The sequence below is a fragment of the Maylandia zebra genome, linkage group LG10, assembly GCF_041146795.1.
Source record: "Maylandia zebra isolate NMK-2024a linkage group LG10, Mzebra_GT3a, whole genome shotgun sequence".
Classification (NCBI taxonomy): Eukaryota; Metazoa; Chordata; class Actinopteri; order Cichliformes; family Cichlidae; genus Maylandia; species Maylandia zebra.
This window is the reverse complement of record NC_135176.1, coordinates 11,495,000-11,567,088: the sequence shown is the minus strand read 5'-3', so window position 1 is coordinate 11,567,088 and position 72,089 is coordinate 11,495,000. Positions and strand designations below refer to the sequence as shown.

At 43.1% G+C, this 72,089-nt stretch overlaps 2 protein-coding genes and 2 long non-coding RNA genes across 8 annotated transcripts in view; 2 read left to right on the top strand and 2 right to left on the bottom strand.

The window, feature by feature from the left end:
* Positions 1–8,915, top strand: part of LOC112434612 (uncharacterized) — an 11,659-nt gene extending 2,744 nt beyond the window's left edge. The window contains exons 3-6 of one of the 3 annotated variants that reach the window (XM_076889032.1): positions 56–372; positions 617–766; positions 4,382–4,442; positions 4,512–5,334. In XM_076889032.1, the coding sequence (XP_076745147.1) occupies positions 56–372; positions 617–766; positions 4,382–4,442; positions 4,512–4,704 (721 nt within the window). In that variant the 3' untranslated portion in view covers positions 4,705–5,334. Of the gene's footprint in view, positions 1–55; positions 373–580; positions 767–4,381; positions 4,443–4,511; positions 5,335–8,280 lie in introns of those variants that run through there. The other 2 variants (XM_076889031.1, XM_076889033.1) reach the window with 2 other exon arrangements.
* Positions 8,916–15,988: 7,073 nt separating this feature from the next.
* LOC143420781 (uncharacterized) lies at positions 15,989–29,555 on the bottom strand. Its single transcript, XR_013100520.1, has 3 exons — positions 29,111–29,555; positions 28,127–28,161; positions 15,989–28,005 (listed from the first exon to the last, which is right to left on the bottom strand). It is a non-coding gene; the product is annotated as an uncharacterized LOC143420781 (long non-coding RNA).
* A 3,927-nt stretch (positions 29,556–33,482) lies between these two features.
* Positions 33,483–35,826, bottom strand: LOC143420780 (uncharacterized). Its single transcript, XR_013100519.1, has 3 exons — positions 35,736–35,826; positions 35,361–35,467; positions 33,483–33,947 (listed from the first exon to the last, which is right to left on the bottom strand). It is a non-coding gene; the product is annotated as an uncharacterized LOC143420780 (long non-coding RNA).
* Positions 34,833–46,520, top strand: LOC106676243 (uncharacterized). Of its 3 annotated transcripts, none has more exons than XM_076889028.1 (6): positions 34,833–35,491; positions 36,438–37,485; positions 37,631–37,947; positions 38,192–38,341; positions 41,982–42,042; positions 42,117–42,942. In XM_076889028.1, the coding sequence occupies exons 2-6, from the start codon at positions 36,857–36,859 to the stop codon at positions 42,307–42,309; spliced, it is 1,350 nt and encodes a 449-aa protein (XP_076745143.1). In that variant the 5' UTR covers positions 34,833–35,491; positions 36,438–36,856; the 3' UTR covers positions 42,310–42,942. The 3 variants fall into 3 exon arrangements, with proteins under 3 accessions (XP_076745143.1, XP_076745142.1, XP_076745144.1); XM_076889027.1 differs by having other exon boundaries at positions 38,156–38,341; XM_076889029.1 differs by lacking the exons at positions 41,982–42,042; positions 42,117–42,942 and adding an exon at positions 45,886–46,520 and having other exon boundaries at positions 38,156–38,341.
* Positions 46,521–72,089: the final 25,569 nt, after the last annotated feature.

Below are 72,089 nucleotides of genomic sequence, written 5' to 3'. Positions count from 1 at the left end.
TAAATCAGAAGATCCCTGTTATAGTCATGGTGGGTTTTGTTGTTGTGTCTTACAGGTTGAGTCCTGCAGAAGTTGCATTCCTTAGGGAGTACTGTACCACCATGAAGCCACTGGTGAAAGCTTCAAACATTCTTCAGTCTGAGTCCACTTCCTTTATGGGATGGCTCCTGCCAGTAATCCAACAACTACTGTTCAAACTTAGCAGGCTGGAGACATCAAGCAAGACATGCGTGCCACTCATCAGAGTCCTGCAAAATGGCCTTCAAAAGCGTTTTGGAGCGATGATGGAGGATCCAGAGTTGGCTGCAGCTGCAGTCCTCTTACCCAAGTTCAAGACTTCCTGGACTGACAGAGCAGATGTAACAGAGGCTGGTAAGGATTCATGTGATCCCATTTTTGTGTATTTTTACATTTGAACACATGCTTAAGTGAGTATTTCACCTAATACATTGTAAGTTATTGATGGTCTGTCCCGAATACTAAACAATCCTTTTTGAGAATTTGCCGTTTTTAAATTTGTGTTCAGGAATAATCACTGAAATGTAAATAACAAAATTGTGTTATCTACTTGCAATTACAGCCTTGACATACATCAAACAACATCTTGAAACGACAGAGCATGAGAGTGAGGATCAGCAAAGAGAGTCATCTGATGAAGATGAATTCTTCTCCAGACCAATCTCCAGAAGGCTGCAAAGTGCAGTTGAGCTTGATGGTTACCTTGCTTGTGCCACAGACACCATGGAGCTGCTGCACTCCTTCTCAGGTATCAAAAACCTCTCTCTTAAACTGAACACAGCTCTGCCTGCTTCTGCTGCGTGTGAACGACTTTTTAGCTGTGCTGGTCTACTCTTCACAGCCAAATGAAGTCGGATTGCCTCTGTTAATTTAGAAAACCAGCTCTTGCTGAAACTGAACAAAAGGTTCAGAAAGTAAAGTGTGCTTGAATGTCCAGCTTGAATGAAAAAAAAATACACAAAGCTGGAGTTCTTCTGTGTCTTTACGTGGCCAGCTGCCTCTTCTTCTCCCATTCTCTCTCCCTCTCTCTCCTGTTGCTACTTAAATGATGAAACTGATCAATGATCAGCTGATCGCTTTTCTCTCTTGTTTGTTTATCGTGCATTTCGAGCCAGAAAGAGGAAACCAGCGGTGGTCGCTCTAAACAACAGCAGCAGGTTAAAACTTGATCAGCTGCTATTAGAATTTATTTAATATTACTTTCTAGTATCAGCTGATGTTGGCTGGAGCCACAGCTGTAACAGCTGCTGGTCATGATATCGGTTTGGATATATGGTGAGAGGGAAACGTGAAGATGAAACCAGGAGATGTCCTTACTGAATCATCAGAGCTGAACAGGTGATGGAGAAACAGGTTTACCTTTTAGGTGACATGAATAAGTTGAAGGGAAGTTATGAACTGTTTCTAAGAGACAAATAACATCAGGATCCTTTTTTACTGACAGCTGGTAACTGTGCAGGGACGGGTCTAGCAAAGTTTTGCAAGGGGGCAGGTAACCATATACATGCACTGTTTATAAGATTGGGGAAACCTGCAGTCAGCTGAGACTGAAGAAGTCAATTGGATGAGTGACGAAACGTTTTTCCCACAAAACGTAAAGTCCAGATGAACAGAATCAACTTTTGGAGATACTATATAGCTCATGCTAATATCACATCTTCACATTTTTCTTTTTAGAGGTAACAATAACTTTGCATTCTCGCTACTCACCATGCTCTAAAACAGGTATATGTTAGCAATGACATCATTTAACAAATGTTTTTAAAATTCTAGCCGTGCTAATTAGCCTTAGGATTGGTTGAGGTCTGTGCAAGCCTTTGGAACAAAATCAGTCTTTTAAAGCTCACTATTTTCCAGGTGAGCCTATAGCACATTTGTTAAAGTCAGTCCGGATTGTACAGCTTCTAATCAGAAACAATTAAAGTTTGTTTCTTTTTTTTGTGGTTTTTTTTTTTGTGCTCATCAATCTTTTTCTGTAAGTAGTTACCGAAATACAGTCAACCTTTCTTCATTTTCCTAAGTGTGTGTGTGTGTGTGTGTGTGTGTGTGTGTGTGTGTGTATATATATATATATATATATATATATATATATATATATATATATATATATATATATATATATATATATATATATATATATATATATATAACAAAAAAAAAACAAACCACAACGCCCCCCAGTCCCACACAGATCAACACAACCATCAAACATATTAGAGGAATATAACAGTAACAAAAGTAGATTTAAACAGGCAAAATAAGAGATAAAGGGTTGCCACTTGTGAAAAAATTTGGCTGTGCAACCTCTCAACGTATATTTAATTTTTTCAAGTTTTAAAAAAAACATGACATCTTCAAGCCACCGGGAAACAGTAGGATACTTAACAGACTTCCAATGCAACAATATTAGACGTCTCGCTAATAGGGATGTGAAGGCTATAATATCCTTTTGTGTGGAATCAAGTGTAAGTGAGCGAACAGGAATCCCAAATACAGCAATCAGAGGACAAGGATGAAGAGTTACCCCAAGAACAGTTGACATAATAGCAAAATACCCTGTCCAGAAACCTTGTAGCTCAGGACACAGAAAAAACATGTGGCTAAGGTACGACCAGTACTTTTAACATTTTATCAATTATTTACCAAATTAAAAAACAACATGTGGTAACTTATTTTTAATTTTGCTGCATACAAGTTGAATGAATGCTTACTGGATCTAGAACACCATTTAGATCATAACAGCTCCTGATCAGGATGAATTTCATTTTCAAATCAAATTTCATGTCGCAGTTTCACACTTTTGTAACATATTATTTCAAAGCTTGCTTATGGGCTTGTTTTGGAGCAGACCAACAGTCAGGCTCGTCTTCACCCTTACTGTCAGACTCTGAATTGATGGTTCTGCTATATCTCACCTGGCTGAGTGGGGACACATGTACTAAACGTTAGAGTTCCCACTGCAGGAGCTTGGGTTTGAGTCTGCCCTCGACCGTGTCCTGTGTGCCATACCGCCTCACTCTCTCCCCACCTTCCTGCCTCATGTTCTGAAATCTCTTCCTCTCCATCAACTTTGAGTTTCTTTGAGTGGAGCTTCTTTTGCAGCTGTGACAAAATATAGAATGGTTTCTGCAACCAGGGGAGTAAAATGTGCTGCAGTGTGAGGGCGCACAGGTGTAGGTGTGGAATTTTACATATAAATATTATAGTTTACTTCATGCACAAGAAATGTAAACATTTAATCTAACCCACTTTTCATCAACTACATAACCTTTATTGGAGAGTACATTCATAAATTGTGTGTATCACACACACAAACACACATCCACTAAACTCTCTCATTTTATATCTCTCCCTCTCTCTTGTGAATGATGGAAGTTTGGTGGACTGTGTGGTTTGTCTGGCTGAAAGTTGTTTTTTTTTTATGTGTGGTGTGTTGTGAGGCTGATTATGAGTTAGTGTAATTGTGTATGGTGTTGTTAGTGTAGTTTATGTGGCGTTAGTGGTTTTTCCTGGATGCAGAGCAGGTCAGTATGCCGTGGACTTTTACACCACCATGTTAGGGATGGAGTAAAGTAATAAAGCTTGAGTGGAGAAGCTGCTGCAGGGGCTTCCTCAGCTGAGCTCTGAGGACAGAGCTGTCCTGGATGCTAACTTTTCTTTGGAGGAGATTAGTGCTGCTGCTGGTCAGCTGGCTCCTGCACAGGGTGGGCTGCCTGCAGACTTCTGTAAAAGACTGTTACTGGCATCGAGCCATCATGTGGGGCTCTCTCTTCTCCCTAAAAAACAGAGATTTGTCTCTGCTTAGAAATGGAGACGTGGCTCTGTTATGCACAGATTACTAACTTCCTTCAAAAGTACTGGCCACCAGGCCGAAACACTTTGTGAAATGAATCACTCACAGGGATCAGTCGTACTGTGTACCACACAGCTCTAATGTGAACAAGAGTTTTCTCATGAGAGACTTGGTAGTTATTTGTAAATTGTACAGTTTGATGTTGGAATAATTTCTTTAGATTAAGAGAAAGTGTTTGATAGGATTGACAATCTTTTTTGTTTTTCCATTATGAGAAGTTTTGCTTTTTGGAGGTGGATTTTTGTCACTTTTGGGGCTGTTGTATCAGGCGGCTTTCTGTTTTGTAAAAGTGGATGATGGGCTGAGCTGCCCAGTATAAGTTTGGAGAGGATCTAACTGGAATGTCCTGTTTCTGGAATATATATATTTATATTGGTATATTTGTTAGAATTTTTAATCTTTGTTGAATGTTTTAAGAGATAAATAAGCAAAGTTATCTAGATTTATGTTGCCAGGTTTATGTCGGAGGCCTCTGCTGGTGTTGTCATTGTTTTTATGTTTTCATTACAGATCAGAGTGATGTGGACTTTCTCAAAAGATGTTTAGATTTGTATGAGAACCTTCAGCAAAGGTGAGCTGGTGAAAAAATATGGTGTAACAGGTTTGTTGGTGGTCATATAGAGACTTTTTTTTTTTTTAGGAAAAGAAGAGTCTCGGAGGTTGCCATGGAGACGGTCTGTGTCAGACTGTCTAAACCAAAAATGGATGCTGTACATACACTGATAAATGTCATTTCAGGAGTGGCCAGATTGAAATCCAGAGAAAACTATGCTAGAGGTGAAAGGTCAAACATTGGTCATCATGTTGAGATTTTTTTTAATACCACAGACTGACAAAGAAAACTGAAATTTGTGAATTTTAAAGGTGTGCAAGATGTGCTGTGTTCAGTCGCAGGGCCTTGCCCTTTTATTTCATTTGTCTTTGGTTTCGAGTTTTTATTTGTGCTCTTGTAATTATTTTGTGATAAAACTTTTTCTATTTTGAGATCAAGATTCAAGTGGAAATCTTTGTGTGTCTGTCTCTCCCTTGGTTTCTGTAGAGGTGCAGTGTGGGGGCGCCTGGATAAATGTTAAACAGAAGCTAGATGTAGTGTTCCTCCACTGTCCGTTAAGGATATGAGGAAAAGAAATGGTCAAGAACAAAGTGTATGGTGTATTTATAAAAGAAAATGGCTTTTAAATTGTATACCAAAACGACCACCAGAAAGTCAACTACAACTTGTTACATAATCATCATGATTGTTGTATCAGTTTAACAATTTATGGGTTGACTTCTTTCGGTTCATTCACTGTTTACATCATGAAGGAAAAAGAAGGCAACAGGCTGAGAAATGAAGCTGTTGTGTGTCTTTGTGGCCACACGGGGGCAGTGCTGCATAAATAGTAGAATCTCTTCCTGGACACTTTTTCTGGACCTCTTTTTAAATGACTAATAAAGACAACAACAACATGAATTACATCAGGATCTGATATGGTTGTCTTTTTTTGTTGAGCTTTATATATTTCAGAATGCCTAGAGTTTGTTTGTTTCCCATGTTTTGTGATACAGAACATCTCCTCTCAGACGGCTGTTGTCTCATAATGGGTCGTTACCTGGTCTGATGGGGTGTTTGTTCCATTTATAAATCAAGTGATTGATTTGTGAAATGAGAGATGGCCTCTGACCTGCTGACTGGTGTCTGATCTTCTCTGCTCCCCTCAAATTTGACAACTACTCGGCTAATGTGATGGTGGACAGGAAGTCACTAAACCTGGGACTCTGGAAACACATTTCTAGGGATAAAAAGTTAATGTAGATCGTTTCAGGAGATAAATATTAAATGATCAATTTGGCGATTATACTAATATAGTAAGAAAAGAATGTATGAAGAAAAGATTTTTTTATCTATACACTTAAGCAACGACCAGAGTCTTAGAATTGCGCTTTCACCAGGTTTTACTTGACTGAACAACAGAACTTCTCTGTCTCCTTTATAAGGGGTCACATCCTGAGTTACACAATGAGTCTTTCAAATGTGTGCGATAACCCACTGCATGTGTAGTCGTGCTGAGACCGCGTGGTCTTATTTTTATTACCCCTTGATTCAGCTGTGACCTGCTTATCAAGTCTTTTTACAAGTACATCATAATTATCTGCTCTCATGCAGACATAAGTTGAGCAATGGTTTAACAAACTTTCCCATCAAAAACATGAAGGTTTAGCTTTAAGCTTATTTGTCCAAACAACAAAGGATAAACTGCCAGCACCTGGACTGAAACAGAACATAGTAGTGTTGGATGTAAGTAAAGGAAATACAAGTATAACTGTGACTATGGAACAAATCTCCTTCAATGTTAAACCTTAATGTTAACCTGATTGTGTTTATTAGAAAAATCAGCCATTACAGTGTCTGTGATTGCTTCACATAGTTAACTCTAGTTGTCTGTGGGTTTGTGTCAAACTTGGAGTGGAAAAAAAGCATAAAAACTGTGGAAGATGCAGACTGTGAAAGTCTAGTTTATTTCATGAATACAATTATTTTTTTTACAGTCGCTAGAACAAAGTAGTGTACATTCATGATAAAGTAAATACCACAACACAACATGGACAGTAAGAAGTAAACTGAATTGTCTTAGAACTTATTATATTCTTTAAGCTTAAAAGCAACACCTAGGATTCGACTGTTTGTGTTTTAAACCTTTTATTCAAAACTAGTATGTGTCAACACTTCTTTCTCCCAGCAGCATTATTGAAGTGACACTTTAACGACACTTTACCTGCTGATGCTTCACATCACAATCTTTATGACGAAAAAGCTCAGATGTCTGTGCTGTCACTTGTTATGAAAATGGACAGAACCTGGGCTCAGGCTTCCTCTTCTTCTTTCCTTCCTCTTTAATAATAACCATAGATCAGTAAAATAGCCATATTTTTAAACAAATGATTGTGATGAAGAGAATTTTTTTTTCTAGTGTGCATGAACTCAAAATCTTTTAAGTTTAAATCTTTTTTGTTTACCAATAACTGGGGAAATCCAAACTTGATGTACCAGGTCAACTCAGCGAGCTCCTGTCTTGACCTCCCCTCTGCGCGCACGCACGCACGCACGCACGCACACACACAGTATCATCATAAATGCCATGATATCTTTCTTGTTCAAATAGTTTATTCACTTAACAAAGAGGTAGCTTGGAAACTCAGTAAGAAGGAGGAAAAATAGTTTAAGGACATTTTCTCAAATAAAGAGGATTTCATCATCTTTCTGTTCATAATGGGGCGATTGTGGCTCAAGAGTTGGGAGTTCGCCTTGTAACCGGAAGGTTGCCGGTTCGAGCCCCGGCTTGTACGGCCGCGGTCGTTGTGTCCTTGGGCAAGATACTTCCCCCGTTGCCTACTGGTGGCGCCAGTGTCCGGCAGCCTCGCCTCTGTCAGTGCGCCCCAGGGTGGCTGTGGCTACAATGTAGCTTGCCATCACCAGTGTGTGAATGGGTGGATGACTGGTTGTGTAAAGCGCTTTGGGGACCTTAGGGACTAGTAAAGCGCTATACAAATACAGGCTAAATAAAAGAAGAGATACATCAGAAACAAATCAGTAGATCCAGAAATTATAGAGTCAAACTCTTTTCAGCTGTAGAGGTACACTTCATGCACTCCTTAGCGTACAGTTCAAATGCCTGTGTTAGGGTGCATTGTTTCAGTTTCATTAAGTCTTCTTGCAGTTACATGATAATTATTATGCTGGAGTGATCAAAGCTCATAAACATCTGAGTTACACAATGAGTCTTTCAAATGTGTGGAATATCCCAGCTGTAACCTTTGCTTTCAATTTGGTTAAATTTGGCATTCAGATCACAGACTAAACAACAAGTACAGTAGGTCTTCCACTCCACAATTAAAAATAGCAACACTCATGCAAGGCTTTATTCTCCATAGAGTCAACATAAAGCAACATTAAATAATGGATCTTTCATCTGAAAAAATTACAGTTTGTATAAATTTACACTGAAGACCAAAATACACACACATACATAAAACCCATAAATCACTAAAACCTATTAAAACACATGGAAAATTACCTCATTTGTTGTGCTATTCAAAGATGTGTATGTGTGTGTATTCAGGCCAAGTCATAAAGAAAGCAATAGAGGTCAATATACTTTATGTTCTACAGTCGCTGCAGATTAATGAATTATAGTGGAAACTTGAAGATCCTAGGTATAGTAGTTTGTGGGAAATAAATACAGTGAAGTGACCATTTAGCTCTTGTGGCATGAAACTGCTTAGTGCATTATTATTTGCTTTTCTACAATATGATATTTGTTTAATAATTGATTGATTTAGTGCATAAAATAGTTGATAAATAAAATGTTAAATATCTAATCTAAGGGAGTGTCTTTGACACATGCTGACTGCATTCTTCTTATAACCAGAACAGGAAGTGAGATCAGAGGAGAACAAGAGTGAGCAGTTTGGTGAAAGGAACAGGAAGGATGAAGAAGAGGTGAATATCCACACAGTTTAAAAGGAGACATCATGGCACAATAAGAGCACAAGCTCTAAGATGAAGACTGGTAATGATTAAAAACTGCACTAAATAGTATCATTCTGTGACTTCACACTTTAGGTAGTGCATAACATGTACCACTTTATATTAATTTTACTATATGTTTAAATAAATAAAAACAAATAACTTTAAAAGGTGCTGTTATTGAGTGAAAATTCAAAAGACTTCATGGCTGGGGAGAAAAAGGGAGAAAGATGGAGGAACACAGCACACATAAGAAACAGGTAAGAGTGGACATGAAGTCAAAGTCAGGGACATGTCCGATAATAAAGACCTTCCACCTGGCTACATATATGTCACTTCTGCTTTGCCCACATTCATCTATGGTGATCGCTCATAACTAAGCAGGGTGCTATGCTCTTATCAAACGATGATCCGAAACTGCTCTTAAAATAATTATTACAAGAATATATACATATTTTTTTTGTTATTTTTTTTAGTTGAATATAAAATGTTTGTGTGTGATTGTCAGTACAAAGAGGAAGCGCGGACAGAGAGACTGGAACTAACAGAGATCAGGTGGATTTTTCACAACATCTACATGCATTAAATGGATGCGTTGTGTGCTTTTCAGTAGCACTCTGCTATTAATGTGAATAATAGCATTTAGCAACATTCACATCACTGTAAACTTGAACAGGATGAATGCCACTATACTGATGTGACAGACTACAAATCTGTTCTCCACTCTCTGAATTGGTGTACACGAGTCTCTGTGCTGAGTCTGCACAACAAAGTGTTTGGGTTTGCATGAATTCAAAAGCTGTCATTTAAAATCAGCTCTATTACCAGTTTGCTTCTTGTGCAGGTACGTGGAGTCGCAGGGGGATTTTGAACTGTCTGTATTGTATAATGGTACTTTAAATACTTGATGATTTGGTGGACCTGCCTCTATGTGGTTAAGAGACTGAAACAATGCCGTGCAGGTTTCTCCTCTGATCTGCTTTTTCTTAAACTGTTTTTGAAATTTACTGTCAACATGACTGTGCCATTGCATCGGGTTTTAAAGTAAAGTGACCACCGTAAAGCTGATGTATTATATTAAAATCTGTTATTCTTAGACACTGCTGTAGGTCATCCAAAAATTACATTTCTTTTGAAGGCAACACTAAAAGCATGACATTAAGACTGAGCTGAGCCCTCCTAAAGGTTTGATGCTGGAGTCGCCCCTGATTGAGTGCTTCTCACACATTTATGATTTTGAACAATTTACAGAAAATAATATCAACAGTAAGTACTTTTAAAGACTTAACATATAATAATAGTTGCTGAATTCATGCAAGTCAAATAACTGATTGATCAACTACAGAAACAAAATTGTACTTCATGCGTTTCATGAGCACAAATCTTCATCTGTAAAATAACAACTAAAGATGTCAGATAATTGTAGTGAAGTCAAATGTACCAATTTCCACTTAGAAGCAGCGGAGAAGAAGCCACAAATGTGATGGAAAGAGTAATAGAATAAACAGCATCACAATGATATATGGGAATATGACAGTAAATACTAAATATTAAACATTATTGTGCAGCACATAAGATCAACAGAACACAGTGTGCTTTGAGGTAGGAGCCAAAAAGGGTGTAGTTTGTGGGTGTGATCACCCATGTGTACACCTGTGAGCATGGATGCGCTTGTTTTTTTTAAAAAGGTTCCTTCATGTAATGATCTGCTAGAGGGTGTGGGGGTGGGGGTGGGGGGGGTGGGGGGGGCCACAGCCCCGTCCTCCAGGGCATGAAGCAGGTATGGAGGAGATCAAAACTCCAGACATCCAGAGGCCCCCAGAACACAAGAGACCAAGGAAGACCAACAGAGGGGCAGCCGCGCCACTGTCCCAGAAAGAGCTGAGGAGAGTCCCAGATGAGGGCTCACTCAGCAGCCGCGGAGCAGAAGCCAGGGGGAGTTGCAGTGACGCGCCCGTGAGCTCCGCCGGCAGCCAGCCGTGCCTGAGTGACCGAGCCCCAGGCCGAGAGGCCGGGGGCACCCCACCTCCGAAGTGGCCCGAGCGAGCCCCAGGCTCCAGGCCCCGATAAGCGGCCGCCAAGGAGTGAGCCGGTGTGTACCTGGACGCCCATCCCCGGACACAAAGAACCACCAACGCACCGATGTCTGAGGGAGTCCGCCACTGGCAGGGGAAGTGGTGGTAGGGGGAGATAGGCCTCCAAACCTTGGAGGGCCTGAGATGTCCCCAGAGAGGTGGCGCCTGACACCCAACCTGACATATAGACACAGAAATACAGGCACACACATATACAAACATCCATTCCCACCCTCATGCTCTCATATGCACTTACTCCACACTCAACCAACGTGGAGACAGACATAAAGAGACGCTGTACACACGATCACACTCCCCAAGCGTACCCTACAAACCGGGTCTAGGTACCCTTGCCCCTGGAGGGGGAACTGCACCCAGACCCAGGTGGTATTACCCTTTTCCCTGCGGTGGGGGGAGGCAGACCGCCCCGACTCCGCAGCAGCAGGGAGGCCCCACACCCCAGACCGCAGTCGGACGGCCAACTCCTCCTCCTAGCCCCCCCCGCTCCAGCAGGTCGCAGAGAATGGGGGTGAGAGAAGACTCCAAACCTCCCTCCACCCGCTCATTGTAGTGTTGATGCATGTGTGTTCTAAGGTGCATTTAAAACCCAGGAGGGCATGGAGCTACCTGCCAGAGAGCAGCAGGTAAGCGCATGGTCCCTCCTGCTAGCCCTCAATGTCTACCGGTATGTGTATTTAACCTTGAGAGCACTTTGTTACTAGCGGCCTGTCACAAAAACACATTTTGTATAGTGTTTTTTTTATTATCTTGTTAATAAAATGTATACAAATGTGTGTGATTAATCACAATGTGTTAGTGTGTAATCACCCTGAGACATGCATGCCTGTCTGTAAGAGTCAGATCTAAAGCCACTTGTGATTTGGAGATGCAGCCTGCAGATTCTGTCCAGATTATCCCAGCTCTCTTCACTATATATCCAGGCTTCACTTATCAAATCTGTAAAATTCAAGGCTGGTCCTTAAAAGTTGCCAACAATGCAAAAACTGCATAGCCACACAAGTCCCAGCGTTTCCCACCGCAGCAGCTGTGAAACGAAAGAGGAGAAAGGATGAATGAGTGTTTGCTTATCGGCTCTCCGCTCTCCCCCAAGCTGGCGTTGTTCTTGGTAGCCATGACAACGGAGATAGTCCCAGCTTTGTAAATACAGGCCCCAACAGCCCAAAAAAGAAAAGAAAAAAAAAAGGATTGGGATTCCCTGCGCAGACCAGGAATCCCCCTAGCAGACTGAAGACACAGAGAGGATTTGAAGTCAGTGAGTGTGTGAGTGAGTGTGTAAGTGTTCGAGCCTCGACTCGAACCAGCGCCTGTCTGTGCTTCAAGTTGCCAGGGGCCGGCAAGTGTTCTGCGCCACCTGGCGGCCGTGTAAGCCGTACAAATTTGCTATATTTGACTTCTCTGAATATAAATTATTTTTGAAAAGGAAAAATAATAATTTTAATGTGAGGCAAAACATGTATGGTGCTCGATAAAGATGACACGCCGACTCACTTCTTCTTCTTTCTTTTTTTTGCAAAGTTTGTTTTCATATTAAACCAGTGTCAGTGACGTCATTCTATGCGACTACCACAGTAAAGGAAAAGCCTGGATCTGTACATCTTTTTCTTTTATTTTTGTTGTCTAAAACACAAAAATCGCGAAACAGTCAGCTCACAAAGTTGCAGGTTGGTGGCAATTTGGCAGAACAGCCAATGACTTAAAACATTTAAGTGCATATATCTTGCCACAAGACATGTGCGCTAAGCTAGCCAAATTAGTTTCTGTTAGCGAATTATGTTGAAGCTCCTCACATATCATCATCCAGGGTACAGTCATATGCTCATGAGGAGATCCCACGCAGGTAACACTACGGCAGTGCAACAAGTTAAATATGCACACATTTTAAGCTATTTCCTAATATCTAACCATTATGATAAATGTTTGCCTGCAACCGACACAACCAACACAAATGTCATTGAAAAAAACAAAACCCTGTGATCACATGTTTCTGTTTTTCTAGAACAGAAGAAGCACAATTTAAAAAGCCAGTAGTAATAAATCTTTGTTGTTACTGCATGATTCGAATGAAGTACCTGAAGTCTGGCTGGAATAAGAAGTGGTAATCTGTGTACTGTGCTAGTGATCTGCATAATTCACCTCATCTGTTTGGATGGCAGAAGTCGGCTAACTACACAGCTAATTTCATCAGGCTGCTAATGAAACATCTAAAATGATAGATGGTTAACTACACAACGGAAGTAACAGCATTACAATCACTTGATTTAATTACATTTTCCCCCCAAACATTTGATCCAAATTAGCAAAGTACTGCAGCCATCTGAACCTTCTAGGTGTTACATGTTACAGTGTTCCACTCTGGCCAGCTTTGAAAATGGAAAACTGTTTGCGTGGTTTACTCGGTTCTGTAAATAAGGCTCCTTTCATTTGTGAGACTGTATTCCACAGCCAGTTGTCTTCTCTCCCCTTTGGTCCGCCCTTACAAGGTGAAGGTGCTGCCCACCCATGATACCAGCAAGGTGCGTGCAAGTGGATCCGGCCTTAACACCACTGGAGCGCCCACCTCTCTGCCAGTGAAGGTCACCATTGATGCCAAAGATGCAGGTGAGGGACTGCTGGCAGTGCAGATCACTGTGAGTGCATGAACGTGGACCACACAATAATGTATTCAAAGCATTGATATTTAGGTAACAGTTTTTGTTTTCTCCTGAAGGACCCAGAGGGGAAGCCCAAGAAGCAGATATCTGTGACAGCCATGATGGGACCTACCTGGTGTTTTATGTGCCAGACATGACTGACAGATACACCACTCTCATTAAGTACGGAGGAGACAAGATCCCTTATTCACCCTACTGAATCAGGGCTCTGCCCACCGGAGATGCCAGCAAGTGCACTGTCACTGAATGTTGTCCAGTGGCCAGGTAGGACTCACTTCCTTGGTTGCTTATACACTTTTAGTTTTCTTTGAAAACGGCCCTTTAAGTCACTTGATCCATGACTTGAGCGAGCACTCTCCATTTGTTCATTTGATAGTTATTGTAGAAAAGATAAGAAATGATGCTTTAGTCTTTTTGTAAATTATAGTCAAACATACAATAAACTGAGGTATTCCCTTTGGTTAACAGAGCAATCCGATAATAAAAGTGGACAAAGCACATCGAGTTGCCACAAATATCTTTGTATATTACGCAGTGGGGCAAAAAATGAGGTGACCAAATACTTCTTTTCCACCATAATTTGCAAATCAGTTCTTTAAAACTCGGACAAGTTAGAGGTATACCTATGATGAAAATGACAGGCCTCTCTCATATTTTTAAGTGGGAGAACGTGCACAATTGGTGGCTGACTAAATACTTTTTTGCCCCACTGTATTTGATCCTGTCTCCCTCAATACTATTTAATATCTAAATGCTTGATTCATCATATTATAACAAATGTGCTGTTGTAGCTACTGACAGTGAGTTTGATTCCATTTTTTCCATCTACCAAAGAGAAATAATATCTCTTAGTGGCAGGTGGATCACACGTTGATTCTAACACTTTGCATATGACTGGGTAGGATGAGCATTTTATAAGCGCTTGTGTGGTTTTTGTTTATTTAAGGAAATACATCAGTTTCCCTTGTATTTTAAATTTGAGTGAAGATCCTAAATTGGCCCCCACTCTTCACTTTGAGAAAAGGCTAATCTGTCTTATCCCCACATGAGCACAGTCAGATATAATACAGGCTTTCACTCAGGAGCAGGAAGGCTAAAGGCTGTTTAATGTTTGATCTAACTGTGTCAGACATTTGCGTTCTCACGTGCATGGACAATATCTTGAAAACTTCAGAGCTGCAGTGCATGTGTAAAAGTGGTTAGAAAGCAGTGCTTTAACACAGGTTTTGTCTCTTTGCGTAGCTGCTCGGTCCATCCAGACTCCCCTCGATATACAACAGTGATGCCAGCAACTCAAATACAAGCTCTCTCCAAGTGATTCCTTCATCATCAACATCTGCATCCATGATCCATTAGCTCAACAGCAACATCTGTCAGCTGTGCATCCAACTCGGGGGAATCGCCTGCTGTGCTCAGCCAGTGGGCCGCAATTTCTGTGCCTTGTTGATGGCCTCGCTGTATCCTGTGCTGGAGAAAGCTGGTGAGGAGACACTGCTGGTGAGCCAGGCGGCGCTGAGCTCCATGTAGGACATCAGTAAGGCCTGTGGATACACTTCCCTCAAGGAACTGATCAATGAGAATTCTGACTACCTGCTTAATGACATATCACTCAACCTTCAGAGGCTCAGCCAGCATCCACAGGTAGTTATGAGGTGTTTTTGTTTTTAGCCCAAAATGGACACAGAAATGAGTGCTGGAGGGTTTACCCGATTTCCTTCTTTGTCTGCTTAAGCCTGTGCGTCCCTTTCAGTAAGTGATTTGAATCCACCTGACATTCAGAAGGTCGTGGTAGAGCATATCGTACGAAGGCAAGATGTCAAACACATCCAGTCCCAGGTTAGACTCCGTACCTTCTCCGGTAAGGTTCCCAGACCTAACAACAAAACTGATTATGACACGTGGCGCACACAAATTAACCTGCTCCAAAATGACCCCAGCATGTCCCCGCTGCAAATATCCAGAAAGATCCATGAGAGCCTGCTCCCACCAGCAGCTGATATAGTTAAAATGTGTGACTCACAGGTGCTATAGCGTACGGCCACAGCTTCACTCTGAGCTCCATCTCCATAGAGTGCAGACAGTGATATCTGATACTCCTTAAGACACAGGACAACAGTTTATTGAGATATTGTATTTTTTATTTCATAATATGTACTCCAACAACTCAATAGTTCTTCCCCACCTGCCTCAGGTCGCCTCCACTTAGGGAGATCCACTTAATGAGGTAAGAAACATCATCATCATCTGCAGCTTCCCAGCGCACCGTGATGTCACTGTCTGAGAAATTAGTTATCCTAAGGTCTGAAGGAGGAGGCACCTTCACTAGAAGAAAAGAATAATGTGTATGGGAATTTTTTAAAAATGGGAAAGCTACATCTTTATATCTTTCATTATTAATAACATTTACAGTACTGTGCAAAAGTCATGAGCCACACGCTAAAGTATTTCATTGGACATTATCTGTTTTTTCCAATCCTTTTTAATCCAGTTCTTGTACCTGACCATTTTCTCAGTAATGTTTTTTCTTTGTTTGTTTGTTTGTGTAAACACTTGTTTGTTTGTTTGTTTGTTTGTGTAAACACTTTGCACTGACCATTATTGGAGAATTAAAAAGCACCTAATTCAAGGAATATGTGTACACATAACAGAAAACTTGGGAAAGAACCAATTTGAAATCTTTAAGCACTTTGTTACTAGCGGCCTGTCACAAAAACACATTTTGTATAGTGTTTTTTTTTTTATCTTGTTAATAAAATGTATACAAATGTGTGTGATTAATCACAATGTGTTAGTGTGTAATCACCCTGAGACATGCATGCCTGTCTGTAAGAGTCAGATCTAAAGCCACTTCTTTTTTTTCTTTTTTTTTTTTGCCTGTCCCGTTTGGCTCTTTTGCCATCAGAATTGTTGTCTAAAGGCAAAGAAAGATGCCCAACGGATTTACTTTACCAAATTGACCATCCCAGCCTTGCCGTAATGGTCCATTTGATTCACCTTTTATTGTTTATTTTATTTTCACTTGCTGAATACGGGACAGACTTGACTGGGGGAAAGAAGGGGAGAAAGAAAGAGGGAAAGAGAAACAGCTGAGAAGAGGGACGGGGGAGAAGGGCAAAAAACAAAAACCAACAGAATGAGCAGAAAAAAAAAAAGAAATAAAAAATGCATATATCGATCACCTGGATCACCTGCTGAGAAAGAAAAAAAGAAAACAAGCAGAAGAGAACAAGAGTAATAGAATAAACAGCATCACAATGATATATGGGAATATGACAGTAAATACTAAATATTAAACATTATTGTGCAGCACATAAGATCAACAGAACACAGTGTGCTTTGAGGTAGGAGCCAAAAAGGGTGTAGTTTGTGGGTGTGATCACCCATGTGTACACCTGTGAGCATGGATGCGCTTGTTTTTTTTAAAAAGGTTCCTTCATGTAATGATCTGCTAGAGGGTGTGGGGGGGCCACAGCCCCGTCCTCCAGGGCATGAAGCAGGTATGGAGGAGATCAAAACTCCAGACATCCAGAGGCCCCCAGAACACAAGAGACCAAGGAAGACCAACAGAGGGGCAGCCGCGCCACTGTCCCAGAAAGAGCTGAGGAGAGTCCCAGATGAGGGCTCACTCAGCAGCCGCGGAGCAGAAGCCAGGGGGAGTTGCAGTGACGCGCCCGTGAGCTCCGCCGGCAGCCAGCCGTGCCTGAGTGACCGAGCCCCAGGCCGAGAGGCCGGGGGCACCCCACCTCCGAAGTGGCCCGAGCGAGCCCCAGGCTCCAGGCCCCGATAAGCGGCCGCCAAGGAGTGAGCCGGTGTGTACCTGGACGCCCATCCCCGGACACAAAGAACCACCAACGCACCGATGTCTGAGGGAGTCCGCCACTGGCAGGGGAAGTGGTGGTAGGGGGAGATAGGCCTCCAAACCTTGGAGGGCCTGAGATGTCCCCAGAGAGGTGGCGCCTGACACTCTGATAGTGCTGCACTGCATGTTTTTCCCTTGATGTCACTATTTTCAATGTGTTAAGGAGTGAATAGTGAACTTCTTTTAATGGTGTGTTTAATTAATTTGATTTAATAACTTGTGACCTTTGAGTCCCTTCCTTGCAAGAATTATGGCCAATGACGGAAATGTATGTATTACATTTAAGATTGGAAAACAATGTCAATGCCACAAACGTGAGTTGTCATATACATCTGTGAGTTAATCTGCACAACCGTGTGCACATGTGCTCTGTGCATGTACACACACAAAGAATTGACCTTCGTTCCTTAAATTTGTAGCATTGCCTCTGTGCTGCCTGATGGTGCTCAGTGGCTTTTGCTTCTTGCTTTTAAATCAGATGTCACTCTCAACATAAACACAAGCTACAGCAGCCAAGCAGTCTTAGCTGAGGAAACAAAGATACATTTCCTCATTTAATGTAAAATATTGTGGTGATGTTATGTTATATTAGGCAGGCAGCTGCCCAAATAACACTGTGACAATCAAAAGTACAGGGAGTGCAGAATTATTAGGCAAATGAGTATTTTGTCCACATCATCCTCTTCATGCATGTTGTCTTACTCCACGCTGTATAGGCTCGAAAGCCTACTACCAATTAAGCATATTAGGTGATGTGCATCTCTGTAATGAGAAGGGGTGTGGTCTAATGACATCAACACCCTATATCAGGTGTGCATAATTATTAGGCAACGTCCTTTCCTTTGGCAAAATGGGTCAAAAGAAGGACTTGACAGGCTGAAAGTGGCATTGGTTTTGGTGCCATAAATAGTCAAAAATAGTGAGATATCTTGCAGAGGGATGCAGCAGTCTCAAAATTGCAAAGCTTCTGAAGCGTGATCATCGAACAATCAAGCGTTTCATTCAAAATAGTCAACAGGGTCGCAAGAAGCGCGTGGAAAAACCAAGGCACAAAATAACTGCCCATGAACTGAGAAAAGTCAAGCGTGCAGCTGCCAAGATGCCACTTGCCACCAGTTTGGCCATATTTCAGAGCTGCAACATCACTGGAGTGATGTGAGATTTACAAGGAGGGAAAACAGTACACCTCTCTGAACAGTGTCTGGGAGGCTGTGGTTGCTGCTGCACGCAATGTTGATGGTGAACAGATCCAAACACTGACAGAATCCATGGATGGCAGGCTTTTGAGTGTCCTTGCAAAGAAAGGTGGCTATATTGGTCGCTGATTTGTTTTTGTTTTGTTTTTGAATGTCAGAAATGTATATTTGTGAATGTGGAGATGTTATATTGGTTTCACTGGTAAAAATAAATAATTGAAATGGGTATATATTTGTTTTTTGTTAAGTTGCCTAATAATTGTGCACAGTAATAGTCACCTGCACACACAGATATCCCCCTAAAATAGCTAAAAGTAAAAACAAACTAAAAACTACTTCCAAAAACATTCAGCTTTGATATTAATGAGTTTTTTGGGTTCATTGAAAACATGGTTGTTGTTCAATAATAACATTATTCCTCAAAAATACAACTTACCTAATAATTCTGCACTCCCTGTATATCTATTTTGAACGCCTCAGCTGGAAAAAATTCAAAATGGTTTATAAAGTTGGCCACAGGTCTGTATGTAAATGGCAGTTAAAACATTGCTTCATATTTGGATATGTATGATGTTAGTTTCTAAAATACTAAAAAATGTGTTTATTAACAAAGTAAACTAAAAATAGACATTATTAAATTTTATACTTTTAACTACTGAATTGAACATAATATGAAATAATGTGTTTCCACTGTGGGAATGATGGATCCAATGACAAATAACTTTCAGATTAGTAAAGCTATATTTTTAATTTTTCTAGTTTTCCATTTCTATTTAGATGATTTATATTTATATTTAAAATGAACAGGATCATAACAAAATAACACCACTGCAAGTGTAACAAAAATATGTTGAAATCAAATGGTATGTTATTTGAAATCAATATGAAACAATGACACATGCATTTTATCCAATTTTTTTATTTATTTCATTTTTCCCAATTGTCCAAATTAGTCTGTGATTTGTCTTATTGTCCAACAAATCATATTTATATACAAATATATGTGACTCTCAAATATGATTTAAATGGATCATTCCTCACTTGATGACGAATTATCCATTTAAATATTTGCAGAGTCCTAAACTTGATGCCAGTGAACTTATCAGCGGTTGGTTTTTAAAAAAAAAAAGCCCAAAAAATCCCCTATGAGCAAGCACTTGGCGACGGTGGGGAGGAAAAACTCCCTTTTAAAGGGGAGAAACCTCCGACAGAACCAGGCTCAGGAAGGGGTGGCCATCTGTCGCTGCCGAGTGGGCTTAAAATGTTCACTGTCCATCCTCCTTCTGACAGGAGCTTCCTACAGACCAGGTATGAAGGATGCCTGAGTGGACATACAAAACTCACAAGTTCCTGGCTCTCACGGCTCCTATGCAGAGGGTTAGTCGAAGACGGAGGAGCATCGCAAGGGGCGTCGGGGGACGGGGGACTGTGCCTCACTGCCCTCCCCTTCTCCAAGAAACCCGTCTTCAACAGAGTCGAGAGAGCCGGGAACTTGTGAGGTGTGCATGTCCTGGTGAGCCTCCACCTTTTATAGGTGGGTGCAGCCTCGACTGTACAGAGACAGACCAGACCAGCTGCACCACACAGACACTTCAAACCTAATCTGAGTACAAAAAACACTTACATACATACATACATACATATACACAGACACAGACACACACACACACACAGACACAAACATACATCTCACCATTAAAAAAAAATAGGGTTCCTTTACAATGTCAGAAGGAGGAAGGCACTAAGGCACCGCCTTCCGCCCCTCGACGCCCTCGCGGTGCCCCCTCCTTCTGACAGGAACTTCCTACAGACCAGGTATGAAGGATGCCTGAGTGGACATACAAAACTCACAAGTTCCTGGCTCTCACGGCTCCTATGCAGAGGGTTAGTCGAAGACGGAGGGGCATCGCGAGGGGCGTCGGGGGACGGGGGACTGTGCCTCACTGCCCTCCCCTTCTCCAAGAAACCCGTCTTCAACAGAGTCGAGAGAGCCGGGAACTTGTGAGGTGTGCATGTCCTGGTGAGCCTCCACCTTTTATAGGTGGGTGCAGCCTCGACTGTACAGAGACAGACCAGACCAGCTGCACCACACAGACACTTCAAACCTAATCTGAGTACAAAAAACACATACATACATACATATACACAGACACAGACACACACACACACACACACACACACACACAGACACAAACATACATCTCACCATTAAAAAAAAATATGGTTCCTTTACAATGTCAGAAGGAGGAAGGCACTAAGGCACCGCCTTCCGCCCCTCGACGCCCTCGCGGTGCCCCCTCCTTCTGACAGGAACTTCCTACAGACCAGGTATGAAGGATGCCTGAGTGGACATACAAAACTCACAAGTTCCTGGCTCTCACGGCTCCTATGCAGAGGGTTAGTCGAAGACGGAGGGGCATCGCGAGGGGCGTCGGGGGACGGGGGACTGTGCCTCACTGCCCTCCCCTTCTCCAAGAAACCCGTCTTCAACAGAGTCGAGAGAGCCGGGAACTTGTGAGGTGTGCATGTCCTGGTGAGCCTCCACCTTTTATAGGTGGGTGCAGCCTCGACTGTACAGAGACAGACCAGACCAGCTGCACCACACAGACACTTCAAACCTAATCTGAGGACAAAAAACACATACATACATACACACAGACACAGACACACACACACACAGACACAAACATCTTACCATTTAAAAAAATAGGGTTCCTTTACAATGTCAGAAGGAGGAAGGCACTAAGGCACCGCCTTCCGCCCCTCGACGCCCTCGCGGTGCCCCCTCCTTCTGACAGGAACTTCCTACAGACCAGGTATGAAGGATGCCTGAGTGGACATACAAACCTCACAAGTTCCTGGCTCTCACGGCTCCTATGCAGAGGGTTAGTCGAAGACGGAGGAGCATCGCGAGGGGCGTCGGGGGACGGGGGACTGTGCCTCACTGCCCTCCCCTTCTCCAAGAAACCCGTCTTCAACAGAGTCGAGAGAGCCGGGAACTTGTGAGGTGTGCATGTCCTGGTGAGCCTCCACCTTTTATAGGTGGGTGCAGCCTCGACTGTACAGAGACAGACCAGACCAGCTGCACCACACAGACACTTCAAACCTAATCTGAGGACAAAAAACACATACATACATACACACAGACACAGACACACACACACACAGACACAAACATCTTACCATTTAAAAAAATAGGGTTCCTTTACAATGTCAGAAGGAGGAAGGCACTAAGGCACCGCCTTCCGCCCCTCGACGCCCTCGCGGTGCCCCCTCCTTCTGACAGGAACTTCCTACAGACCAGGTATGAAGGATGCCTGAGTGGACATACAAAACTCACAAGTTCCTGGCTCTCACGGCTCCTATGCAGAGGGTTAGTCGAAGACGGAGGGGCATCGCGAGGGGCGTCGGGGGACGGGGGACTGTGCCTCACTGCCCTCCCCTTCTCCAAGAAACCCGTCTTCAACAGAGTCGAGAGAGCCGGGAACTTGTGAGGTGTGCATGTCCTGGTGAGCCTCCACCTTTTATAGGTGGGTGCAGCCTCGACTGTACAGAGACAGACCAGACCAGCTGCACCACACAGACACTTCAAACCTAATCTGAGTACAAAACACACACACACACACACACACACACACACACACACACACACACACAGACACAAACATACATCTCACCATTAAAAAAAAATAGGGTTCCTTTACAATGTCAGAAGGAGGAAGGCACTAAGGCACCGCCTTCCGCCCCTCGACGCCCTCGCGGTGCCCCCTCCTTCTGACAGGAACTTCCTACAGACCAGGTATGAAGGATGCCTGAGTGGACATACAAAACTCACAAGTTCCTGGCTCTCACGGCTCCTATGCAGAGGGTTAGTCGAAGACGGAGGAGCATCGCGAGGGGCGTCGGGGGACGGGGGACTGTGCCTCACTGCCCTCCCCTTCTCCAAGAAACCCGTCTTCAACAGAGTCGAGAGAGCCGGGAACTTGTGAGGTGTGCATGTCCTGGTGAGCCTCCACCTTTTATAGGTGGGTGCAGCCTCGACTGTACAGAGACAGACCAGACCAGCTGCACCACACAGACACTTCAAACCTAATCTGAGGACAAAAAACACATACATACATACATACACACAGACACAGACACACACACACACAGACACAAACATCTTACCATTTAAAAAAATAGGGTTCCTTTACAATGTCAGAAGGAGGAAGGCACTAAGGCACCGCCTTCCGCCCCTCGACGCCCTCGCGGTGCCCCCTCCTTCTGACAGGAACTTCCTACAGACCAGGTATGAAGGATGCCTGAGTGGACATACAAAACTCACAAGTTCCTGGCTCTCACGGCTCCTATGCAGAGGGTTAGTCGAAGACGGAGGGGCATCGCGAGGGGCGTCGGGGGACGGGGGACTGTGCCTCACTGCCCTCCCCTTCTCCAAGAAACCCGTCTTCAACAGAGTCGAGAGAGCCGGGAACTTGTGAGGTGTGCATGTCCTGGTGAGCCTCCACCTTTTATAGGTGGGTGCAGCCTCGACTGTACAGAGACAGACCAGACCAGCTGCACCACACAGACACTTCAAACCTAATCTGAGTACAAAAAACACTTACATACATACATACATATACACAGACACAAACATACATCTCACCATTAAAAAAAAATATGGTTCCTTTACAATGTCAGAAGGAGGAAGGCACTAAGGCACCGCCTTCCGCCCCTCGACGCCCTCGCGGTGCCCCCTCCTTCTGACAGGAACTTCCTACAGACCAGGTATGAAGGATGCCTGAGTGGACATACAAAACTCACAAGTTCCTGGCTCTCACGGCTCCTATGCAGAGGGTTAGTCGAAGACGGAGGGGCATCGCGAGGGGCGTCGGGGGACGGGGGACTGTGCCTCACTGCCCTCCCCTTCTCCAAGAAACCCGTCTTCAACAGAGTCGAGAGAGCCGGGAACTTGTGAGGTGTGCATGTCCTGGTGAGCCTCCACCTTTTATAGGTGGGTGCAGCCTCGACTGTACAGAGACAGACCAGACCAGCTGCACCACACAGACACTTCAAACCTAATCTGAGGACAAAAAACACATACATACATACACACAGACACAGACACACACACACACACACACACACACACACACACACATCTTACCATTTAAAAAAATAGGGTTCCTTTACAATGTCAGAAGGAGGAAGGCACTAAGGCACCGCCTTCCGCCCCTCGACGCCCTCGCAGTGCCCCCTCCTTCTGACAGGAACTTCCTACAGACCAGGTATGAAGGATGCCTGAGTGGACATACAAAACTCACAAGTTCCTGGCTCTCACGGCTCCTATGCAGAGGGTTAGTCGAAGACGGAGGGGCATCACGAGGGGCGTCGGGGGACGGGGGACTGTACCTCACTGCCCTCCCCTTCTCCAAGAAACCCGTCTTCAACAGAGTCGAGAGAGCCGGGAACTTGTGAGGTGTGCATGTCCTGGTGAGCCTCCACCTTTTATAGGTGGGTGCAGCCTCGACTGTACAGAGACAGACCAGACCAGCTGCACCACACAGACACTTCAAACCTAATCTGAGTACAAAAAACACATACATACATACATATACACAGACACAGACACACACACACACACACACAGACACAAACATACATCTCACCATTAAAAAAAAAATATGGTTCCTTTACAATGTCAGAAGGAGGAAGGCACTAAGGCACCGCCTTCCGCCCCTCGACGCCCTCGCGGTGCCCCCTCCTTCTGACAGGAACTTCCTACAGACCAGGTATGAAGGATGCCTGAGTGGACATACAAAACTCACAAGTTCCTGGCTCTCACGGCTCCTATGCAGAGGGTTAGTCGAAGACGGAGGGGCATCGCGAGGGGCGTCGGGGGACGGGGGACTGTGCCTCACTGCCCTCCCCTTCTCCAAGAAACCCATCTTCAACAGAGTCGAGAGAGCCGGGAACTTGTGAGGTGTGCATGTCCTGGTGAGCCTCCACCTTTTATAGGTGGGTGCAGCCTCGACTGTACAGAGACAGACCAGACCAGCTGCACCACACAGACACTTCAAACCTAATCTGAGGACAAAAAACACATACATACATACACACAGACACAGACACACACACACACACACACACACACACACACACACACACACATCTTACCATTTAAAAAAATAGGGTTCCTTTACAATGTCAGAAGGAGGAAGGCACTAAGGCACCGCCTTCCGCCCCTCGACGCCCTCGCAGTGCCCCCTCCTTCTGACAGGAACTTCCTACAGACCAGGTATGAAGGATGCCTGAGTGGACATACAAAACTCACAAGTTCCTGGCTCTCACGGCTCCTATGCAGAGGGTTAGTCGAAGACGGAGGGGCATCACGAGGGGCGTCGGGGGACGGGGGACTGTACCTCACTGCCCTCCCCTTCTCCAAGAAACCCGTCTTCAACAGAGTCGAGAGAGCCGGGAACTTGTGAGGTGTGCATGTCCTGGTGAGCCTCCACCTTTTATAGGTGGGTGCAGCCTCGACTGTACAGAGACAGACCAGACCAGCTGCACCACACAGACACTTCAAACCTAATCTGAGTACAAAAAACACATACATACATACATATACACAGACACAGACACACACACACACAGACACAGACACAAACATACATCTCACCATTAAAAAAAAAATATGGTTCCTTTACAATGTCAGAAGGAGGAAGGCACTAAGGCACCGCCTTCCGCCCCTCGACGCCCTCGCGGTGCCCCCTCCTTCTGACAGGAACTTCCTACAGACCAGGTATGAAGGATGCCTGAGTGGACATACAAAACTCACAAGTTCCTGGCTCTCACGGCTCCTATGCAGAGGGTTAGTCGAAGACGGAGGGGCATCGCGAGGGGCGTCGGGGGACGGGGGACTGTGCCTCACTGCCCTCCCCTTCTCCAAGAAACCCGTCTTCAACAGAGTCGAGAGAGCCGGGAACTTGTGAGGTGTGCATGTCCTGGTGAGCCTCCACCTTTTATAGGTGGGTGCAGCCTCGACTGTACAGAGACAGACCAGACCAGCTGCACCACACAGACACTTCAAACCTAATCTGAGGACAAAAAACACATACATACATACACACAGACACAGACACACACACACACAGACACAAACATCTTACCATTTAAAAAAATAGGGTTCCTTTACAATGTCAGAAGGAGGAAGGCACTAAGGCACCGCCTTCCGCCCCTCGACGCCCTCGCGGTGCCCCCTCCTTCTGACAGGAACTTCCTACAGACCAGGTATGAAGGATGCCTGAGTGGACATACAAAACTCACAGGTTCCTGGCTCTCACGGCTCCTATGCAGAGGGTTAGTCGAAGACGGAGGGGCATCGCGAGGGGCGTCGGGGGACGGGGGACTGTGCCTCACTGCCCTCCCCTTCTCCAAGAAACCCGTCTTCAACAGAGTCGAGAGAGCCGGGAACTTGTGAGGTGTGCATGTCCTGGTGAGCCTCCACCTTTTATAGGTGGGTGCAGCCTCGACTGTACAGAGACAGACCAGACCAGCTGCACCACACAGACACTTCAAACCTAATCTGAGTACAAAAAACACTTACATACATACATACATATACACAGACACAAACATACATCTCACCATTAAAAAAAAATATGGTTCCTTTACAATGTCAGAAGGAGGAAGGCACTAAGGCACCGCCTTCCGCCCCTCGACGCCCTCGCGGTGCCCCCTCCTTCTGACAGGAACTTCCTACAGACCAGGTATGAAGGATGCCTGAGTGGACATACAAAACTCACAAGTTCCTGGCTCTCACGGCTCCTATGCAGAGGGTTAGTCGAAGACGGAGGAGCATCGCGAGGGGCGTCGGGGGACGGGGGACTGTGCCTCACTGCCCTCCCCTTCTCCAAGAAACCCGTCTTCAACAGAGTCGAGAGAGCCGGGAACTTGTGAGGTGTGCATGTCCTGGTGAGCCTCCACCTTTTATAGGTGGGTGCAGCCTCGACTGTACAGAGACAGACCAGACCAGCTGCACCACACAGACACTTCAAACCTAATCTGAGTACAAAAAACACTTACATACATACATATACACAGACACAGACACACACACAGACACAAACATACATCTCACCATTAAAAAAAAATATGGTTCCTTTACAATGTCAGAAGGAGGAAGGCACTAAGGCACCGCCTTCCGCCCCTCGACGCCCTCGCGGTGCCCCCTCCTTCTGACAGGAACTTCCTACAGACCAGGTATGAAGGATGCCTGAGTGGACATACAAAACTCACAAGTTCCTGGCTCTCACGGCTCCTATGCAGAGGGTTAGTCGAAGACGGAGGGGCATCGCGAGGGGCGTCGGGGGACGGGGGACTGTGCCTCACTGCCCTCCCCTTCTCCAAGAAACCCGTCTTCAACAGAGTCGAGAGAGCCGGGAACTTGTGAGGTGTGCATGTCCTGGTGAGCCTCCACCTTTTATAGGTGGGTGCAGCCTCGACTGTACAGAGACAGACCAGACCAGCTGCACCACACAGACACTTCAAACCTAATCTGAGGACAAAAAACACACACACACACACACACACACACACACACACACACACACACACACACACACACACACACACACACACAGAGACACAAACATCTTACCATTTAAAAAAATAGGGTTCCTTTACAATGTCAGAAGGAGGAAGGCACTAAGGCACCGCCTTCCGCCCCTCGACGCCCTCGCGGTGCCCCCTCCTTCTGACAGGAACTTCCTACAGACCAGGTATGAAGGATGCCTGAGTGGACATACAAAACTCACAAGTTCCTGGCTCTCACGGCTCCTATGCAGAGGGTTAGTCGAAGACGGAGGGGCATCGCGAGGGGCGTCGGGGGACGGGGGACTGTGCCTCACTGCCCTCCCCTTCTCCAAGAAACCCGTCTTCAACAGAGTCGAGAGAGCCGGGAACTTGTGAGGTGTGCATGTCCTGGTGAGCCTCCACCTTTTATAGGTGGGTGCAGCCTCGACTGTACAGAGACAGACCAGACCAGCTGCACCACACAGACACTTCAAACCTAATCTGAGTACAAAACACACACACACACACACACACACACACACACACACACACACACACACACACACACACACACATCTTACCATTAAAAAAATAGGGTTCCTTTACAATGTCAGAAGGAGGAAGGCACTAAGGCACCGCCTTCCGCCCCTCGACGCCCTCGCGGTGCCCCCTCCTTCTGACAGGAACTTCCTACAGACCAGGTATGAAGGATGCCTGAGTGGACATACAAAACTCACAGGTTCCTGGCTCTCACGGCTCCTATGCAGAGGGTTAGTCGAAGACGGAGGGGCATCGCGAGGGGCGTCGGGGGACGGGGGACTGTGCCTCACTGCCCTCCCCTTCTCCAAGAAACCCGTCTTCAACAGAGTCGAGAGAGCCGGGAACTTGTGAGGTGTGCATGTCCTGGTGAGCCTCCACCTTTTATAGGTGGGTGCAGCCTCGACTGTACAGAGACAGACCAGACCAGCTGCACCACACAGACACTTCAAACCTAATCTGAGGACAAAAAACACATACATACATACATACATACACACAGACACACAGACACAGACACACACACACACACACACACACACACACACACACACACACACACGAAGCGCTGCCTGAGGAAAGCGGGGAGGATCATCAAGGAATCCAGTCACCCCAGCCATAAACTGTTCCGACTACTTCCCACAGGAAGGAGGTTCTGCAGCATCCGGTCCCGTACCAGCAGACTGAGAGACAGATTCTTCCATCAGGCCATCAGACTGCTGAACACTGTACCTGCACATGTGATGTGACAATAAAAGTGATTTGATTTGATTTGACATGTATATTCAAACCTCAAGGACAAAAACCAGAGGACAAAAACTACAAGAACAATATAAATATGGAGAAAACTAACCTTAGAAACATGCAGGGTGACCGGAGACAGCAGCACTGCAGACATGAGGACAGGCAGACAGTTAAGGCTGTGTGAGAGTCAAGTTCACTCCTATATATGACCTCCTATCGCAGAATGCGTTACTGTGACAACGCAGGCTTTGTGCTTTGAAGTGTGGTGATTGGTGACGTCATTGGAACGGCCTGTGATCTTACGTCACACTAGCCCGGATCAATTTGAAAAAGGCGTTTTTGTCTGAAAATGCTCGTGTCCAAACTACCGTTTTCACAGAGTTGTGTGTCCACATTGAAACGGCCGAAAACGCTTACGTTCCAGTACTGCGCATGCGTGAAACGCAAGGTGACTGGACCTGCCTCATTTCTGTCTGCCGTTTATTTACTTTCCGGCTCTTTGAAACGTGCAGGAAAATGAAAAGGAAAAGCGACGAGTTTTTTAAATGGACTAACAATGAGGTGGAGTTGTTGCTGCAAGTAATACAAAAGTACAAAGTTGCAAAAGCGATTGAGAATTAAAGAATTTGAAGAAAAGCTATCTGCTATCTTTGTGTTTTGCAGCAGAGAAAAAATATAGTTTATGTCAATAAAGCCTTTGATCCGGAGAAGAAAAGGATGTCAGGAGGGGACCTGGATCTGTGTGTTTACGCCTGCGTGTTCTGACGCCATGACATCTTGAAGATGCCGTTACCACAGAAACTGATTTTTGGGCATTTTACAAATTTTAGTCCATTAAGCTATTTTTAACCATTTCATTTTAAAGAAAAGTGTCAAATTTGAAGCCTTCAAATCAAAGTAACACCTTTTTTTCATATTCATACACCAGTCGTTAATAATTTCTACACCTCTCCCGGAAAATTTAAAACATACAAACAATTTACGGGAAACAATCTTGGAATACACATATTTGATCACGTTAGAACTTGATATTCACACTGGAACTTGTTAAATTATTACAGTAATTTACATTTAAAGAAATTTTCAAATGTACCTGCAGCGAAGTCCAGGTGACAGTCGGGGAGTCCGGGTCCACGGCGAGCCATCTTCAAACTTGAAAAACAAAAACAAGTACAAACGATCCACAGATGAAGTACTTGTGCTCTCAAATTAAATCCGCTTTTAGTAAAATGTTTTGCAAAACTTAGCTTTCCACAGGCTGAGGTTGGAGCAGGTCGAAACAAGTCCACGAGCAAGTGTAAACGGACGTTTGGAACCTTGTGCAGCATTTATATACCCTCGGCGACCATGGTTACGGTTGTCAACGTGTACACGTGCACGTGATAGAACTATCCGATTGTTCAGCCGTGTCTGGGTCTAAACTCCGCTGCAGGTCCATATATCAAACGATCACTATGGCATTACTGAGAGTTGAAAAACTGTCTAAAGTCTTTCATCTTTAATAAAATGATCAGCGTTCTGCTCTACCAGGTGTAACAATTGAGTTTAACATCCAGGCATCCATGAAAACGGAATTTATGACATTTAACGGAGTTAGAAGTTAGCAGGGAGTTAGCTCGCTAGCTTCTATCTAAATACAATATAACATGTCCTGACTGCGGGGTTTTGGAAACAAGTTAAAACGTACAGCTCTGCTATCACTTCCAACATAAATGAAGACAGAAAACTAAACAGCAGTGACGTTTGTCGCGCGGGAGCCTGGGATTGTTTAGCTAAACGGCCTAAACCGTTTCCCATTCATTCTCTATGGTAGTGCTAAACCACTACGGATGTAATATATTTTTGGCCACTACGGTCTTCCGGCGCTGTAACGAGTTTGAGATGCGGCGGCACTTTTAAAAAATCTCCTCTTTTACGTTTCGGGAGAGAAAACAAGTAACTCAACGCTCGCAACACATCCCAACGCTCCTCATTCATTGATCAAAGGTAAGAAACGTCGTTTGAAATAACAGTAAACCAAACAGAATACATTTACAGGTGTATATTACAGGTAATAGGCGTGTTGCGATTGCATTTACGAAGCATCCATCGCTCAGTTAAAGACAGTGGGAGTTTATCTGCTGTTGTAAAGTGGCACGGTAAAAAATGAATGAACGTGATCCTTAAACAAAATTGATTCCAAACACAAACAAAGACATTTCAGGTTATAATCTTGCTGCTGGGTTTACACAGCAGGATGCAGGAGAACAATAACGAGACTCAATTTGAAAGAACATTGACAACATTTGGGATAAAAGTGTTTTTTCCTCCAGGTATAACAAACTGTTCTGTCTGTAAATAAAAACCTTTCATGGTTGAATGATTATTGGCATATCTGCAAAATTTGTGGTAACTGCTTAGTAGTCATGGCACATAAGAATTGCTGGTAGATTAACAACATATATGTATTTAAGCTATCGTGTTTATTCATACACGAGTGGGCATTGCTCATGTTAGAGATATCAAAACAGATTTTCGCATTGATAAGGTGACTGACCATTACAACATGAAAGCAATACATTTTCTTTTAAAGCAGGTTCAGTCATTTAGCATGTCATCTCATAACAAGACACTTATTGGTTATTTAATTGTACCACATTATAGTAATGTCAGTGTCACAGCAGTCGGAAACCTACAAAGTTTATTTAATGGCAAAACACGTCAATGAAACACGTAATTTATTTAATATAATTGTTTATTTTTTCACTGCTTGTCAAGATGCAGAAGAAAGTTGCGCCATATCCAGGGAAAATCTCTGTGGTTGTTCCGCAAGGGGCCACTTGGATACCTTCTCCAGGACCCGTCAAAAGAAGCTCGACGGATTAAAAATGACCCCAAACTGCAGGACAAGTCTGCACCTGTGAGGGATGATGTTGTACATCAGAATGCTCTGACTGTCATCTATCAGAGAGGAGGGGATGAGTCTGACATGAAGGAAGTGCAGGGAGAGTACATTCTGCAGTTTGGAAAGTATAAAGGGAAATCTTTCCGGTGGCTTCTGGGGAATGATGTCGGGTACACCATGTACCTGATCAAAGATCTCCAGAAGGAAGAGGCTGCAGGGACCTCTGTGGAAGAAGGGCATGGCAAGGAGAGCTTGCATTCATTTGTACAGTATGCCCTCAGCTTTACAGAGATAAAGACTCTTCTGAACTGCAAGACCAGCAGAGTGAGGGTTGCTGCAGAAGCCTCTGAGGATGATCAGCTGGTTGGCTTTGGCTCATGAGCCAAGAGCACCTGGAAGGAGATTCAGGAGTCTCCTTTCTACGAGGCAGAGAGACAAAGATGGGTGGAAGAAAAGAGGAAATAGGGGAGAAACTGTTGATATTGTACATAAGATAGTTTTGTTCTAGTTTTGTAATGTTTATTTTGTTTATATAAATAAAAACTGATTGTAAATATAAAAATGTGAATAAATTGTGTTCTGTAAGATAAGATAAGATAAGATAACCTTTATTAGTCCCACACGTGGGAAATTTGTTTTGTCACAGCAGGAAGTGGACAGTGCAAAAGTTATGAGGCAAAAATTAGGATACAATAAGAATAAATACAGTACACAACTGTACAGAATAGAATAAAATAAAATACTATATACAGTAGAATAAAATAAAATAAATATACAATAAGATAAAAATAGAATACAAATACAAATGCTATATACAACTGAGTAAAAATACAACGATGACAGAAAGGATTATTGCACTTAGTATTATTGCATATGTATGGATGTGTGTGTTTGATCAGTTAAAGTCTTTATTATGGAGTCTGACAGCAGTGGGGAGGAAAGACCTGCGAAATCTCTCCGTCCCACACCGTGGGTGCCGCAGTCTCCCACTGAAGGAGCTGCTTAGTGCTGTCACAGTCTGCTGCATGGGGTGGGAGATGTTGTCCAACAGTGATGACAGCTTAGCCACCATTCTCCTGTCACTCACCACCTCCACTGGGTCCAGAGGACATCCTAGAACAGAGCTGGCCCTTCGGATCACCCTGTTCAGTCTCTTCCTGTCCCCAGCAGAGATGCTGCCGCCCCAGCAGACCACACCATAAAAGATAGCAGAAGCCACGACAGAGTCATAGAAGGTCTTCAGGAGTGGGCCCTCCACTCCAAATGACCTGAGTCTCCGCAGCAGGTACAGCCTGCTCTGCCCTTTCCTGTAGAGGGCGTCTGAGTTATGAGTCCAGTCCAGTCTGTTGTTCAGATGAACACCAAGGTATCTGTAGCTGTCCACAGCCTCAATGTCCATACCTTGGATGTTCAGTGGTTGCAGTGGAGAATGCTTGTGCCTGCGGAAGTCTACCACCAGTTCCTTGGTTTTACTGGCGTTGATCTGGAGGTAGTTCAGCTGGCACCAGTCCACAAAGTCTTGGGTCAGACCTCTGTACTCCTTGTCGTCCCCATCAGTGATGAGGCCGACTATTGCAGAGTCATCAGAGAACTTCTGCAGGAAGCACTGGGTGGAATTGTGGGAGAAGTCTGCAGTGTAGATGGTGAAGAGGAACGGAGCCAGAACCGTTCCCTGTGGGGCCCCCGTACTGCAGACGACCCTGTCCGACACACAGCCCTGAGTCCTCACATACTGTGGTCGGTCGGTGAGGTAGTCCAAAATCCAGGTAGTGAGGTGATGGTCCACTCCAGAGTTCACCAGCTTGTCCTTTAGAACCGAGGGAAGAATGGTGTTGAAGGCACTGGAGAAATCAAAGAACATAATTCTCACAGTGCTTCCAGCGGTCTCCAGGTGAGCGAGGGAACGATGTAGGAGGTGAATGACGGCATCATCCGCTCCAATGCCAGGCTGGTAGGCAAACTGAAGTGGGTCCAGTGATGAGCTTATTAGGCGCCGAAGCTGAGCCAGGACCAACCGCTCCAGGGTCTTCATCAGGTGGGATGTCAGAGCCACCGGCCTGTAGCTGTTGAGGTCCTTGGGGCGTGAAGTCTTTGGCACTGGTACAACACAGGAGGTTTTCCAGAGCTGTGGGACTCTTCCCAACCTCAGGCTCAGGTTGAAGAGGTGCTCCATCACCCCACACAGTTGGTCCGCGCAGGACCTGACGACCCTCGAGCTGATGCCATCTGGACCCGCTGCCTTCTTGCCATTAATCCTCCTCAGTTCCCTCCTAACCTGGGTGGTTGAGAGAGACAGGCTGGAGCTTTGTGTTGAGTGTGTATTGGATGCTGTAGTTGGGGGTGGGGGGGAGTGAGCAGGGTGAATAGCTGCTAAAAATAGCAGCACAGCTCTCTTCTTTATAACCTCTTAGAGTTCACCTGTATGTTTATATACCTGTGTGTGCTCACCATCAGGTAATCAGTTTTAAAAAGCTATGAGTGCAGCCCTGAAAGCTTACATATTATTTCTAAATCACTTCATGTAATGATAACAAGCCATCCTTTCTCTAGTGGGGTCTCACAGCTTTTATCTTTATAATCTTTCTGGTTGATTTGTAATATTAGAAACATGACTGCTGTCTTTTATCTGTGTGACTATACAGCCTGTTTCAGACATGACAACCAGACAGTGTCTGAAGTTATCTTTAATACATGCAACACAGCTGGAGATAGTCCAGACACTTTCTCACTTCTGATGATAATATTTTTGGTTTAGGTATTGTTGCTTTCTGGCTTGAAGCTTATCTACAAAAGCAGTTCAATAAGGAGAGATCATGTGGAAAAACCGAACATGATTTATTGAGATACAGAAATAAATGTAACTGTTAGGCAGTTAGACTCCAATGACCCATCATAGCAGAAGAAATCTCAGCAGTGACAGGATTTTGCATAAGCCACACCCCAGAGTCAAAATGCTGGTAGTGATGAAGATGGAGGCTGGGACAGGGTTCTGAGTGACCACGGTGAGGAGGAGAAAGGAGAGGAGGCGGGCTGCATAGCTGAGGATCTGAAACACAGAATGGTAGAAGCAGAAGAGCAACAGATTTAAAGCATGCAGAGTGGAGGCTGGCAAGAGCATGACTGGAATAAAGTAATGATGTCAGAACTGAGTTTGTGCTGGAAAATGAATAGATATAAACTAACAGCCACCAGGAAGCAGACAGATGACTTATTACAGACATGCCTTGTTTAAATTATGTATAAGCATCATTTTCTATGTCATCAGAATGTATCTGTATTATAGTTTTAGCTTTAGTCTTTTTATTAAAAGTTGGATGTCTGCATAATTGTAGACTATATGTCTGGTATGTATCATCTCAAGACTGTCATGATACAGTCTGAGTTATGACAGTATAGGTACGTAATGCAGAAAAATTGCTCCACAGGCCATAACACTATATAATCTAAATAAAATGATAATGAAATAAAAATTAAAAGCAAAGTGAAAAATAAATGTTATCCACAATAAGTAAATTGAAAATGGTGTTTAACTTTTGATAATGTAACACAACCTTTGTCCCAACCAGGACTCGAACCCGCGCTCAGACAGTTCAGTGTAAAAAAAAACAACCCATTTTTTTCCAATGCCCGAAAAGCTGCGATTTGATTGGCTGTTTCTCCGTTACACCTATACGCGAGGAGAACAACTGAGATAATCCATCCAAAATACGAGGTTAGTCATTCATATACTGCTGCATGGGCTGGGCTGTAGTTACATCCTAAGGTTTTAAAAACTGAGCTTAAATAAATGATTAGCGGTAATAAAAGCCGAGGGAGGTCAACAGGGATCACTGACAGTCAGTGATCCCTGTTGACCTCCCTTTCTTTTGAGATCAAATAGAAGAAAATACATAACATTAAACATGTTAACAACACAAAAGCCATATTAAACGCAGACTACTTTAGACCCGGAAGTAGGATTCGTGGCGTCATCACTGAACAACCGGATATGAATGGAGCTCACCGCAGTGTAATTTACAGTTAATTTATGGTCATTTACTGTCAGGGGTGGAAGTAATGAATTACAAATACTCACGTTACTGTAATTAAGTAGATTTTTTGGGTACTTGTACTTTTATGAGTAATTTTTCAAGTGTGTAATTTTACTCATACTTGAGTACAACTTACACCATGTAATCTACTGAGTACGCCCACAATTTGAATTAATATTCAAACCTTTCGTCTGCATTTTTGCAGCCAATAAAGCCGTGCAATCCCGACCGGCCAATTTAAGACGTAAGCAAAGAATAAACTCTGATGCAGCAGCAGGCACAGGTGTCTGGAGGTGCTACATGGTGGAGTACAAACTACTTTATAGACGGAAGATGTGGAGACAAAGAAGCCAAAATGGAGACAGAGGACAACTGTCAACCATGAAAACGACGTAGAAAAGACGGAGGACGTGTGCCCGTGGCCATACCTGGAGGAATTTTTCATGTGCAGAGGGAGAAAAGGAGACAGCGTCCAGATGCAGTGCAAACTTTGACCTCTACAGTCATTTCAGCTTACAAGACTTCAGCGTCTAATCTAAAAAAAAAAAAACACATTGAGGTAAGAGGTTTTACAACTATACGTGTACAATATTGCCTTCTTATTTTTCATGTGTGTTAAGGTTATTAGTTTGGCTGAGATATTGTCACCGCCATTGGTTAGCCTGATATTAAAATAAGACGGAGCTAGCTAATGTGCGTGTGTGCATGCATAATTGAGCTAAATTCGTAGGAATGTTTTAGCTTATTATTTGGATAACCACCGTCATTACAATAAATTAAATTTGTAGTCATTTAAAACTCACAGGCCTACAATCAGCTGGCCTATATAAAAAACAAAAACAAAATTTGAACACAGTGCTGAGCTGCATCTCAAATTAATCTTCCAGCTCTCAGCTGACATGTACCAGAGCCCGCTTGATGGATCAGTTGATCAGGATCATTGGCCTGATATAGGTCTATCATAGTGACGTGGCTCTTAATCAGTAGGGTTATATGTTTCCCAATATGATATATTTTTTTAAAGAACATAATGTGGATTGTTTTTATTTGTTAGCTGTATGGGCAGCATTTTTGTGTATGTGATCCCTTTCCTTAAATTACATTTGCTATATACACATATTTTGCTCTCTTAGTATTTTTAGAACCTGACTAATACTGAAAACTTTAGGGTGATACTGATAAAAAGGACTTAAAAATTTAGATACTGATACATTGGTCGATACTCTTTTTACAGATAGTATACAGATTACAGAACTTGGAATGTATACAGAAATTCATGTTTTTCGCAATGATCGTTCAAAATTGGTTTACATTTGTAAATAAATACAGCAATATATCTGCAAGATTTGACCAAATTCACCACTCTTTTATACTATGCTAAACAATCAAAGATTAGCTCATGTCTAGTTGAATGATGTTTTAAAAATGTTTTCCTGTAGTGTTAATCACAGTGATGTTATGAAGTAATGTATGAACCTGACGTATGATAATATTTATCTCTACAGAGGAAACATCCATCGAAGATTGAGCAGTACAATATCACTGTGGCATCAACATCTCGTCAGCGAAAGGCCACAGCCACACCAAACAAGCTCTCAGCAAATACACAAGCCAAGTTACCAGACCTGATGTTGAGAGCTGCAAACAAACATGTTCCACAAGCAACTGTTGACATGCTTGTCATCAATTTCATATGTGAGGGTCTACAGCCATTTGCAGTGGTAGAACAGCCATCTTTCAAAGAATTGGTTACCACATTACAACCTCAAGCCAAAGTCCTCTCCAGACCCACTGTCCGTGCCAGAATCTGTGAAGCTGCTGATCACATGAAGATGACTTTGGTTGCAGCATTGGATAAAGTCAAATTTGTTGCTACCACTACTGATTGTTGGTCAGCTCATCAGAAAAGTTACCTTGGAGTCACATGCCATTGGAGGAAGAGTCCCTGGAAAGAAGATCTGCAGCACCAGCATGCAAAAGATTGAGAGGGTCTCACACATTTGACATGCTTGCTGGTGCGCTTGATGATATCCATTGCCAATACAAGATTAGAGGCAAAGTTGTAAGAACCACAACTGATATGTGGAAGGCCTTGACAAAGTTGGATCCACTGTTTGGGGCACAAAATGATGCAGATGAAGCTGAAGATGAAACAGACCCAGAAACTATTGACCTGACTGACCATATTGACTACCATGAGGCAAGTGCAATTCTTGATGAAGACTCTGGTTTGGAGTATCAACTCCCGTCTCATCAGCGATGTGCATGTCACCTGCTAAACCTTGTGGCAACATCTGATGCTGCCCTAGCAGAGAGCATGAAGGAAACCTACGAGAGGCTCTCCCGTGCATGCTTTGCAAAATGCCAGGCCATTTGGAACAAAACTCATTTGGCTAATGAAGTGGTAGAGGACAAGTGTGAACTACAGATCATTCGTCCCAATGCAACACAATGGAATTCAACCTACCTTGCCATTGAAAGGATAATACGCATCATTGATGAGAAGGGGGAAAATGCCATCAGGAGCATTTGTGAGGAGTTCAAGGTGAAAATGTGAGTAAAATTGGACACCTACCAATATGGTTGCAAATCTTGTGAATTTTCCTTAATGGATGGTTAAAAACGTGAGCAGACTCTTAATATTAAATCAGAAGATCCCTGTTATAGTCATGGTGGGTTTTGTTGTTGTGTCTTACAGGTTGAGTCCTGCAGAAGTTGCATTCCTTAGGGAGTACTGTACCACCATGAAGCCACTGGTGAAAGCTTCAAACATTCTTCAGTCTGAGTCCACTTCCTTTATGGGATGGCTCCTGCCAGTAATCCAACAACTACTGTTCAAACTTAGCAGGCTGGAGACATCAAGCAAGACATGCGTGCCACTCATCAGAGTCCTGCAAAATGGCCTTCAAAAGCGTTTTGGAGCGATGATGGAGGATCCAGAGTTGGCTGCAGCTGCAGTCCTCTTACCCAAGTTCAAGACTTCCTGGACTGACAGAGCAGATGTAACAGAGGCTGGTAAGGATTCATGTGATCCCATTTTTGTGTATTTTTACATTTGAACACATGCTTAAGTGAGTATTTCACCTAATACATTGTAAGTTATTGATGGTCTGTCCCGAATACTAAACAATCCTTTTTGAGAATTTGCCGTTTTTAAATTTGTGTTCAGGAATAATCACTGAAATTTAAATAACAAAATTGTGTTATCTACTTGCAATTACAGCCTTGACATACATCAAACAACATCTTGAAACGACAGAGCATGAGAGTGAGGATCAGCAAAGAGAGTCATCTGATGAAGATGAATTCTTCTCCAGACCAATCTCCAGAAGGCTGCAAAGTGCAGTTGAGCTTGATGGTTACCTTGCTTGTGCCACAGACACCATGGAGCTGCTGCACTCCTTCTCAGGTATCAAAAACCTCTCTCTTAAACTGAACACAGCTCTGCCTGCTTCTGCTGCGTGTGAACGACTTTTTAGCTGTGCTGGTCTACTCTTCACAGCCAAACGAAGTCGGATTGCCTCTGTTAATTTAGAAAACCAGCTCTTGCTGAAACTGAACAAAAGGTTCAGAAAGTAAAGTGTGCTTGAATGTCCAGCTTGAATGAAAAAAAAATACACAAAGCTGGAGTTCTTCTGTGTCTTTACGTGGCCAGCTGCCTCTTCTTCTCCCATTCTCTCTCCCTCTCCTGTTGCTACTTAAATGATGAAACTGATCAATGATCAGCTGATCGCTTTTCTCTCTTGTTTGTTTATCGTGCATTTCGAGCCAGAAAGAGGAAACCAGCGGTGGTCGCTCTAAACAACAGCAGCAGGTTAAAACTTGATCAGCTGCTATTAGAATTTATTTAATATTACTTTCTAGTATCAGCTGATGTTGGCTGGAGCCACAGCTGTAACAGCTGCTGGTCATGATATCGGTTTGGATATATGGTGAGAGGGAAACGTGAAGATGAAACCAGGAGATGTCCTTACTGAATCATCAGAGCTGAACAGGTGATGGAGAAACAGGTTTACCTTTTAGGTGACATGAATAAGTTGAAGGGAAGTTATGAACTGTTTCTAAGAGACAAATAACATCAGGATCCTTTTTTACTGACAGCTGGTAACTGTGCAGGGACGGGTCTAGCAAAGTTTTGCAAGGGGGCAGGTAACCATATACATGCACTGTTTATAAGATTGGGGAAACCTGCAGTCAGCTGAGACTGAAGAAGTCAATTGGATGAGTGACGAAACGTTTTTCCCACAAAACGTAAAGTCCAGATGAACAGAATCAACTTTTGGAGATACTATATAGCTCATGCTAATATCACATCTTCACATTTTTCTTTTTAGAGGTAACAATAACTTTGCATTCTCGCTACTCACCATGCTCTAAAACAGGTATATGTTAGCAATGACATCATTTAACAAATGTTTTTAAAATTCTAGCCGTGCTAATTAGCCTTAGGATTGGTTGAGGTCTGTGCAAGCCTTTGGAACAAAATCAGTCTTTTAAAGCTCACTATTTTCCAGCTGAGCCTATAGCACATTTGTTAAAGTCAGTCCGGATTGTACAGCTTCTAATCAGAAACAATTAAAGTTTGTTTCTTTTTTTTGTGCTCATCAATCTTTTTCTGTAAGTAGTTACCGAAATACAGTCAACCTTTCTTCATTTTCCTAAGTGTGTGTGTGTATATATATGTGTGTGTGTGTGTATGTATGTATATATATGTATGTATGTATATGTGTGTGTGTGTGTGTGTGTGTGTGTGTGTGTGTATATATATATATATATATATATATATATATATATATATATATATATATATAAAACAAAAAAAAAAAAAAAACCACAACGCCCCCCAGTCCCACACAGATCAACACAACCATCAAACATATTAGAGGAATATAACAGTAACAAAAGTAGATTTAAACAGGCAATACCTCTAGACTAGCAAAATAAGAGATAAAGGGTTGCCACTTGTGAAAAAATTTGGCTGTGCAACCTCTCAACGTATATTTAATTTTTTCAAGTTTTAAAAAAAACATGACATCTTCAAGCCACCGGGAAACAGTAGGATACTTAACAGACTTCCAATGCAACAATATTAGACGTCTCGCTAATAGGGATGTGAAGGCTATAATATCCTTTTGTGTGGAATCAAGTGTAAGTGAGCGAACAGGAATCCCAAATACAGCAATCAGAGGACAAGGATGAAGAGTTACCCCAAGAACAGTTGACATAATAGCAAAATACCCTGTCCAGAAACCTTGTAGCTCAGGACACAGAAAAAACATGTGGCTAAGGTACGACCAGTACTTTTAACATTTTATCAATTATTTACCAAATTAAAAAACAACATGTGGTAACTTATTTTTAATTTTGCTGCATACAAGTTGAATGAATGCTTACTGGATCTAGAACACCATTTAGATCATAACAGCTCCTGATCAGGATGAATTTCATTTTCAAATCAAATTTCATGTCGCAGTTTCACACTTTTGTAACATATTATTTCAAAGCTTGCTTATGGGCTTGTTTTGGAGCAGACCAACAGTCAGGCTCGTCTTCACCCTTACTGTCAGACTCTGAATTGATGGTTCTGCTATATCTCACCTGGCTGAGTGGGGACACATGTACTAAACGTTAGAGTTCCCACTGCAGGAGCTTGGGTTTGAGTCTGCCCTCGACCGTTTCCTGTGTGCCATACCGCCTCACTCTCTCCCCACCTTCCTGCCTCATGTTCTGAAATCTCTTCCTCTCCATCAACTTTGAGTTTCTTTGAGTGGAGCTTCTTTTGCAGCTGTGACAAAATATAGAATGGTTTCTGCAACCAGGGGAGTAAAATGTGCTGCAGTGTGAGGGCGCACAGGTGTAGGTGTGGAATTTTACATATAAATATTATAGTTTACTTCATGCACAAGAAATGTAAACATTTAATCTAACCCACTTTTCATCAACTACATAACCTTTATTGGAGAGTACATTCATAAATTGTGTGTATCACACACACAAACACACATCCACTAAACTCTCTCGTTTTATATCTCTCCCTCTCTCTTGTGAATGATGGAAGTTTGGTGGACTGTGTGGTTTGTCTGGCTGAAAGTTGTGGTTTTTTTTTTTTATGTGTGGTGTGTTGTGAGGCTGATTATGAGTTAGTGTAATTGTGTATGGTGTTGTTAGTGTAGTTTATGTGGCGTTAGTGGTTTTTCCTGGATGCAGAGCAGGTCAGTATGCCGTGGACTTTTACACCACCATGTTAGGGATGGAGTAAAGTAATAAAGCTTGAGTGGAGAAGCTGCTGCAGGGGCTTCCTCAGCTGAGCTCTGAGGACAGAGCTGTCCTGGATGCTAACTTTTCTTTGGAGGAGATTAGTGCTGCTGCTGGTCAGCTGGCTCCTGCACAGGGTGGGCTGCCTGCAGACTTCTGTAAAAGACTGTTACTGGCATCGAGCCATCATGTGGGGCTCTCTCTTCTCCCTAAAAAACAGAGATTTGTCTCTGCTTAGAAATGGAGACGTGGCTCTGTTATGCACAGATTACTAACTTCCTTCAAAAGTACTGGCCACCAGGCCGAAACACTTTGTGAAATGAATCACTCACAGGGATCAGTCGTACTGTGTACCACACAGCTCTAATGTGAACAAGAGTTTTCTCATGAGAGACTTGGTAGTTATTTGTAAATTGTACAGTTTGATGTTGGAATAATTTCTTTAGATTAAGAGAAAGTGTTTGATAGGATTGACAATCTTTTTTGTTTTTCCATTATGAGAAGTTTTGCTTTTTGGAGGTGGATTTTTGTCACTTTTGGGGCTGTTGTATCAGGCGGCTTTCTGTTTTGTAAAAGTGGATGATGGGCTGAGCTGCCCAGTATAAGTTTGGAGAGGATCTAACTGGAATGTCCTGTTTCTGGAATATATATTTATATTGGTATATTTGTTAGAATTTTTAATCTTTGTTGAATGTTTTAAGAGATAAATAAGCAAAGTTATCTAGATTTATGTTGCCAGGTTTATGTCGGAGGCCTCTGCTGGTGTTGTCATTGTTTTTCTGTTTTCATTACAGATCAGAGTGATGTGGACTTTCTCAAAAGATGTTTAGATTTGTATGAGAACCTTCAGCAAAGGTGAGCTGGTGAAAAAATATGGTGTAACAGGTTTGTTGGTGGTCATATAGAGACTTTTTTTTTTTTTTTTTTAGGAAAAGAAGAGTCTCGGAGGTTGCCATGGAGACGGTCTGTGTCAGACTGTCTAAACCAAAAATGGATGCTGTACATACACTGATAAATGTCATTTCAGGAGTGGCCAGATTGAAATCCAGAGAAAACTATGCTAGAGGTGAAAGGTCAAACATTGGTCATCATGTTGAGATTTTTTTTAATACCACAGACTGACAAAGAAAACTGAAATTTGTGAATTTTAAAGGTGTGCAAGATGTGCTGTGTTCAGTCGCAGGGCCTTGCCCTTTTATTTCATTTGTCTTTGGTTTCGAGTTTTTATTTGTGCTCTTGTAATTATTTTGTGATAAAACTTTTTCTATTTTGAGATCAAGATTCAAGTGGAAATCTTTGTGTGTCTGTCTCTCCCTTGGTTTCTGTAGAGGTACAGTGTGGGGGCGCCTGGATAAATGTTAAACAGAAGCTAGATGTAGTGTTCCTCCACTGTCCGTTAAGGATATGAGGAAAAGAAATGGTCAAGAACAAAGTGTATGGTGTATTTATAAAAGAAAATGGCTTTTAAATTGTATACCAAAACGACCACCAGAAAGTCAACTACAACTTGTTACATAATCATCATGATTGTTGTATCAGTTTAACAGTTTATGGGTTGACTTCTTTCGGTTCATTCACTGTTTACATCATGAAGGAAAAAGAAGGCAACAGGCTGAGAAATGAAGCTGTTGTGTGTCTTTGTGGCCACACGGGGGCAGTGCTGCATAAATAGTAGAATCTCTTCCTGGACACTTTTTCTGGACCTCTTTTTAAATGACTAATAAAGACAACAACAACATGAATTACATCAGGATCTGATATGGTTGTCTTTTTTTGTTGAGCTTTATATATTTCAGAATGCCTAGAGTTTGTTTGTTTCCCATGTTTTGTGATACAGAACATCTCCTCTCAGACGGCTGTTGTCTCATAATGGGTCGTTACCTGGTCTGATGGGGTGTTTGTTCCATTTATAAATCAAGTGATTGATTTGTGAAATGAGCGATGGCCTCTGACCTGCTGACTGGTGTCTGATCTTCTCTGCTCCCCTCAAATTTGACAACTACTCGGCTAATGTGATGGTGGACAGGAAGTCACTAAACCTGGGACTCTGGAAACACATTTCTAGGGATAAAAAGTTAATGTAGATCGTTTCAGGAGATAAATATTAAATGATCGATTTGGCGATTATACTAATATAGTAAGAAAAGAATGTATGAAGAAAAGATTTTTTTATCTATACACTTAAGCAACGACCAGAGTCTTAGAATTGCGCTTTCACCAGGTTTTACTTGACTGAACAACAGAACTTCTCTGTCTCCTTTATAAGGGGTCACATCCTGAGTTACACAATGAGTCTTTCAAATGTGTGCGCTAACCCACTGCATGTGTAGTCGTGCTGAGACCGCGTGGTCTTATTTTTATTACCCCTTGATTCAGCTGTGACCTGCTTATCAAGTCTTTTTACAAGTACATCATAATTATCTGCTCTCATGCAGACATAAGTTGAGCAATGGTTTAACAAACTTTCCCATCAAAAACATGAAGGTTTAGCTTTAAGCTTATTTGTCCAAACAACAAAGGATAAACTGCCAGCACCTGGACTGAAACAGAACATAGTAGTGTTGGATGTAAGTAAAGGAAATACAAGTATAACTGTGACTATGGAACAAATCTCCTTCAATGTTAAACCTTAATGTTAACCTGATTGTGTTTATTAGAAAAATCAGCCATTACAGTGTCTGTGATTGCTTCACATAGTTAACTCTGGTTGTCTGTGGGTTTGTGTCAAACTTGGAGTGGAAAAAAAGCATAAAAACTGTGGAAGATGCAGACTGTGAAAGTCTAGTTTATTTCATGAATACAATTATTTTTTTTACAGTCGCTAGAACAAAGTAGTGTACATTCATGATAAAGTAAATACCACAACACAACATGGACAGTAAGAAGTAAACTGAATTGTCTTAGAACTTATTATATTCTTTAAGCTTAAAAGCAACACCTAGGATTCGACTGTTTGTGTTTTAAGCCTTTTATTCAAAGCTAGTATGTGTCAACACTTCTTTCTCCCAGCAGCATTATTGAAGTGACACTTTAACGACACTTTACCTGCTGATGCTTCACATCACAATCTTTATGACGAAAAAGCTCAGATGTCTGTGCTGTCACTTGTTATGAAAATGGACAGAACCTGGGCTCAGGCTTCCTCTTCTTCTTTCCTTCCTCTTTAATAATAACCATAGATCAGTAAAATAGCCATATTTTTAAACAAATGATTGTGATGAAGAGAATTTTTTTTTCTAGTGTGCATGAACTCAAAATCTTTTAAGTTTAAATCTTTTTTGTTTACCAATAACTGGGGAAATCCAAACTTGATGTACCAGGTCAACTCAGCGAGCTCCTGTCTTGACCTCCCCTCTGCGCGCACGCACGCACGCACGCACGCACACACACAGTATCATCATAAATGCCATGATATCTTTCTTGTTCAAATAGTTTATTCACTTAACAAAGAGGTAGCTTGGAAACTCAGTAAGAAGGAGGAAAAATAGTTTAAGGACATTTTCTCAAATAAAGAGGATTTCATCATCTTTCTGTTCATAATGGGGCGATTGTGGCTCAAGAGTTGGGAGTTCGCCTTGTAACCGGAAGGTTGCCGGTTCGAGCCCCGGCTTGTACGGCCGCGGTCGTTGTGTCCTTGGGCAAGATACTTCCCCCGTTACCTACTGGTGGCGCCAGTGTCCGGCAGCCTCGCCTCTGTCAGTGCGCCCCAGGGTGGCTGTGGCTACAATGTAGCTTGCCATCACCAGTGTGTGAATGGGTGGATGACTGGTTGTGTAAAGCGCTTTGGGGACCTTAGGGACTAGTAAAGCACTATACAAATACAGGCTAAATAAAAGAAGAGATACATCAGAAACAAATCAGTAGATCCAGAAATTATAGAGTCAAACTCTTTTCAGCTGTAGAGGTACACTTCATGCACTCCTTAGCGTACAGTTCAAATGCCTGTGTTAGGGTGCATTGTTTCAGTTTCATTAAGTCTTCTTGCAGTTACATGATAATTATTATGCTGGAGTGATCAAAGCTCATAAACATCTGAGTTACACAATGAGTCTTTCAAATGTGTGGAATATCCCAGCTGTAACCTTTGCTTTCAATTTGGTTAAATTTGGCATTCAGATCACAGACTAAACAACAAGTACAGTAGGTCTTCCACTCCACAATTAAAAATAGCAACACTCATGCAAGGCTTTATTCTCCATAGAGTCAACATAAAGCAACATTAAATAATGGATCTTTCATCTGAAAAAATTACAGTTTGTATAAATTTACACTGAAGACCAAAATACACACACATACATAAAACCCATAAATCACTAAAACCTATTAAAACACATGGAAAATTACCTCATTTGTTGTGCTATTCAAAGATGTGTATGTGTGTGTATTCAGGCCAAGTCATAAAGAAAGCAATAGAGGTCAGTATACTTTATGTTCTACAGTCGCTGCAGATTAATGAATTATAGTGGAAACTTGAAGATCCTAGGTATAGTAGTTTGTGGGAAATAAATACAGTGAAGTGACCATTTAGCTCTTGTGGCATGAAACTGCTTAGTGCATTATTATTTGCTTTTCTACAATATGATATTTGTTTAATAATTGATTGATTTAGTGCATAAAATAGTTGATAAATAAAATGTTAAATATCTAATCTAAGGGAGTGTCTTTGACACATGCTGACTGCATTCTTCTTATAACCAGAACAGGAAGTGAGATCAGAGGAGAACAAGAGTGAGCAGTTTGGTGAAAGGAACAGGAAGGATGAAGAAGAGGTGAATATCCACACAGTTTAAAAGGAGACATCATGGCACAATAAGAGCACAAGCTCTAAGATGAAGACTGGTAATGATTAAAAACTGCACTAAATAGTATCATTCTGTGACTTCACACTTTAGGTAGTGCATAACATGTACCACTTTATATTAATTTTACTATATGTTTAAATAAATAAAAACAAATAACTTTAAAAGGTGCTGTTATTGAGTGAAAATTCAAAAGACTTCATGGCTGGGGAGAAAAAGGGAGAAAGATGGAGGAACACAGCACACATAAGAAACAGGTAAGAGTGGACATGAAGTCAAAGTCAGGGACATGTCCGATAATAAAGACCTTCCACCTGGCTACATATATGTCACTTCTGCTTTGCCCACATTCATCTATGGTGATCGCTCATAACTAAGCAGGGTGCTATGCTCTTATCAAACGATGATCCGAAACTGCTCTTAAAATAATTATTACAAGAATATATACATATTTTTTTTGTTATTTTTTTTAGTTGAATATAAAATGTTTGTGTGTGATTGTCAGTACAAAGAGGAAGCGCGGACAGAGAGACTGGAACTAACAGAGATCAGGTGGATTTTTCACAACATCTACATGCATTAAATGGATGCGTTGTGTGCTTTTCAGTAGCACTCTGCTATTAATGTGAATAATAGCATTTAGCAACATTCACATCACTGTAAACTTGAACAGGATGAATGCCACTATACTGATGTGACAGACTACAAATCTGTTCTCCACTCTCTGAATTGGTGTACACGAGTCTCTGTGCTGAGTCTGCACAACAAAGTGTTTGGGTTTGCATGAATTCAAAAGCTGTCATTTAAAATCAGCTCTATTACCAGTTTGCTTCTTGTGCAGGTACGTGGAGTCGCAGGGGGATTTTGAACTGTCTGTATTGTATAATGGTACTTTAAATACTTGATGATTTGGTGGACCTGCCTCTATGTGGTTAAGAGACTGAAACAATGCCGTGCAGGTTTCTCCTCTGATCTGCTTTTTCTTAAACTGTTTTTGAAATTTACTGTCAACATGACTGTGCCATTGCATCGGGTTTTAAACTAAAGTGACCACCGTAAAGCTGATGTATTATATTAAAATCTGTTATTCTTAGACACTGCTGTAGGTCATCCAAAAATTACATTTCTTTTGAAGGCAACACTAAAAGCATGACATTAAGACTGAGCTGAGCCCTCCTAAAGGTTTGATGCTGGAGTCGCCCCTGATTGAGTGCTTCTCACACATTTATGATTTTGAACAATTTACAGAAAATAATATCAACAGTAAGTACTTTTAAAGACTTAACATATAATAATAGTTGCTGAATTCATGCAAGTCAAATAACTGATTGATCAACTACAGAAACATAATTGTACTTCATGCGTTTCATGAGCACAAATCTTCATCTGTAAAATAACAACTAAAGATGTCAGATAATTGTAGTGAAGTCAAATGTACCAATTTCCACTTAGAAGCAGCGGAGAAGAAGCCACAAATGTGATGGAAAGAGTACGCTTAGAATAAACAGCATCACAATGATATATGGGAATATGACAGTAAATACTAAATATTAAACATTATTGTGCAGCACATAAGATCAACAGAACACAGTGTGCTTTGAGGTAGGAGCCAAAAAGGGTGTAGTTTGTGGGTGTGATCACCCATGTGTACACCTGTGAGCATGGATGCGCTTGTTTTTTTTAAAAAGGTTCCTTCATGTAATGATCTGCTAGAGGGTGTGGGGGGGCCACAGCCCCGTCCTCCAGGGCATGAAGCAGGTATGGAGGAGATCAAAACTCCAGACATCCAGAGGCCCCCAGAACACAAGAGACCAAGGAAGACCAACAGAGGGGCAGCCGCGCCACTGTCCCAGAAAGAGCTGAGGAGAGTCCCAGATGAGGGCTCACTCAGCAGCCGCGGAGCAGAAGCCAGGGGGAGTTGCAGTGACGCGCCCGTGAGCTCCGCCGGCAGCCAGCCGTGCCTGAGTGACCGAGCCCCAGGCCGAGAGGCCGGGGGCACCCCACCTCCGAAGTGGCCCGAGCGAGCCCCAGGCTCCAGGCCCCGATAAGCGGCCGCCAAGGAGTGAGCCGGTGTGTACCTGGACGCCCATCCCCGGACACAAAGAACCACCAACGCACCGATGTCTGAGGGAGTCCGCCACTGGCAGGGGAAGTGGTGGTAGGGGGAGATAGGCCTCCAAACCTTGGAGGGCCTGAGATGTCCCCAGAGAGGTGGCGCCTGACACCCAACCTGACATATAGACACAGAAATACAGGCACACACATATACAAACATCCATTCCCACCCTCATGCTCTCATATGCACTTACTCCACACTCAACCAACGTGGAGACAGACATAAAGAGACGCTGTACACACGATCACACTCCCCAAGCGTACCCTACAAACCGGGTCTAGGTACCCTTGCCCCTGGAGGGGGAACTGCACCCAGACCCAGGTGGTATTACCCTTTTCCCTGCGGTGGGGGGAGGCAGACCGCCCCGACTCCGCAGCAGCAGGGAGGCCCCACACCCCAGACCGCAGTCGGACGGCCAACTCCTCCTCCTAGCCCCCCCCCGCTCCAGCAGGTCGCAGAGAATGGGGGTGAGAGAAGACTCCAAACCTCCCTCCACCCGCTCATTGTAGTGTTGATGCATGTGTGTTCTAAGGTGCATTTAAAACCCAGGAGGGCATGGAGCTACCTGCCAGAGAGCAGCAGGTAAGCGCATGGTCCCTCCTGCTAGCCCTCAATGTCTACCGGTATGTGTATTTAACCTTGAGAGCACTTTGTTACTAGCGGCCTGTCACAAAAACACATTTTGTATAGTGTTTTTTTTATTATCTTGTTAATAAAATGTATACAAATGTGTGTGATTAATCACAATGTGTTAGTGTGTAATCACCCTGAGACATGCATGCCTGTCTGTAAGAGTCAGATCTAAAGCCACTTGTGATTTGGAGATGCAGCCTGCAGATTCTGTCCAGATTATCCCAGCTCTCTTCACTATATATCCAGGCTTCACTTATCAAATCTGTAAAATTCAAGGCTGGTCCTTAAAAGTTGCCAACAATGCAAAAACTGCATAGCCACACAAGTCCCAGCGTTTCCCACCGCAGCAGCTGTGAAACGAAAGAGGAGAAAGGATGAATGAGTGTTTGCTTATCGGCTCTCCGCTCTCCCCCAAGCTGGCGTTGTTCTTGGTAGCCATGACAACGGAGATAGTCCCAGCTTTGTAAATACAGGCCCCAACAGCCCAAAAAAGAAAAGAAAAAAAAAAAGGATTGGGATTCCCTGCGCAGACCAGGAATCCCCCTAGCAGACTGAAGACACAGATAGGACCTGAACTCAGTGAGTGTGTTCGAGCCGAGGCTCGAACCAGGGCCTGTCTGTGCTTCAAGTTGCCAGGGGCCGGCAAGTGTTCTGCGCCACCTGCCCGCCGTGTAAGCTGTACAAATTTGCTATATTTGACTTCTCTGAATATAAATTATTTTTGAAAAGGCAAAATAATAATTTTAATGTGAGGCAAAACATGTATGGTGCTCGATAAAGATGACACGCCGACTCACTTCTTCTTCTTTCTTTTTTTTGCAAAGTTTGTTTTCATATTAAACCACAGTAAAGGAAAAGCCTGGATCTGTACATCTTTTTCTTTTATTTTTGTTGTCTAAAACACAAAAATCGCGAAACAGTCAGCTCACAAAGTTGCAGGTTGGTGGCAATTTGGCAGAACAGCCAATGACTTAAAACATTTAAGTGCATATATCTTGCCACAAGACATGTGCGCTAAGCTAGCCAAATTAGTTTCTGTTAGCGAATCAAGTTCAAGCTCCTCACATATCATCATCCAGGGTACAGTCATATGCTCATGAGGAGATCCCACGCAGGTAACACTACGGCAGTGCAACAAGTTAAATATGCACACATTTTAAGCTATTTCCTAATATCTAACCATTATGATAAATGTTTGCCTGCAACCGACACAACCAACACAAATGTCATTGAAAAAAACAAAACCCTGTGATCACATGTTTCTGTTTTTCTAGAACAGAAGAAGCACAATTTAAAAAGCCAGTAGTAATAAATCTTTGTTGTTACTGCATGATTCGAATGAAGTACCTGAAGTCTGGCTGGAATAAGAAGTGGTAATCTGTGTACTGTGCTAGTGATCTGCATAATTCACCTCATCTGTTTGGATGGCAGAAGTCGGCTAACTACACAGCTAATTTCATCAGGCTGCTAATGAAACATCTAAAATGATAGATGGTTAACTACACAACGGAAGTAACAGCATTACAATCACTTGATTTAATTACATTTTCCCCCCAAACATTTGATCCAAATTAGCAAAGTACTGCAGCCATCTGAACCTTCTAGGTGTTACATGTTACAGTGTTCCACTCTGGCCAGCTTTGAAAATGGAAAACTGTTTGCGTGGTTTACTCGGTTCTGTAAATAAGGCTCCTTTCATTTGTGAGACTGTATTCCACAGCCAGTTGTCTTCTCTCCCCTTTGGTCCGCCCTTACAAGGTGAAGGTGCTGCCCACCCATGATACCAGCAAGGTGCGTGCAAGTGGATCCGGCCTTAACACCACTGGAGCGCCCACCTCTCTGCCAGTGAAGGTCACCATTGATGCCAAAGATGCAGGTGAGGGACTGCTGGCAGTGCAGATCACTGTGAGTGCATGAACGTGGAGCACACAATAATGTATTCAAAGCATTGATATTTAGGTAACAGTTTTTGTTTTCTCCTGAAGGACCCAGAGGGGAAGCCCAAGAAGCAGATATCTGTGACAGCCATGATGGGACCTACCTGGTGTTTTATGTGCCAGACATGACTGACAGATACACCACTCTCATTAAGTACGGAGGAGACAAGATCCCTTATTCACCCTACTGAATCAGGGCTCTGCCCACCGGAGATGCCAGCAAGTGCACTGTCACTGAATGTTGTCCAGTGGCCAGGTAGGACTCACTTCCTTGGTTGCTTATACACTTTTAGTTTTCTTTGAAAACGGCCCTTTAAGTCACTTGATCCATGACTTGAGCGAGCACTCTCCATTTGTTCATTTGATAGTTATTGTAGAAAAGATAAGAAATGATGCTTTAGTCTTTTTGTAAATTATAGTCAAACATACAATAAACTGAGGTATTCCCTTTGGTTAACAGAGCAATCCGATAATAAAAGTGGACAAAGCACATCGAGTTGCCACAAATATCTTTGTATATTACGCAGTGGGGCAAAAAATGAGGTGACCAAATACTTCTTTTCCACCATAATTTGCAAATCAGTTCTTTAAAACTCGGACAAGTTAGAGGTATACCTATGATGAAAATGACAGGCCTCTCTCATATTTTTAAGTGGGAGAACGTGCACAATTGGTGGCTGACTAAATACTTTTTTGCCCCACTGTATTTGATCCTGTCTCCCTCAATACTATTTAATATCTAAATGCTTGATTCATCATATTATAACAAATGTGCTGTTGTAGCTACTGACAGTGAGTTTGATTCCATTTTTTCCATCTACCAAAGAGAAATAATATCTCTTAGTGGCAGGTGGATCACACGTTGATTCTAACACTTTGCATATGACTGGGTAGGATGAGCATTTTATAAGCGCTTGTGTGGTTTTTGTTTATTTAAGGAAATACATCAGTTTCCCTTGTATTTTAAATTTGAGTGAAGATCCTAAATTGGCCCCCACTCTTCACTTTGAGAAAAGGCTAATCTGTCTTATCCCCACATGAGCACAGTCAGATATAATACAGGCTTTCACTCAGGAGCAGGAAGGCTAAAGGCTGTTTAATGTTTGATCTAACTGTGTCAGACATTTGCGTTCTCACGTGCATGGACAATATCTTGAAAACTTCAGAGCTGCAGTGCATGTGTAAAAGTGGTTAGAAAGCAGTGCTTTAACACAGGTTTTGTCTCTTTGCGTAGCTGCTCGGTCCATCCAGACTCCCCTCGATATACAACAGTGATGCCAGCAACTCAAATACAAGCTCTCTCCAAGTGATTCCTTCATCATCAACATCTGCATCCATGATCCATTAGCTCAACAGCAACATCTGTCAGCTGTGCATCCAACTCGGGGGAATCGCCTGCTGTGCTCAGCCAGTGGGCCGCAATTTCTGTGCCTTGTTGATGGCCTCGCTGTATCCTGTGCTGGAGAAAGCTGGTGAGGAGACACTGCTGGTGAGCCAGGCGGCGCTGAGCTCCATGTAGGACATCAGTAAGGCCTGTGGATACACTTCCCTCAAGGAACTGATCAATGAGAACTCTGACTACCTGCTTAATGACATATCACTCAACCTTCAGAGGCTCAGCCAGCATCCACAGGTAGTTATGAGGTGTTTTTGTTTTTAGCCCAGAATGGACACAGAAATGAGTGCTGGAGGGTTTACCCGATTTCCTTCTTTGTCTGCTTAAGCCTGTGCGTCCCTTTCAGTAAGTGATTTGAATCCACCTGACATTCAGAAGGTCGTGGTAGAGCATATCGTACGAAGGCAAGATGTCAAACACATCCAGTCCCAGGTTAGACTCCGTACCTTCTCCGGTAAGGTTCCCAGACCTAACAACAAAACTGATTATGACACGTGGCGCACACAAATTAACCTGCTCCAAAATGACCCCAGCATGTCCCCGCTGCAAATATTCAGAAAGATCCATGAGAGCCTGCTCCCACCAGCAGCTGATATAGTTAAAATGTGTGACTCACAGGTGCTATAGCGTACGGCCACAGCTTCACTCTGAGCTCCATCTCCATAGAGTGCAGACAGTGATATCTGATACTCCTTAAGACACAGGACAACAGTTTATTGAGATATTGTATTTTTTATTTCATAATATGTACTCCAACAACTCAATAGTTCTTCCCCACCTGCCTCAGGTCGCCTCCACTTAGGGAGATCCACTTAATGAGGTAAGAAACATCATCATCATCTGCAGCTTCCCAGCGCACCGTGATGTCACTGTCTGAGAAATTAGTTATCCTAAGGTCTGAAGGAGGAGGCACCTTCACTAGAAGAAAAGAATAATGTGTATGGGAATTTTTTAAAAATGGGAAAGCTACATCTTTATATCTTTCATTATTAATAACATTTACAGTACTGTGCAAAAGTCATGAGCCACACGCTAAAGTATTTCATTGGACATTATCTGTTTTTTCCAATCCTTTTTAATCCAGTTCTTGTACCTGACCATTTTCTGAGTAATGTTTTTTGTTTGTTTGTTTGTTTGTGTAAACACTTGTTTGTTTGTTTGTTTGTTTGTGTAAACACTTTGCACTGACCATTATTGGAGAATTAAAAAGCACCTAATTCAAGGAATATGTGTACACATAACAGAAAACTTGGGAAAGAACCAATTTGAAATCTTTAAGCACTTTGTTACTAGCGGCCTGTCACAAAAACACATTTTGTATAGTGTTTTTTTTTTTATCTTGTTAATAAAATTTATACAAATGTGTGTGATTAATCACAATGTGTTAGTGTGTAATCACCCTGAGACATGCATGCCTGTCTGTAAGAGTCAGATCTAAAGCCACTTCTTTTTTTTCTTTTTTTTCTTTTTTTCTTTTTTTTTTGCCTGTCCCGTTTGGCTCTTTTGCCATCAGAATTGTTGTCTAAAGGCAAAGAAAGATGCCCAACGGATTTACTTTACCAAATTGACCATCCCAGCCTTGCCGTAATGGTCCATTTGATTCACCTTTTATTGTTTATTTTATTTTCACTTGCTGAATACGGGACAGACTTGACTGGGGGAAAGAAGGGGAGAAAGAAAGAGGGAAAGAGAAACAGCTGAGAAGAGGGACGGGGGAGAAGGGCAAAAAACAAAAACCAACAGAATGAGCAGAAAAAAAAAAAGAAATAAAAAATGCATATATCGATCACCTGGATCACCTGCTGAGAAAGAAAAAAGAAAACAAGCAGAAGAGAACAAGAGTAATAGAATAAACAGCATCACAATGATATATGGGAATATGACAGTAAATACTAAATATTAAACATTATTGTGCAGCACATAAGATCAACAGAACACAGTGTGCTTTGAGGTAGGAGCCAAAAAGGGTGTAGTTTGTGGGTGTGATCACCCATGTGTACACCTGTGAGCATGGATGCGCTTGTTTTTTTTAAAAAGGTTCCTTCATGTAATGATCTGCTAGAGGGTGTGGGGGGGGGGGCCACAGCCCCGTCCTCCAGGGCATGAAGCAGGTATGGAGGAGATCAAAACTCCAGACATCCAGAGGCCCCCAGAACACAAGAGACCAAGGAAGACCAACAGAGGGGCAGCCGCGCCACTGTCCCAGAAAGAGCTGAGGAGAGTCCCAGATGAGGGCTCACTCAGCAGCCGCGGAGCAGAAGCCAGGGGGAGTTGCAGTGACGCGCCCGTGAGCTCCGCCGGCAGCCAGCCGTGCCTGAGTGACCGAGCCCCAGGCCGAGAGGCCGGGGGCACCCCACCTCCGAAGTGGCCCGAGCGAGCCCCAGGCTCCAGGCCCCGATAAGCGGCCGCCAAGGAGTGAGCCGGTGTGTACCTGGACGCCCATCCCCGGACACAAAGAACCACCAACGCACCGATGTCTGAGGGAGTCCGCCACTGGCAGGGGAAGTGGTGGTAGGGGGAGATAGGCCTCCAAACCTTGGAGGGCCTGAGATGTCCCCAGAGAGGTGGCGCCTGACACCCAACCTGACATATAGACACAGAAATACAGGCACACACATATACAAACATCCATTCCCACCCTCATGCTCTCATATGCACTTACTCCACACTCAACCAACGTGGAGACAGACATAAAGAGACGCTGTACACACGATCACACTCCCCAAGCGTACCCTACAAACCGGGTCTAGGTACCCTTGCCCCTGGAGGGGGAACTGCACCCAGACCCAGGTGGTATTACCCTTTTCCCTGCGGTGGGGGGAGGCAGACCGCCCCGACTCCGCAGCAGCAGGGAGGCCCCACACCCCAGACCGCAGTCGGACGGCCAACTCCTCCTCCTAGCCCCCCCCCCCCCCCCCCCCGCTCCAGCAGGTCGCAGAGAATGGGGGTGAGAGAAGACTCCAAACCTCCCTCCACCCGCTCATTGTAGTGTTGATGCATGTGTGTTCTAAGGTGCATTTAAAACCCAGGAGGGCATGGAGCTACCTGCCAGAGAGCAGCAGGTAAGCGCATGGTCCCTCCTGCTAGCCCTCAATGTCTACCGGTATGTGTATTTAACCTTGAGAGCACTTTGTTACTAGCGGCCTGTCACAAAAACACATTTTGTATAGTGTTTTTTTTATTATCTTGTTAATAAAATGTATACAAATGTGTGTGATTAATCACAATGTGTTAGTGTGTAATCACCCTGAGACATGCATGCCTGTCTGTAAGAGTCAGATCTAAAGCCACTTGTGATTTGGAGATGCAGCCTGCAGATTCTGTCCAGATTATCCCAGCTCTCTTCACTATATATCCAGGCTTCACTTATCAAATCTGTAAAATTCAAGGCTGGTCCTTAAAAGTTGCCAACAATGCAAAAACTGCATAGCCACACAAGTCCCAGCGTTTCCCACCGCAGCAGCTGTGAAACGAAAGAGGAGAAAGGATGAATGAGTGTTTGCTTATCGGCTCTCCGCTCTCCCCCAAGCTGGCGTTGTTCTTGGTAGCCATGACAACGGAGATAGTCCCAGCTTTGTAAATACAGGCCCCAACAGCCCAAAAAAGAAAAGAAAAAAAAAAAGGATTGGGATTCCCTGCGCAGACCAGGAATCCCCCTAGCAGACTGAAGACACAGATAGGACCTGAACTCAGTGAGTGTGTTCGAGCCTCGGCTCGAACCAGGGCCTGTCTGTGCTTGAAGTTGCCAGGGGCCGGCAAGCGTTCTGCGCCACCTGCCCGCCGTGTAAGCTGTACAAATTTGCTATATTTGACTTCTCTGAATATAAATTATTTTTGAAAAGGCAAAATAATAATTTTAATGTGAGGCAAAACATGTATGGTGCTCGATAAAGATGACACGCCGACTCACTTCTTCTTCTTTCTTTTTTTTGCAAAGTTTGTTTTCATATTAAACCAGTGTCAGTGACGTCATTCTATGCGACTACCACAGTAAAGGAAAAGCCTGGATCTGTACATCTTTTTCTTTTATTTTTGTTGTCTAAAACACAAAAATCGCGAAACAGTCAGCTCACAAAGTTGCAGGTTGGTGGCAATTTGGCAGAACAGCCAATGACTTAAAACATTTAAGTGCATATATCTTGCCACAAGACATGTGCGCTAAGCTAGCCAAATTAGTTTCTGTTAGCGAATCAAGTTCAAGCTCCTCACATATCATCATCCAGGGTACAGTCATATGCTCATGAGGAGATCCCACGCAGGTAACACTACGGCAGTGCAACAAGTTAAATATGCACACATTTTAAGCTATTTCCTAATATCTAACCATTATGATAAATGTTTGCCTGCAACCGACACAACCAACACAAATGTCATTGAAAAAAACAAAACCCTGTGATCACATGTTTCTGTTTTTCTAGAACAGAAGAAGCACAATTTAAAAAGCCAGTAGTAATAAATCTTTGTTGTTACTGCATGATTCGAATGAAGTACCTGAAGTCTGGCTGGAATAAGAAGTGGTAATCTGTGTACTGTGCTAGTGATCTGCATAATTCACCTCATCTGTTTGGATGGCAGAAGTCGGCTAACTACACAGCTAATTTCATCAGGCTGCTAATGAAACATCTAAAATGATAGATGGTTAACTACACAACGGAAGTAACAGCATTACAATCACTTGATTTAATTACATTTTCCCCCCAAACATTTGATCCAAATTAGCAAAGTACTGCAGCCATCTGAACCTTCTAGGTGTTACATGTTACAGTGTTCCACTCTGGCCAGCTTTGAAAATGGAAAACTGTTTGCGTGGTTTACTCGGTTCTGTAAATAAGGCTCCTTTCATTTGTGAGACTGTATTCCACAGCCAGTTGTCTTCTCTCCCCTTTGGTCCGCCCTTACAAGGTGAAGGTGCTGCCCACCCATGATACCAGCAAGGTGCGTGCAAGTGGATCCGGCCTTAACACCACTGGAGCGCCCACCTCTCTGCCAGTGAAGGTCACCATTGATGCCAAAGATGCAGGTGAGGGACTGCTGGCAGTGCAGATCACTGTGAGTGCATGAACGTGGAGCACACAATAATGTATTCAAAGCATTGATATTTAGGTAACAGTTTTTGTTTTCTCCTGAAGGACCCAGAGGGGAAGCCCAAGAAGCAGATATCTGTGACAGCCATGATGGGACCTACCTGGTGTTTTATGTGCCAGACATGACTGACAGATACACCACTCTCATTAAGTACGGAGGAGACAAGATCCCTTATTCACCCTACTGAATCAGGGCTCTGCCCACCGGAGATGCCAGCAAGTGCACTGTCACTGAATGTTGTCCAGTGGCCAGGTAGGACTCACTTCCTTGGTTGCTTATACACTTTTAGTTTTCTTTGAAAACGGCCCTTTAAGTCACTTGATCCATGACTTGAGCGAGCACTCTCCATTTGTTCATTTGATAGTTATTGTAGAAAAGATAAGAAATGATGCTTTAGTCTTTTTGTAAATTATAGTCAAACATACAATAAACTGAGGTATTCCCTTTGGTTAACAGAGCAATCCGATAATAAAAGTGGACAAAGCACATCGAGTTGCCACAAATATCTTTGTATATTACGCAGTGGGGCAAAAAATGAGGTGACCAAATACTTCTTTTCCACCATAATTTGCAAATCAGTTCTTTAAAACTCGGACAAGTTAGAGGTATACCTATGATGAAAATGACAGGCCTCTCTCATATTTTTAAGTGGGAGAACGTGCACAATTGGTGGCTGACTAAATACTTTTTTGCCCCACTGTATTTGATCCTGTCTCCCTCAATACTATTTAATATCTAAATGCTTGATTCATCATATTATAACAAATGTGCTGTTGTAGCTACTGACAGTGAGTTTGATTCCATTTTTTCCATCTACCAAAGAGAAATAATATCTCTTAGTGGCAGGTGGATCACACGTTGATTCTAACACTTTGCATATGACTGGGTAGGATGAGCATTTTATAAGCGCTTGTGTGGTTTTTGTTTATTTAAGGAAATACATCAGTTTCCCTTGTATTTTAAATTTGAGTGAAGATCCTAAATTGGCCCCCACTCTTCACTTTGAGAAAAGGCTAATCTGTCTTATCCCCACATGAGCACAGTCAGATATAATACAGGCTTTCACTCAGGAGCAGGAAGGCTAAAGGCTGTTTAATGTTTGATCTAACTGTGTCAGACATTTGCGTTCTCACGTGCATGGACAATATCTTGAAAACTTCAGAGCTGCAGTGCATGTGTAAAAGTGGTTAGAAAGCAGTGCTTTAACACAGGTTTTGTCTCTTTGCGTAGCTGCTCGGTCCATCCAGACTCCCCTCGATATACAACAGTGATGCCAGCAACTCAAATACAAGCTCTCTCCAAGTGATTCCTTCATCATCAACATCTGCATCCATGATCCATTAGCTCAACAGCAACATCTGTCAGCTGTGCATCCAACTCGGGGGAATCGCCTGCTGTGCTCAGCCAGTGGGCCGCAATTTCTGTGCCTTGTTGATGGCCTCGCTGTATCCTGTGCTGGAGAAAGCTGGTGAGGAGACACTGCTGGTGAGCCAGGCGGCGCTGAGCTCCATGTAGGACATCAGTAAGGCCTGTGGATACACTTCCCTCAAGGAACTGATCAATGAGAACTCTGACTACCTGCTTAATGACATATCACTCAACCTTCAGAGGCTCAGCCAGCATCCACAGGTAGTTATGAGGTGTTTTTGTTTTTAGCCCAGAATGGACACAGAAATGAGTGCTGGAGGGTTTACCCGATTTCCTTCTTTGTCTGCTTAAGCCTGTGCGTCCCTTTCAGTAAGTGATTTGAATCCACCTGACATTCAGAAGGTCGTGGTAGAGCATATCGTACGAAGGCAAGATGTCAAACACATCCAGTCCCAGGTTAGACTCCGTACCTTCTCCGGTAAGGTTCCCAGACCTAACAACAAAACTGATTATGACACGTGGCGCACACAAATTAACCTGCTCCAAAATGACCCCAGCATGTCCCCGCTGCAAATATCCAGAAAGATCCATGAGAGCCTGCTCCCACCAGCAGCTGATATAGTTAAAATGTGTGACTCACAGGTGCTATAGCGTACGGCCACAGCTTCACTCTGAGCTCCATCTCCATAGAGTGCAGACAGTGATATCTGATACTCCTTAAGACACAGGACAACAGTTTATTGAGATATTGTATTTTTTATTTCATAATATGTACTCCAACAACTCAATAGTTCTTCCCCACCTGCCTCAGGTCGCCTCCACTTAGGGAGATCCACTTAATGAGGTAAGAAACATCATCATCATCTGCAGCTTCCCAGCGCACCGTGATGTCACTGTCTGAGAAATTAGTTATCCTAAGGTCTGAAGGAGGAGGCACCTTCACTAGAAGAAAAGAATAATGTGTATGGGAATTTTTTAAAAATGGGAAAGCTACATCTTTATATCTTTCATTATTAATAACATTTACAGTACTGTGCAAAAGTCATGAGCCACACGCTAAAGTATTTCATTGGACATTATCTGTTTTTTCCAATCCTTTTTAATCCAGTTCTTGTACCTGACCATTTTCTGAGTAATGTTTTTTGTTTGTTTGTTTGTTTGTGTAAACACTTGTTTGTTTGTTTGTTTGTTTGTGTAAACACTTTGCACTGACCATTATTGGAGAATTAAAAAGCACCTAATTCAAGGAATATGTGTACACATAACAGAAAACTTGGGAAAGAACCAATTTGAAATCTTTAAGCACTTTGTTACTAGCGGCCTGTCACAAAAACACATTTTGTATAGTGTTTTTTTTTTATCTTGTTAATAAAATGTATACAAATGTGTGTGATTAATCACAATGTGTTAGTGTGTAATCACCCTGAGACATGCATGCCTGTCTGTAAGAGTCAGATCTAAAGCCACTTGTGATTTGGAGATGCAGCCTGCAGATTCTGTCCAGATTATCCCAGCTCTCTTCACTATATATCCAGGCTTCACTTATCAAATCTGTAAAATTCAAGGCTGGTCCTTAAAAGTTCCCAACAATGCAAAAACTGCATAGCCACACAAGTGCCAGCGTTTCCCACCGCAGCAGCTGTGAAACGAAAGAGGAGAAAGGATGAATGAGTGTTTGCTTATCGGCTCTCCGCTCTCCCCCAAGCTGGCGTTGTTCTTGGTAGCCATGACAACGGAGATAGTCCCAGCTTTGTAAATACAGGCCCCAACAGCCCAAAAAAGAAAAGAAAAAAAAAAGGATTGGGATTCCCTGCGCAGACCAGGAATCCCCCTAGCAGACTGAAGACACAGATAGGACCTGAACTCAGTGAGTGTGTTCGAGCCTCGGCTCGAACCAGGGCCTGTCTGTGCTTGAAGTTGCCAGGGGCCGGCAAGTGTTCTGCGCCACCTGCCCGCCGTGTAAGCTGTACAAATTTGCTATATTTGACTTCTCTGAATATAAATTATTTTTGAAAAGGAAAAATAATAATTTTAATGTGAGGCAAAACATGTATGGTGCTCGATAAAGATGACACGCCGACTCACTTCTTCTTCTTTCTTTTTTTTGCAAAGTTTGTTTTCATATTAAACCAGTGTCAGTGACGTCATTCTATGCGACTACCACAGTAAAGGAAAAGCCTGGATCTGTACATCTTTTTCTTTTCTTTTTGTTGTCTAAAACACAAAAATCGCGAAACAGTCAGCTCACAAAGTTGCAGGTTGGTGGCAATTTGGCAGAACAGCCAATGACTTAAAACATTTAAGTGCATATATCTTGCCACAAGACATGTGCGCTAAGCTAGCCAAATTAGTTTCTGTTAGCGAATCAAGTTCAAGCTCCTCACATATCATCATCCAGGGTACAGTCATATGCTCATGAGGAGATCCCACGCAGGTAACACTACGGCAGTGCAACAAGTTAAATATGCACACATTTTAAGCTATTTCCTAATATCTAACCATTATGATAAATGTTTGCCTGCAACCGACACAACCAACACAAATGTCATTGAAAAAAACAAAACCCTGTGATCACATGTTTCTGTTTTTCTAGAACAGAAGAAGCACAATTTAAAAAGCCAGTAGTAATAAATCTTTGTTGTTACTGCATGATTCGAATGAAGTACCTGAAGTCTGGCTGGAATAAGAAGTGGTAATCTGTGTACTGTGCTAGTGATCTGCATAATTCACCTCATCTGTTTGGATGGCAGAAGTCGGCTAACTACACAGCTAATTTCATCAGGCTGCTAATGAAACATCTAAAATGATAGATGGTTAACTACACAACGGAAGTAACAGCATTACAATCACTTGATTTAATTACATTTTCCCCCCAAACATTTGATCCAAATTAGCAAAGTACTGCAGCCATCTGAACCTTCTAGGTGTTACATGTTACAGTGTTCCACTCTGGCCAGCTTTGAAAATGGAAAACTCTTTGCGTGGTTTACTCGGTTCTGTAAATAAGGCTCCTTTCATTTGTGAGACTGTATTCCACAGCCAGTTGTCTTCTCTCCCCTTTGGTCCGCCCTTACAAGGTGAAGGTGCTGCCCACCCATGATACCAGCAAGGTGCGTGCAAGTGGATCCGGCCTTAACACCACTGGAGCGCCCACCTCTCTGCCAGTGAAGGTCACCATTGATGCCAAAGATGCAGGTGAGGGACTGCTGGCAGTGCAGATCACTGTGAGTGCATGAACGTGGAGCACACAATAATGTATTCAAAGCATTGATATTTAGGTAACAGTTTTTGTTTTCTCCTGAAGGACCCAGAGGGGAAGCCCAAGAAGCAGATATCTGTGACAGCCATGATGGGACCTACCTGGTGTTTTATGTGCCAGACATGACTGACAGATACACCACTCTCATTAAGTACGGAGGAGACAAGATCCCTTATTCACCCTACTGAATCAGGGCTCTGCCCACCGGAGATGCCAGCAAGTGCACTGTCACTGAATGTTGTCCAGTGGCCAGGTAGGACTCACTTCCTTGGTTGCTTATACACTTTTAGTTTTCTTTGAAAACGGCCCTTTAAGTCACTTGATCCATGACTTGAGCGAGCACTCTCCATTTGTTCATTTGATAGTTATTGTAGAAAAGATAAGAAATGATGCTTTAGTCTTTTTGTAAATTATAGTCAAACATACAATAAACTGAGGTATTCCCTTTGGTTAACAGAGCAATCCGATAATAAAAGTGGACAAAGCACATCGAGTTGCCACAAATATCTTTGTATATTACGCAGTGGGGCAAAAAATGAGGTGACCAAATACTTCTTTTCCACCATAATTTGCAAATCAGTTCTTTAAAACTCGGACAAGTTAGAGGTATACCTATGATGAAAATGACAGGCCTCTCTCATATTTTTAAGTGGGAGAACGTGCACAATTGGTGGCTGACTAAATACTTTTTTGCCCCACTGTATTTGATCCTGTCTCCCTCAATACTATTTAATATCTAAATGCTTGATTCATCATATTATAACAAATGTGCTGTTGTAGCTACTGACAGTGAGTTTGATTCCATTTTTTCCATCTACCAAAGAGAAATAATATCTCTTAGTGGCAGGTGGATCACACGTTGATTCTAACACTTTGCATATGACTGGGTAGGATGAGCATTTTATAAGCGCTTGTGTGGTTTTTGTTTATTTAAGGAAATACATCAGTTTCCCTTGTATTTTAAATTTGAGTGAAGATCCTAAATTGGCCCCCACTCTTCACTTTGAGAAAAGGCTAATCTGTCTTATCCCCACATGAGCACAGTCAGATATAATACAGGCTTTCACTCAGGAGCAGGAAGGCTAAAGGCTGTTTAATGTTTGATCTAACTGTGTCAGACATTTGCGTTCTCACGTGCATGGACAATATCTTGAAAACTTCAGAGCTGCAGTGCATGTGTAAAAGTGGTTAGAAAGCAGTGCTTTAACACAGGTTTTGTCTCTTTGCGTAGCTGCTCGGTCCATCCAGACTCCCCTCGATATACAACAGTGATGCCAGCAACTCAAATACAAGCTCTCTCCAAGTGATTCCTTCATCATCAACATCTGCATCCATGATCCATTAGCTCAACAGCAACATCTGTCAACTGTGCATCCAACTCGGGGGAATCGCCTGCTGTGCTCAGCCAGTGGGCCGCAATTTCCGTGCCTTGTTGATGGCCTCGCTGTATCCTGTGCTGGAGAAAGCTGGTGAGGAGACACTGCTGGTGAGCCAGGCGGCGCTGAGCTCCATGTAGGACATCAGTAAGGCCTGTGGATACACTTCCCTCAAGGAACTGATCAATGAGAACTCTGACTACCTGCTTAATGACATATCACTCAACCTTCAGAGGCTCAGCCAGCATCCACAGGTAGTTATGAGGTGTTTTTGTTTTTAGCCCAGAATGGACACAGAAATGAGTGCTGGAGGGTTTACCCGATTTCCTTCTTTGTCTGCTTAAGCCTGTGCGTCCCTTTCAGTAAGTGATTTGAATCCACCTGACATTCAGAAGGTCGTGGTAGAGCATATCGTACGAAGGCAAGATGTCAAACACATCCAGTCCCAGGTTAGACTCCGTACCTTCTCCGGTAAGGTTCCCAGACCTAACAACAAAACTGATTATGACACGTGGCGCACACAAATTAACCTGCTCCAAAATGACCCCAGCATGTCCCCGCTGCAAATATCCAGAAAGATCCATGAGAGCCTGCTCCCACCAGCAGCTGATATAGTTAAAATGTGTGACTCACAGGTGCTATAGCGTACGGCCACAGCTTCACTCTGAGCTCCATCTCCATAGAGTGCAGACAGTGATATCTGATACTCCTTAAGACACAGGACAACAGTTTATTGAGATATTGTATTTTTTATTTCATAATATGTACTCCAACAACTCAATAGTTCTTCCCCACCTGCCTCAGGTCGCCTCCACTTAGGGAGATCCACTTAATGAGGTAAGAAACATCATCATCATCTGCAGCTTCCCAGCGCACCGTGATGTCACTGTCTGAGAAATTAGTTATCCTAAGGTCTGAAGGAGGAGGCACCTTCACTAGAAGAAAAGAATAATGTGTATGGGAATTTTTTAAAAATGGGAAAGCTACATCTTTATATCTTTCATTATTAATAACATTTACAGTACTGTGCAAAAGTCATGAGCCACACGCTAAAGTATTTCATTGGACATTATCTGTTTTTTCCAATCCTTTTTAATCCAGTTCTTGTACCTGACCATTTTCTGAGTAATGTTTTTTGTTTGTTTGTTTGTGTAAACACTTGTTTGTTTGTTTGTTTGTTTGTTTGTGTAAACACTTTGCACTGACCATTATTGGAGAATTAAAAAGCACCTAATTCAAGGAATATGTGTACACATAACAGAAAACTTGGGAAAGAACCAATTTGAAATCTTTAAGCACTTTGTTACTAGCGGCCTGTCACAAAAACACATTTTGTATAGTGTTTTTTTTTTATCTTGTTAATAAAATGTATACAAATGTGTGTGATTAATCACAATGTGTTAGTGTGTAATCACCCTGAGACATGCATGCCTGTCTGTAAGAGTCAGATCTAAAGCCACTTGTGATTTGGAGATGCAGCCTGCAGATTCTGTCCAGATTATCCCAGCTCTCTTCACTATATATCCAGGCTTCACTTATCAAATCTGTAAAATTCAAGGCTGGTCCTTAAAAGTTGCCAACAATGCAAAAACTGCATAGCCACACAAGTCCCAGCGTTTCCCACCGCAGCAGCTGTGAAACGAAAGAGGAGAAAGGATGAATGAGTGTTTGCTTATCGGCTCTCCGCTCTCCCCCAAGCTGGCGTTGTTCTTGGTAGCCATGACAACGGAGATAGTCCCAGCTTTGTAAATACAGGCCCCAACAGCCCAAAAAAGAAAAGAAAAAAAAAGGATTGGGATTCCCTGCGCAGCCCAGGAATCCCCCTAGCAGACTGAAGACACAGATAGGACCTGAACTCAGTGAGTGTGTTCGAGCCGAGGCTCGAACCAGGGCCTGTCTGTGCTTGAAGTTGCCAGGGGCCGGCAGGTGTTCTGCGCCACCTGCCCGCCGTGTAAGCTGTACAAATTTGCTATATTTGACTTCTCTGAATATAAATTATTTTTGAAAAGGAAAAATAATAATTTTAATGTGAGGCAAAACATGTATGGTGCTCGATAAAGATGACACGCCGACTCACTTCTTCTTCTTTCTTTTTTTTGCAAAGTTTGTTTTCATATTAAACCAGTGTCAGTGACGTCATTCTATGCGACTACCACAGTAAAGGAAAAGCCTGGATCTGTACATCTTTTTCTTTTATTTTTGTTGTCTAAAACACAAAAATCGCGAAACAGTCAGCTCACAAAGTTGCAGGTTGGTGGCAATTTGGCAGAACAGCCAATGACTTAAAACATTTAAGTGCATATATCTTGCCACAAGACATGTGCGCTAAGCTAGCCAAATTAGTTTCTGTTAGCGAATCAAGTTCAAGCTCCTCACATATCATCATCCAGGGTACAGTCATATGCTCATGAGGAGATCCCACGCAGGTAACACTACGGCAGTGCAACAAGTTAAATATGCACACATTTTAAGCTATTTCCTAATATCTAACCATTATGATAAATGTTTGCCTGCAACCGACACAACCAACACAAATGTCATTGAAAAAAACAAAACCCTGTGATCACATGTTTCTGTTTTTCTAGAACAGAAGAAGCACAATTTAAAAAGCCAGTAGTAATAAATCTTTGTTGTTACTGCATGATTCGAATGAAGTACCTGAAGTCTGGCTGGAATAAGAAGTGGTAATCTGTGTACTGTGCTAGTGATCTGCATAATTCACCTCATCTGTTTGGATGGCAGAAGTCGGCTAACTACACAGCTAATTTCATCAGGCTGCTAATGAAACATCTAAAATGATAGATGGTTAACTACACAACGGAAGTAACAGCATTACAATCACTTGATTTAATTACATTTTCCCCCCAAACATTTGATCCAAATTAGCAAAGTACTGCAGCCATCTGAACCTTCTAGGTGTTACATGTTACAGTGTTCCACTCTGGCCAGCTTTGAAAATGGAAAACTCTTTGCGTGGTTTACTCGGTTCTGTAAATAAGGCTCCTTTCATTTGTGAGACTGTATTCCACAGCCAGTTGTCTTCTCTCCCCTTTGGTCCGCCCTTACAAGGTGAAGGTGCTGCCCACCCATGATACCAGCAAGGTGCGTGCAAGTGGATCCGGCCTTAACACCACTGGAGCGCCCACCTCTCTGCCAGTGAAGGTCACCATTGATGCCAAAGATGCAGGTGAGGGACTGCTGGCAGTGCAGATCACTGTGAGTGCATGAACGTGGAGCACACAATAATGTATTCAAAGCATTGATATTTAGGTAACAGTTTTTGTTTTCTCCTGAAGGACCCAGAGGGGAAGCCCAAGAAGCAGATATCTGTGACAGCCATGATGGGACCTACCTGGTGTTTTATGTGCCAGACATGACTGACAGATACACCACTCTCATTAAGTACGGAGGAGACAAGATCCCTTATTCACCCTACTGAATCAGGGCTCTGCCCACCGGAGATGCCAGCAAGTGCACTGTCACTGAATGTTGTCCAGTGGCCAGGTAGGACTCACTTCCTTGGTTGCTTATACACTTTTAGTTTTCTTTGAAAACGGCCCTTTAAGTCACTTGATCCATGACTTGAGCGAGCACTCTCCATTTGTTCATTTGATAGTTATTGTAGAAAAGATAAGAAATGATGCTTTAGTCTTTTTGTAAATTATAGTCAAACATACAATAAACTGAGGTATTCCCTTTGGTTAACAGAGCAATCCGATAATAAAAGTGGACAAAGCACATCGAGTTGCCACAAATATCTTTGTATATTACGCAGTGGGGCAAAAAATGAGGTGACCAAATACTTCTTTTCCACCATAATTTGCAAATCAGTTCTTTAAAACTCGGACAAGTTAGAGGTATACCTATGATGAAAATGACAGGCCTCTCTCATATTTTTAAGTGGGAGAACGTGCACAATTGGTGGCTGACTAAATACTTTTTTGCCCCACTGTATTTGATCCTGTCTCCCTCAATACTATTTAATATCTAAATGCTTGATTCATCATATTATAACAAATGTGCTGTTGTAGCTACTGACAGTGAGTTTGATTCCATTTTTTCCATCTACCAAAGAGAAATAATATCTCTTAGTGGCAGGTGGATCACACGTTGATTCTAACACTTTGCATATGACTGGGTAGGATGAGCATTTTATAAGCGCTTGTGTGGTTTTTGTTTATTTAAGGAAATACATCAGTTTCCCTTGTATTTTAAATTTGAGTGAAGATCCTAAATTGGCCCCCACTCTTCACTTTGAGAAAAGGCTAATCTGTCTTATCCCCACATGAGCACAGTCAGATATAATACAGGCTTTCACTCAGGAGCAGGAAGGCTAAAGGCTGTTTAATGTTTGATCTAACTGTGTCAGACATTTGCGTTCTCACGTGCATGGACAATATCTTGAAAACTTCAGAGCTGCAGTGCATGTGTAAAAGTGGTTAGAAAGCAGTGCTTTAACACAGGTTTTGTCTCTTTGCGTAGCTGCTCGGTCCATCCAGACTCCCCTCGATATACAACAGTGATGCCAGCAACTCAAATACAAGCTCTCTCCAAGTGATTCCTTCATCATCAACATCTGCATCCATGATCCATTAGCTCAACAGCAACATCTGTCAGCTGTGCATCCAACTCGGGGGAATCGCCTGCTGTGCTCAGCCAGTGGGCCGCAATTTCTGTGCCTTGTTGATGGCCTCGCTGTATCCTGTGCTGGAGAAAGCTGGTGAGGAGACACTGCTGGTGAGCCAGGCGGCGCTGAGCTCCATGTAGGACATCAGTAAGGCCTGTGGATACACTTCCCTCAAGGAACTGATCAATGAGAACTCTGACTACCTGCTTAATGACATATCACTCAACCTTCAGAGGCTCAGCCAGCATCCACAGGTAGTTATGAGGTGTTTTTGTTTTTAGCCCAAAATGGACACAGAAATGAGTGCTGGAGGGTTTACCCGATTTCCTTCTTTGTCTGCTTAAGCCTGTGCGTCCCTTTCAGTAAGTGATTTGAATCCACCTGACATTCAGAAGGTCGTGGTAGAGCATATCGTACGAAGGCAAGATGTCAAACACATCCAGTCCCAGGTTAGACTCCGTACCTTCTCCGGTAAGGTTCCCAGACCTAACAACAAAACTGATTATGACACGTGGCGCACACAAATTAACCTGCTCCAAAATGACCCCAGCATGTCCCCGCTGCAAATATCCAGAAAGATCCATGAGAGCCTGCTCCCACCAGCAGCTGATATAGTTAAAATGTGTGACTCACAGGTGCTATAGCGTACGGCCACAGCTTCACTCTGAGCTCCATCTCCATAGAGTGCAGACAGTGATATCTGATACTCCTTAAGACACAGGACAACAGTTTATTGAGATATTGTATTTTTTATTTCATAATATGTACTCCAACAACTCAATAGTTCTTCCCCACCTGCCTCAGGTCGCCTCCACTTAGGGAGATCCACTTAATGAGGTAAGAAACATCATCATCATCTGCAGCTTCCCAGCGCACCGTGATGTCACTGTCTGAGAAATTAGTTATCCTAAGGTCTGAAGGAGGAGGCACCTTCACTAGAAGAAAAGAATAATGTGTATGGGAATTTTTTAAAAATGGGAAAGCTACATCTTTATATCTTTCATTATTAATAACATTTACAGTACTGTGCAAAAGTCATGAGCCACACGCTAAAGTATTTCATTGGACATTATCTGTTTTTTCCAATCCTTTTTAATCCAGTTCTTGTACCTGACCATTTTCTGAGTAATGTTTTTTGTTTGTTTGTTTGTGTAAACACTTGTTTGTTTGTTTGTTTGTGTAAACACTTTGCACTGACCATTATTGGAGAATTAAAAAGCACCTAATTCAAGGAATATGTGTACACATAACAGAAAACTTGGGAAAGAACCAATTTGAAATCTTTAAGCACTTTGTTACTAGCGGCCTGTCACAAAAACACATTTTGTATAGTGTTTTTTTTTTATCTTGTTAATAAAATGTATACAAATGTGTGTGATTAATCACAATGTGTTAGTGTGTAATCACCCTGAGACATGCATGCCTGTCTGTAAGAGTCAGATCTAAAGCCACTTCTTTTTTTTCTTTTTTTCTTTTTTTTTTTGCCTGTCCCGTTTGGCTCTTTTACCATCAGAATTGTTGTCTAAAGGCAAAGAAAGATGCCCAACGGATTTACTTTACCAAATTGACCATCCCAGCCTTGCCGTAATGGTCCATTTGATTCACCTTTTATTGTTTATTTTATTTTCACTTGCTGAATACGGGACAGACTTGACTGGGGGAAAGAAGGGGAGAAAGAAAGAGGGAAAGAGAAACAGCTGAGAAGAGGGACGGGGGAGAAGGGCAAAAAACAAAAACCAACAGAATGAGCAGAAATAAAAAATGCATATATCGATCACCTGGATCACCTGCTGAGAAAGAAAAAAGAAAACAAGCAGAAGAGAACAAGAGTAATAGAATAAACAGCATCACAATGATATATGGGAATATGACAGTAAATACTAAATATTAAACATTATTGTGCAGCACATAAGATCAACAGAACACAGTGTGCTTTGAGGTAGGAGCCAAAAAGGGTGTAGTTTGTGGGTGTGATCACCCATGTGTACACCTGTGAGCATGGATGCGCTTGTTTTTTTTAAAAAGGTTCCTTCATGTAATGATCTGCTAGAGGGTGTGGGGGGGCCACAGCCCCGTCCTCCAGGGCATGAAGCAGGTATGGAGGAGATCAAAACTCCAGACATCCAGAGGCCCCCAGAACACAAGAGACCAAGGAAGACCAACAGAGGGGCAGCCGCGCCACTGTCCCAGAAAGAGCTGAGGAGAGTCCCAGATGAGGGCTCACTCAGCAGCCGCGGAGCAGAAGCCAGGGGGAGTTGCAGTGACGCGCCCGTGAGTGGCCCGAGCGAGCCCCAGGCTCCAGGCCCCGATAAGCGGCCGCCAAGGAGTGAGCCGGTGTGTACCTGGACGCCCATCCCCGGACACAAAGAACCACCAACGCACCGATGTCTGAGGGAGTCCGCCACTGGCAGGGGAAGTGGTGGTAGGGGGAGATAGGCCTCCAAACCTTGGAGGGCCTGAGATGTCCCCAGAGAGGTGGCGCCTGACACCCAACCTGACATATAGACACAGAAATACAGGCACACACATATACAAACATCCATTCCCACCCTCATGCTCTCATATGCACTTACTCCACACTCAACCAACGTGGAGACAGACATAAAGAGACGCTGTACACACGATCACACTCCCCAAGCGTACCCTACAAACCGGGTCTAGGTACCCTTGCCCCTGGAGGGGGAACTGCACCCAGACCCAGGTGGTATTACCCTTTTCCCTGCGGTGGGGGGAGGCAGACCGCCCCGACTCCGCAGCAGCAGGGAGGCCCCACACCCCAGACCGCAGCAGGTCGCAGAGAATGGGGGTGAGAGAAGACTCCAAACCTCCCTCCACCCGCTCATTGTAGTGTTGATGCATGTGTGTTCTAAGGTGCATTTAAAACCCAGGAGGGCATGGAGCTACCTGCCAGAGAGCAGCAGGTAAGCGCATGGTCCCTCCTGCTAGCCCTCAATGTCTACCGGTATGTGTATTTAACCTTGAGAGCACTTTGTTACTAGCGGCCTGTCACAAAAACACATTTTGTATAGTGTTTTTTTTATTATCTTGTTAATAAAATGTATACAAATGTGTGTGATTAATCACAATGTGTTAGTGTGTAATCACCCTGAGACATGCATGCCTGTCTGTAAGAGTCAGATCTAAAGCCACTTGTGATTTGGAGATGCAGCCTGCAGATTCTGTCCAGATTATCCCAGCTCTCTTCACTATATATCCAGGCTTCACTTATCAAATCTGTAAAATTCAAGGCTGGTCCTTAAAAGTTGCCAACAATGCAAAAACTGCATAGCCACACAAGTCCCAGCGTTTCCCACCGCAGCAGCTGTGAAACGAAAGAGGAGAAAGGATGAATGAGTGTTTGCTTATCGGCTCTCCGCTCTCCCCCAAGCTGGCGTTGTTCTTGGTAGCCATGACAACGGAGATAGTCCCAGCTTTGTAAATACAGGCCCCAACAGCCCAAAAAAGAAAAGAAAAAAAAAGGATTGGGATTCCCTGCGCAGACCAGGAATCCCCCTAGCAGACTGAAGACACAGATAGGACCTGAACTCAGTGAGTGTGTTCGAGCCTCGGCTCGAACCAGGGCCTGTCTGTGCTTGAAGTTGCCAGGGGCCGGCAAGTGTTCTGCGCCACCTGCCCGCCGTGTAAGCTGTACAAATTTGCTATATTTGACTTCTCTGAATATAAATTATTTTTGAAAAGGAAAAATAATAATTTTAATGTGAGGCAAAACATGTATGGTGCTCGATAAAGATGACACGCCGACTCACTTCTTCTTCTTTCTTTTTTTTGCAAAGTTTGTTTTCATATTAAACCAGTGTCAGTGACGTCATTCTATGCGACTACCACAGTAAAGGAAAAGCCTGGATCTGTACATCTTTTTCTTTTATTTTTGTTGTCTAAAACACAAAAATCGCGAAACAGTCAGCTCACAAAGTTGCAGGTTGGTGGCAATTTGGCAGAACAGCCAATGACTTAAAACATTTAAGTGCATATATCTTGCCACAAGACATGTGCGCTAAGCTAGCCAAATTAGTTTCTGTTAGCGAATCAAGTTCAAGCTCCTCACATATCATCATCCAGGGTACAGTCATATGCTCATGAGGAGATCCCACGCAGGTAACACTACGGCAGTGCAACAAGTTAAATATGCACACATTTTAAGCTATTTCCTAATATCTAACCATTATGATAAATGTTTGCCTGCAACCGACACAACCAACACAAATGTCATTGAAAAAAACAAAACCCTGTGATCACATGTTTCTGTTTTTCTAGAACAGAAGAAGCACAATTTAAAAAGCCAGTA

Coding starts and splice junctions, on each gene's coding strand:
- LOC106676243 (XM_076889027.1), top strand. CDS start 36,857: ATGCCATTGGAGGAAGAGTCCCTGGAAAGAAGATCTGCAGCACCAGCA. Junction 37,486..37,630: donor GAGGAGTTCAAGGTGAAAAT/GTGAGTAAAATT, acceptor TGTGTCTTACAG/GTTGAGTCCTGCAGAAGTTG. Junction 37,948..38,155: donor AGCAGATGTAACAGAGGCTG/GTAAGGATTCAT, acceptor TTGCAATTACAG/CCTTGACATACATCAAACAA.